The following is a 70,811-nucleotide window of genomic DNA, read 5'->3' on the forward strand; positions in this document are numbered from 1 at the left end:
GTCATGTCATTACATTCACGGTTGACTGCGCAGTGACCAATTTTATGAAAGGGTCTATTTAGAGCTGAGACTTGCGCCACTTTTCAATTGTGGTTTTTGTTGTGTCAATTGTCCCAGAGTGAAAGGCTATGGTTGCCAAAGGAAAAAGTGGTGAGGAAAAAAGAGATTTCACCATGAAAAGTGGCGCAAGTCTCTAAATAGACCCTATCAAAAAATTGGTCACTGCTCAGTCAACCGTGAATGTAAGGACATGATCAGGGTGTCATTTTAAAGAGGAGATTCAACCCTTACAGAGGATATCTCCCTTTGATTCACATGTGCCCTACTTCTGTTCAAATTAGCAATAGTATCTCGTTTTCGTGGTTTTTTTTTGTCCACCTGTATTGGCCTATATCGCATCATGATTTTGGACGGCATTCTTGGCCACACGGTATATAATGGTCTATGTCTTCTGAATATAGCTCCCCTTAAAAAGATTAACAACATTTGAAACCACCATAGACGCATTTCAAATTGGCATTAAAATAGAGGCTTTTAGTGCTAAGCCGTTGTATAAATTGAGAACCTTGTATAAATTGAGAAACCATCAATGTTATCTGTTCCAGCACCAAAAGTTTGGATATTTTGCTGTCACAAACTTCTTTTCTTTGGTCATTCGTTGTTGTGTCCGTACATGGCAGTAAGGCAATGAGCAAACTTTTCTCACAAACGTTTTTAAAAAACAAATGTTGGGGTTCACAATTTAAACAGAAAAGCCCTAAAGTGAACAGGGCCTTCCTGAAATGACATCACAGCAACAGCGCCCTCAGTTGGCCAGAAAAGCATGGACAATGTTTAAAGAAGTGCACTTTTGAATAAAAGTAAGCAAAAAAGATGTCAAATAGTTTTCATACATTTAAGAGGAGAAGAAAGTTGCACAAAATGTGTTCCTAAGAAAAATTCATCGCATGAACCCTTTAAAGGGAAAATACAACATTTGCAAACATCAAAAAATAAAACTACCAAATCATTTTGAGATACCTTGCTGGACTGTTAGTGAATGACAGTGTAAAGCATCTGTAAAATCATGGCACCTGGTATACTGTCATTTTCAAGAAAAGTGGTATTTTTGTATCAATTTCCAACGCTGATCGGCCGATCAGCGTTGGAAAAAACTGGCTTTTTTTTTCAAATACTGGCCCCAACTGACCATCGCACTTGTTTGCAATCGATTACAAACCTATGAACAGGTACGAGCCAGCTAGACTGGTTCCCTGACCTTACAATTCCCCAATGTATGTAAACTGCTCTGTTTCTTCTTATATGGAGTCAGGGAACCAGACTACAGGAAAATGATTGTTTTTCTTGGTTTTTATAGCATTTTCGAACACAAAACCTCAAAAAAGTCAGTGTAACTATATTTGATATATATTTCCAACCCCCAATTCCATCCATTTCTGAAAATTATAGCAAAAGCAAATGATGTATATTCCCTTTAACATCCCACTCCAGTTAGTTTCTTTGTTGAACACACAATGGAGTGAATTTTGATATTGAATGCAACATCTTCTGGGGCTACAGCACATTGCAGGTAGACTTGTAATGGCATTAATGTTGACTGAACAAACTCAGCAGTCAACACATTTCACGCTGCACAGAGGTTCCATCAATGCATGGCTTAGCAACCCTAGTGTGCTACCAGGCAACACTCGATGCCTACATTCACTTTGCCCACCCAACTCTGAACACCGGGCAGTTGTGTTACACCACCCAACCTGACAACAACAGAGAGAGTCAAATCCTCACGATCTTAAAGGTGATATACATCATTTGCAAACATCAATAACCAACACAACCAAATTATTAGGAAATACCTTAATTGACTGTAAGTGAATAATAGTCTCAAGCAGTCTGTGAAATCTCAGCACCTGCTGTGCTGTCATTTGCAAGAAAGGTGGAATTTTGTATCAATTTCCAATGATGGTCAGCCGACCATCGTTGGAAAAAAAATGTGGTTTTTTTTTGTTTTTGTTTTGTTTTGTTTTGTTTTGTTTTTTTGTTCTTCAAATACTGCCTCCAATTTGCCAAATTTAGTTAGTCCACATTTTGTTTGTAATCGGTTACACATCCATGAACGGGTGCAAGCCAGCTAGTATGGTTCCCTGACCTGACAATTCCCCGACGTCTATAATTTAATTTGCTCCGTTTCATCTGAAGTAGGGTCAGGGAACCAGACTATGAGAACAGCATTTTCTTTCTTGGTTTTTCCATCATCTATGAACACAACATTTTAAACAGGTCTGTGTAACAATATTTGCTATAAAATACTAACCCCCAAAAGAAGCAAAACAAGGAAAGAAATCAGCGGATCAGAGGAAAAGTTGCATGCCTCCTTTATAGTACTGACTTCTAGAAAAGGGGTATGTTTTGGGGTTAGAAATCTAGTATTGCGGCAAAAAGCGCTTACATAATGCGCACCAGAAAAAAACAAAATTTACACAAAATCACCTCTTCAAGATAAGCTTGCTGTGAAAACTAATACTTTTTTAATTGAATTTTATATCAAATACAAGAAAGTTGGATTTTTCGTCCTATACATTATGTACAAACCTTCCAAATGTCTTTGTGCATGCAATAACTAAACAATAAAGGCACTCATACTGCATAGAAAAATAATAATTTACAAATAAGTAAATTCCCTTGAAGTGTAAGGCACTGATGGTGTGCGCATCAAAGATGGGTCCTTTGGCCAGATTTGTAAAACAACATTACATTCTTACAAAACCATTAAAGTCAAAAGTGTGGCCTGAAATTCTATGACCTGATGTCACACAACAAGGGCGAATCCAGCTTTGGTTAAGGGGGGGGGGGGGGTAGCTTTCAAGTTTTTTTGTCTGCATGATCTTTTTTTTTCGGCCAGGGGAGGGGGGGGGTGGGGTGGGTTTGGTTTAGACCCCCTTGTACCCTTTCCATGTTTAGTATTTGCAATATTTTCTTTACAAATATCAAATTATTTGCATCCTGACAATACTTCAGGTGTATCTTTTTCTGCGTTATAGGCGCAAAAGCAAACAAAAAATAAAGCGAATTTTCAGAGAATTCAATACATCCTCAACAGAAAAAGTAGCTTTATCTATTTAAATAAAACTGTTGAAAATTTGTTAGTACAAAAAAATATGTTGAAGAGCAAGGATAGAACAACTTTAACAATGTCAAATGGCGCATTTGAAGTCCCATTTGGCCAAGTCGATCTACTTTTTATAACTATGAATGATAATGTTCTTTTACACAACTTAGCTTTTATCGTTTCAAGTAATTCAAACTGCAAGTTGGACAACCAGCTAGTAGACATTTACCTAAATTTTGAGACCTGTGCAGTTATACATGATGTAACATTTAAGAGATCAATACATTCTTGAAAAGGGTATGGGCTCCCTGCGCCAACAAAAGAGGGTGCATTTTTACCACTTCTGAGAGCCCCTTCATTAAAGACGTAGTATTTTTTTTTATAACTCTGCAGGTGTGGTCACAGACTTGAGCTCACCCTCCAATGCAAATGAGAAGTTGAAGCTGTACATATTTTTAAAACAACTATTCAGTAAATTAAAAAATCCAAAAGCTTTATTACCAATTTCTTTTTCAAGGTTGAAACTCCAAAAAAAATCCATAATTACTGAAAGCATCAAGAACACATGATTTTGACATGTCGTACGAAACAAAAACAAGTGCGAGTGCACAAAAACCTCCTGCGAAAAATGCGACGCTGATGGCACATATGAACACCAAACTTTTGGTCAATTTTCGAGACAGGCAGACAGACCAACCAACCGACCTCCAAGTGTCATGTAGAATCCCCTGCCAGAGCTTAAAAATCGCACCCCGCCCACCTTTTAGGGACATTTCCTCCTTCTGGATACCGTCCAACCACATCACAAAATGGTGTCCACCTTGTTTGAGGAAGATGTTGCACAGCACAGTGCGAGTGCACAATAATCAGGCCATGTTGCAAGAAGTCTTGCATGAAAGTCTTGCATGAAATCGATCCCTGCCAGAGCTGAAAAATGCGACGCTGAAAAATGCGACGCCGATGGCACATACGGAACACCATACTTTTGGTAAATTTTCGGGGACAGACAGACAGACAGACAGACCATCCGACTGACTGACCACCAAATGACATGTAGAAGGTCCTGCCAGAGCTTAAAAAAACTGTACATGTTCATGCATAGACTCTCACTGTGGTGACGGACGGTACTGAATATTGCACAGATATGAGTGAGACGGGGGCGGGGCATGAAGGGGAGGGGGGAAATCTGAGCACCATTTAAGAATCAGCCCCAAGGGCCCACTGTCAAAACCTGATTTGAAGAAAACTGGTCAATTCCTGATCCAAAACACTGAAACAAAGTCCAAGGTACATCCACTGTCACAACATGGAGACTTTCATTTTCTCACGAAACATCGTAAACCTCTTGGACGTCTGCATCCACCAGACTGTAGTGAAGAAGCAGTAAACCGTCTTGAAACTGGAACAGGAAAGGAAATTAGAACGTTAGGGAATAAACTAGTCTGCAGATGAAATGTTCTGCAAGAGTCAGTGTTAAAGGAAGGGTAGATCATTTGTTATTTCTGCATTTTTTTTTTTTTCGTTCGAAGCAACAAATGTGCTCAAAATCTAAAGATGGGTGCTTAACCAGTGAATGCTTAGCTCAGTGAATGCTGTATAGTCTGAAAAAACAATATTCTAGGTACTTGATTTTAAGTGGCCAAGTCATGTTTTGAATTACGCCCAAAATCAGCATCCGGGACACGTTCTCATTCAGCCGATAGCAGCTACGTGATATCATGCACTGAACCGACGAATAATAATAGTAACTGTTGTCCACGTGTGTGTGTCGGGTCAACGCTTACGCGCACCCATTCATGGACTCGGCAAATTACAAACCAACTTCTAATTGAAATTTCCAAAATTGCGTCTTTACTCCGAAAATAATCTTTACTCTCACAATAATCCAATTTAAGAATCTTCCTACCTGGTCATCTGTGACTTGTTCGCTGAGCATTCTTAGTGTTAGGTCTGGTTCCATGATGTCCATACCGCACACTATGTCTACCTGGAAAGTAGCGGTTTATTTTCAAATTAATATACAGAGCAGAATTATCCCAGTACTGCATTCAAGTTGAATCATGGTAACAAGAAGGGCCTATCTTAATCTAGCCCCATAAATGTGGCCAATTTACTGGACTACCTCCGTAAATAAAGGCCACACTTCCACCATGTACAAAAACATGTCGAACTTTGTCAAATTTTGATTTTCACATTTAGGCTTAGTTTGTACATTTATTTTTGCTTTAGAAGCATACTCACCCTTTTTATAGGCTAATCAGAAAGTGCTGCCTTTTTCAGATGTCCAATTTTTGTGAAATTTCATGTTGAAATTTTGATACGCAAATTCAGTTTAGTGTTGTGCAAACCCGACCTGAAACCAAAACTGACCTGAACCGACCCAAAACCAACTTCGGGACAGGTCGGGTCGGCTTGTGACCATTCATTCATTCATTCATTCTTCATTATTTTTAACACCATTACTTCAGTCGGGTCGGTTTTCACGCAACGTGGGTTAGTTTAGGCACAAAATTCGGACACAGTTACCCTAGCCAGATATTCTTTTTCAGGTCGGTTTTCCTTGGAATTTTTGTTGGGTCGGGTCGGTTTTAGGGAGTTCAGGTCGGTTTCGGTTCGGATTCGGTTTTATGTTTTGGGTTGGTTTAGCGTGGTCACCCCGACCTGATGCACAAGATTAATTCAGTTCATACTTCAAAGATGTATTTCCAGCGCTCTTTTGGGGTTCCATCTTACATTAAAAAATAGGTTCCTTTAAATCTATCTCATTATTTCCAAAGCGTACCTCATAGTTCTCGCCGAGATGAAGTTTCCTCATGAGGAACCTCTGAATGTGCCTGATGGATGCATCTTGAGATACCCGCACAAACTTCTTGGGAATTTGCTATGAAACGGAATGACACAAGAAACAATAAATCATCCGCGGATCGCGTGTGTCGCCTTTTCTGCAGTCCATCCCTATATGTTTTTTTTGTTCTTAAAAAAGTCAAAGTTTGTGTATTTTTAAACAACGACCTCAATGACCTATGACCTATGACCTCAAATTTCGGAAGAATTGTGTAACCCCCACCAAAGGATCACTCAATCCAAGTTAATATCCATCAAATTCTGTAGACAAACATTTGAAGCATATTTGAACAATGACCTCTAATGACCCCTGCATGACCTTTGACCTCAGTAATCCGATGAAGAATTGTGTCTTCTCACCCAAGGGTCACTGCATCCAAGATTCATCCAAATCCACGAAAGCATGTAGAAATTATACAATTTTTTTTTCTTCAAAAACTGAACCAAAACTTTAACATGCTAACAGGGCTACAGTCATACGGATGTTTGGGTCTATGGCCATAGGGTCGGTGTCTCCCAAAACGTTGTTTAGACGACACACAAATAATGGCCTAGCACAAGTTCAGCAATAAAAGCATGCCAATATCAAACAGAAATTTACAGTAAAATATCACTGTAGTTCTTACTTTTGGTTATTGCAAACCTCTTGTGGACTTTTTTTATAGAATGGACCAAAGCAGAGGCAGTCTGAAAGTACTGTTCACACACGCAGTCCATAGGCTGCAGTATTTTTAAACACAAACTGACTAACATTACTAAAGGAATAAATATGTGCTTGGCCGGAGTCTGTTTAAAACTGATTAAGGTTCTGGTCACCGAATAATGTTGGCTCGGGCCATCATCCACGCCGGTTTTAAACGTACGTGGCTCAGCACATATTTATTCCCATTCAAAAATATCTTTCGTTTAAAAAGTCAAAACAAGTCAAAACTTCACAAATTTCCCACGATTTTTTTCATCAATTCATCCTGAAACACCCCTCTAGCTATACAGCCTGTCTCCAAAAAAATGGTACAGTCAGAAAAAAAATTGGTTCAATATGAAATTTCAAAATAAGTCATTCTTACTTGGCATAATATTAAAGAACAAAGACTGGGCTTTCCAATACTGTTTGTTTGATCTTATTTGCTTTTGTCAATTCAGAGATATAATCAATTTAGTGCGATACACCAAAATTGATTTTGTGCCACTTTTATGCATAGGAAGAGTTGTTTCGAGTACTGTGCCATGCTGTCTTGAAGCTCACAAAAGATGCAACTTGGCAAAAGAAACAAAACACAGATTAAAGTACACAAAGGAAGTCTGGTTTTCTCGATACAAGCTTTAACAGTCAACATAATAAGTTCAATGATAAATAGTTTCTTTATAAATCTGTTCAAGTGTGAATAACGTTTTGTTTAACTAATTCTTTCACCGTTTTCACTCAACCAGAAAGTGGCACAAACTCGATTTTTGTGTTCCGCAGTAAACTGGAGTTATCTCTGGATTGACAAAAGCAAATGAGATGAAACAAATAGTATTGGAAAGCCTGGTCTGTTTCTTTAATGTGATGCTCAAAACGACTTACTTATGTTGAGATTTAATATTGAAAAAAAAAATCGTTTTCGATTGTACCATTTTTTTTTAGACAGGCTGTATATGGAAATTGGCACATGCACGGCCCATTCTGCAGGATGTGGCGCAGAATGCAGGAATTGTGCTAAAAACCAGCCGGTAATTTAGCAGTGGTTTCTTGACCAATAGGAATGTGCAAACTGTCTAAGGTACATGTATTTATTAATCAATAGTATTGCTTATCTGTGTACCCTGTTGGGGTTAAGAAGTTTGACAACTGGATTTTATTGTTGACCTAAGCAAACAGCAACCCCTGTGGTCATTCACAGTCCACGGGTCACATAAGGGAGACTTTTGAGACGTTGGTGGCAGCAAACACAGCGGTCCTTTTCAATTGTTTACGTCATGTTTAAAGCTATAGTCCATCATTTGCAGCCATCCGAAAAGTAACTGGCGTAATAATTGTTGAAAAACAAACTTGGTTGAAAGATAGTAAGGGGACTAAACTCCCTGTGAAATTATTCTTTCTGGCAAGCTGTCTTTTTGAAGTAATCAACGAAAGAAGGCCTTTCCAACGGTGCGTCTTAAGACGCACCGTAGGAAAATTTAAATTAGTAGTTCGTTTTGTTATTCGGCGCAGCGCGCGCAAGCATTGGCACGATGCACACGCGCGCGCGGTTGCTATAATTCGTCAGATTAGTGCGCGGCGTCGCGTATAGCTGCAATTCAAAACATGATTCAGTAACTTTTGATTTGAAATTGAGATCCTAGAATGCTGTTTTTCTCGGAATATACAGCTGAAGCTTAGCTGAAACTTCATCAGGTTAGTTGTTCAGTATCCTTCATTAGATTTTGAACACTTTTGTTGCTTCAAACGAACAAAATGCACAAATTACAAATGATGGACTATATCTTTAAGCTAAAGCGTGCATGCTCAATATGAGACGATTAATGGAAAAAGGACCGGTGTGTTTGCTGCCACCAACGTCTCAAAAGTCTCCCATTATGTTATCCCACTGCCAATCAATCTACACTTAACATTTTTCACTCAAGAATTGTTCAAACTTGCTCATTTGACACATTTGAGAGTTTATGAAATACTTACTCCCTTTCGCTTGAAGCCATCGCATGCCCTGCAAACAAAATGCAAAAAAAAAGACAAAAACTTGAAAAGACTGAGCGTCGCAAAACTGAGCTTTCTTTTTCTCTTCGTTTCATTATAGTCATCAATTCACAATATTTTACATGTTGAAAATTGTAATGACAACTTCCCTTTCACATAATCCATCTGTTGCCCTAGGCTGGACAAGCCTAGTCAGGACAAGCCAATATTCAGTCCTTCTAATTTGAGGCGTGCGATCGCACCCCAGGCCATCGCACGCCTAAAGCTTCCCGAGAAAAGCGAATAATCCCACGCCTGAATCCCTCTGCACCACGCACCTCAGGATACATTTACAGCATAATTATACTTATGTGAACTCTTGAAATGGCTTTACTGTAAACCAAGATGAATATCATAAAGTAAATAACAGACTGTTCAGTCCCAGTTTGGACCACAGAATCACACACCTAGAAAAATCCAGGTGTGCCTTTTTCCACACATCTGTGATTTTCAAAATTAAAAGGACTGTATATTGGGCTATATGTATAAGTTCAAATATGATGAATCACACTTCCAACATGTTTTATAAAGAGGTTCACATGGCGCATCGCAGCCGTGATGCGTTGTGAGGATAGTACACGTTGTAGCACTGCAACGCATCCTAAGTTACGACGCTGAGTTTCATGAAATCGGGTGAAGGTAAATTAGTGCAGGATTATCCAATTTCTTGATGCTTACCCTATAAACTCCAGCAGTATGGATATGTGTGTGTCTGTTATATGGCAGACAGAAGACGGTGGTGTCGGGGAAGGTGAAGGCGAAGGACTAGGCGAAGGTGAAGGCGAAGGACTAGGTGTGCGAGAATCAACTAAATAACACAACAAAAAAGTAAATTGTAAGTTCGATGTCACAAGGGTGGACATTAGAGATTATACAATGCCTAAATTAATACCTGTCATCTGATTGGTTGGTCGTTGAATTATTCGTCCCAACCCACGGCACAGCCGTACCACAAAACTAGAAGTTCTATTCCACGGTCAATAGAAGTTCTATTTCATGGTCACACTACTGGTGGCTCTGACCAATCAGATGACGAGGATATATTTTGGCTTTGTATAAAACAAATAATGAATTTCTATTCGGTGACAGATGGAATGTTCCATTCCACTCGGTGAACATTCCATCTGTCCCCTCATGAAATTATTCTTACCATTGCACTCATAAGCATTCATTTTGTGTATATTAGCCAACACTGTACCATATATGTACCAACAGAATAGGATGTGCTCAACTTAAAGTTTGTACTATAAGCGCATTGCGTAGCAATCCCATAATGCTTTGCGGCGAGTGTCTGCACTGCGGTCGTCATTGGTTTACTGATACGGCCTGCGGGTGTTTATCCAGCCTGGACCACTGCTGTTCTTACAACCGCTGCAACGAACCCTAAACCTTTGATCCCATGGTGGTTCAGTATTGAATATCCTAGTTCATTTTTGTCTGAGCAGTTTACGATAGCACTTCATGTACATTTATTTTGTTACGAAAACTATTTTTCTAAAAAAAATTTTTTTTTAAATGAATTACCTTTTGGAGGTGCAGTGATTCCCCTGCTCTTGTAGAACAATTTCTGGTTTTCTATTTCATCTGGAGGGAATAAAGAAGAACAAAACAAATCAGGAAAAATAATTACTTCTGCACTCCAGTCATTGTGGCAACTATGATGCAACAGTGTATGATAAGGTCACACAAGTAAAAATATCGAGTTGATCATCCAAAAGTCAGTTTTTGCTGGCACCAAAGAGGGTCAGTCTTAATGTTGACCAAACCCGACCCGAAATAGAAACCAACCCGACCCGAAACCGACTCCGGGTCGGGTCAGGTCGGGTCGGTTTTTTCATCATTTCAGTCGGGTCGGGTCAGTTTCAGTCTTGCGCTTGCGATTTTCAGGTCGGGTCAGTTTGGTTAAGCCATCTTGTGAAAAACAAAACGAAATAAAAAATGGAAACAGATCGGAAATTCACGCGGTGCAATATTATTGCAGAGTTACTGTGTCCGGTACGACCAACGTCAACCCATCATGCGATTGTACATGCATGTGGTTTGTAGTCAATCACGCACAGTCTATAACGTGTAGGCCCACAAGTAGGTCACGTTATGAGTCTTTACCGTACCGTACAAGTGACGCATTTTTGGAAATTTCTGTTAGTAGTTGGTTTGTAATTCGGCGAATCTGTGAATAGGTGCGCGCAGGCGTTGACACCACACACTCCTGCACACAGTTGCTGTTATTCGTCTGTTCAGTGGGTTACATCGCGTAGCTGCAATCGCCTAAATGAGAACGTGTCCAAGGTGATGATTTCGGGCGAAATTCAAAAAATGACTGCAACTTTTGAATTGAAATCGAGATCCTAGAATATTGTTTTCTCGGTATATACAGCATTCACAGAGCTAAAACTTCATCAGGTTAGTTGTTAAACACCCGTCTTAAGATTTTGAGCAATTTTGTTGCTTCAAATGAAAAAAAAATTAAAATGCACAAATGACAAATGATCTACCCTACCTTTAATGAAGAAAAGAGAGAACCACTAGAACACAATGCTTACAGGGAAATCAAGACATTGAAAGTTAAAAACTGTATCAATTACCTGATGCAACATATGGTAGGAGTTTGTTTAGAATATCCTGCTTTGTTCTGTCATGCCTGCAAAAAAATATGATTTTTCTTTCACTCAGAAATTGTGAACAACATTTAGGAAGAGTACACAAGCAAGTCACTACGTTATGGCAAATATAGCAAGAAACAGTATTCATGGTGGAGTTAGATGGAGTGCTGTGGCGTCATGGTTTGGATCTTCAAAATAATTCAAAATGTTGTGGGTTCAAGTCAAGCCCGAGAGACTGTGGTGCGTATCCTTGGGCAAGGCACTTTGTCACAGTTTGCTTCTCTCCACCCAGGTTTAGATGGGTACATGTACCTGTGAGGGCACGTGCTTATTGAGGTTGATTTTAGGCCAAAAAAAGTAATAGCTCTGCTTCCAGTTTCCCTACCTACCCTATTCTGACAGCCCCTACCCTAATTTTTTTATGGGAAAATGAGGAAAAAACACCCAAAACCATCAGTTTTCTACCTTTTACCCTTGACTACACGCAGACACCTCCATATGATCGTACACACTAAATTGGCCAAAAAAAAAAAAATGCCCTACCTACCTACCCTATTTTCAAATGCCATGTAATCGGAAGCAGAAATATTTTTTTTTTTGCCTTAGCTGATTTACACTGAAATGGCAGCATCAAGCTATGTACTCCCGAGAGAGTAGTATGATGGCATTTGGAACGTTAATAGGCCAAATGAGCAGGGATAATAATAGTGTGCTATCTTGAGCACCAATATTGGTAGATATGTGTACTTAATGAAAGAGCATTAGTACTTATCCAAGCATCTTGAGTTTTGGGGTGTTAACAAAATTACCTGATACTACTGAATGGGTTGGTTTCATGTATGAGAATATCACAGGTAGGACATCGCTTGCTGGTATACAGGTACTGAATGAGACAACTCTTACAAACTGCAATGAATAAAAAGGACTAGTAAATATAATTGAAGTAGCAGGCTGTTTGTGTTAAATAATGCAATGTGAATCAACTGGGGACAAAATGTAAGCATACATAAAAAAATCACAAAAACATGAACAACTGAGAAACTGCCAGGGCTGGATAGCCAAGTTTGCGGAGTCCTGGTGCTGAATATATGAGCCTGCAGTTTCAAATCATGCTGCAGTCAATTCATTTGCTCAACCTAATGTTTACACTGGAAATTGAAATTTGTCCATTCTGTTATGATCTTCATGTTAAACATGGTACACATATATGTGTACTTGCTGCTGTGCCTATGAACCTTCCTGATACACATTGGTGAAACTAAGGGATGGTGGGGGGGGGGGGGGGGGGAGGGGCACATGCCCCCTAGCTGAGGTCCATGCCCCCGAGTGCCCCCCCCCCCCCATTTAAAATCTTGAATTGCACTTAAAGATATAGTCCATCATTTGTAATTTGTGCATTTTGTTCGTTTGAAGCAACAAAAGTGTTCAAAATCTAATGAAGGATACTGAACAACTAACCTGATGAAGTTTCAGCTAAGCTTCAGCTGTATATTCCGAGAAAAACAGCATTCTAGGATCTCAATTTCGAATCAAAAGTTACTGAATCATGTTTTGAATTGTTTTGAATTGCAGCTATGCGCGACGTCGCTCACTGATCCGACGAATTATAGTTACCGCGCGCGCGTGTGCGTCGTGCCAATTCTTGCACGCGCTTCGCCGAATAACAAAACGAACTACTAATTTAAATTTTCCTACGGTGCGTCTTAAGACGCACCGTTGGAAAGGCCTCCTTTCGTTGATTACTTCAAAATGACAGCTTCCCAGAAAGAATAATTTCACAGGGAGTTTAGTTCCCTTACTATCTTTCAACCAAGTTTGTTTTTCAACAATAATTACGCCAGTTACTTTTCGGATGGCTGCAAATGATGGACTATAGCTTTAAACATATCAGTTGCCTTCAGTGCCCCCCTTGAAAAACTTAGGCACCCCCAGGTGCCTCCTCGAGAAGTTTAACCCTAGTTATGCCGTTGCTGATATATAACTCACATGTGTGCAGGCATTCAATGATTGTGGTTGCATCCACCAAGTAGCCACCACAGAGGTGGCAGGTGATATACTGGTTGACTGCAGTAAGTCGAATAATCAGCTGCAATAGAGTGATTTCAAAACAAGTGAAATTAGACTCATCAAAATAGCTGGTGATGTTAAAAAGCAACAAGAATGTCATTGGAAGAGGGTTAAAATGACAACAAGAAAACACCACACAACAATTGGAGTGATAAAGACCAGTTAAAAGTAAAGTAGATCATTTGCAGGTAGGTAGAACTCTTTAGCCTACAATCCCGGCCAAAATGGTTGGGACACTTCCTTAGCCTCCTACGGTCACCCACTCCCCTGCTCCCCCAATCAATGTTGTTCACTCCAGCTGATGGAGCACACACCGCATCATGAGAGACGACATTGAGCGGGGGCCAGGGGGGTCGGGGGCCCAACAAGATTTGGCCAGGATTGTAGGTCGGCAGTCTGCGAGTTCGTTAGTCTTGGTTGAAGGTCTTCCTATGCAGCAAAATAGGAAGGCAATTGTGTCTCTAGTCTTTGAGGGAGGATGAAGCGCGCAATCACGCTCAACTGTCAAGGGTCGGATGTTCCGCCACACCTTGAGGTGGAGGAGTACAGCTTTCTGTACCTACCGCAGGCTGGAACTGTGCCCTGCAGTGCAACTGGTTACGAGAGACTCACGTCTTGCGAAGTTGTTGAGGGGATGGAGCTAAGGGCAGATGAGGGTTACACAAAGGCCGAGTCGGCCCGGAGGCTGGCAATTCTGGGCTTGTATAACATAATAAAGTATGACGAATAGGACACGCACAAATCACATACAAGGGCCGGAATCCCTAGGAGTATTGCGCAGCTGGTCAAGGTTTGGGACCACCTGGACAGTGTGACGACGGATCCTTAAACCCCTCAAGGAGGGTCCAGTCTGACTTCAAAACCAGGATCACTGCACCCCTTTTGAAGTGCAAGAAGAGGATAGTTCGATAGACCTTCAATGCACTGACCTTAAAGTCTGAGAGTTGGACACAGGAGTTAGCTGCCTGTACCAAGAACTGCGGTATAGACATCCTCGGAATCCAGGAGCAGAGACTCCATTGTCCACATGGAGGAGGATTTCAAGTTCCAGGAAGTGGAGGGAATACACCTGATCACCTCATCAGCATGGAGAGAGCCTGACCACCTGCTCGGCTCGAGGAGGAGTTGGCCTGCTACTCAGTTGAAGCACACAGAAGTCGCTGCGGGGTGTCATCTCAGTATGCCCTCAAGTCCTTCACCTCAGTCACTGTGGCTTATTCCCCTCACAACTGCAGTGATGAGGCAGCAGTGGAGCAATTCTACGCTGATCTCTTGGACGCGCTTGAGCAAGTTCCACCCCACAACTTCCTGGCTGTGCTGGTTGATTTCAATGCATGTCTCGGCCAAAACGACGCAAGCTACACTTATCACACTGGCGACTCAAACAGAAATGGTCATCACCTGGTCAATCTTCTCCAAGAACAGGGTCTACTCGCTGCCAACACTCTTTATCAAAAGAGACGTGGAAATCTCTGTACGTACTAGGATCGAGCGACTGATGCTAAACATCAGATTGACTTTATTCTCGTTCGGTGCAAATGGTGCAAGAATGTCACAAACGCCAAAACAGACAGCAGCTTCAGTTCCCTCTCTTCGGACCATAGAGTTGTGTCCATACGAGTAAGACTCAGCTTAAGAGTTAAGACAACCAAAGTCAGCTGGCCCCAAGGAGAAGGTGGACTGGAAGGTCTTCTCCTCATGACAAGATCTACAAGCCCAGTACACTCTGGAGGTGCGCAGTTGCTTCCAGGCACTGGCGAAGGAGAGGCACGAGGACTCGAGGAGCAGGTGAGGCAGGAGGAGAGGGAGATGGGGGGAGGAGCAAGATGGGCAAAAGGAGGGAGAAGCAGTAGGTCGAAACAGGGGAGAGAGTGCCACTATTCAATACTCAGCTTTTCATCAAAGCAAATGCTGAGGCCATGAGCACTCAGCTGTTTACATGTCGTGAGCATGTCAGCTGGACAAATGCTGGAGCATGGCTGGAGTTACTCTACTTGAAAGTCCAGTTTATACTCAAGCTAGCTAGCTCACAGAAAACACAATTTTTTACCTCCATCATTTTTCCATGGATTATAAACATTTACTATTGTTAGAAAACTAGCATTTGAAATTTCAAATATACCCACAGTAAATAGAATATGTACTCTAATAAACGTGGCGTAAAAATTATTTCCTTTTAAGTTTTTATTTTTAAATATTTTTTTTTCCAATACGGCCGATCAGCAGGGAGAACTTTACACCGCACGGCGGCATCTCAAGGCTGCGCTGCGCGCTGGCGAGTAAAAAATGTAACTCACTGGTTTCGGTCTTCCTCGTAATGCCTTGTACCTCCAAGAATTTCCGACGGATCCTGATTGTCGTGACATGCCTTACTCCAACCTTTTCAGAAATAAACTGCTTTTTAAACTCTTCTAATCCAATGCCTTTGCAAAAACCGACCTACGAATACGATTAGGACTTTATCACAGGACCTAGGCCTAAGTACAACTTTTACTAGAAAGAAGAAGCGCGCGAGGTCGGCAGCAAAAAAAATCATCAGGTCCTACTCCTAGATCCTGTTGGGAGCCTTTTTCCTCATACGAGTGGACAGTGACATTGCAACCAGGCACCAGACTATCTTCTGCACCACATGTGATGATCGCCGGTACGGTCGAGCTGCGAACGAACGCCGCCAAACCGGCCGGCATCTGAGTAAATTATGCAATTCTTGGGGATGTGGATGATGTAATACTGGGACTACGATGTCTTCATGTCGCGAAACTGTACTGTAGGATATTTAAACTATAGGCCTAGTAGGGTCACACTATTCCATTGCCTACATTCTTCCGATCCGGTGGACACTGGTGGAAACATCTCATGATCAGTGTGTGTCAAAAGCTGTGTCTCTACGTACGTCGTACATGATAATTGGTAAACTAAACTAAAGAGTGTGTAAAGTGTGATTGACTGCACAATTATTAGTATTACTGCACTAAATATAGTTTTATAACTAAGTATAAGCAGTTGCTTTTTGGGGACCCCCATCCACATTTACTTTTCTTTTTGTATTACCTAGACACCAGTTATGTGGAAATAAAGAATGAATGAATTAACGTAATTAATAACATGAATAACGTACATGTAGCAGGCTAACGTTGCAGGCCAATGTTGTTAACCAGCATGGCGGAATTAACATGCAACATGATTAAAACAGGTTGTGTTTCAGCTGTTTCTTGGAACTAGAAGATTCCTCAAAAAGTCAGGCATTCACAACTTCTTTTATTTACGCTAAATTAGTAAATTATATTTCGTCAGACCTTTTTGGCTTTAAAACTACGCGATCCTATTTCTACGCACTGACCTTTCATTTGCATAATTTAACAACATTAGGGGCACGTTGTAAAGTCTGGTCAATTAATAATTATTTCACCGAATTTAACATTTGGCTGTCTGTTGAAAGTGTTATCGTAGAGCTGTTTCCTTGCTCTATGCTGTTGCTTTAATTGATTGATATTTGGTTGTTTTTTTTATACAGAAGTGATCTTCACAAAATGGCGCACATACACCATGTCCAGATTTTTGTCAAAAATGGCACCAAGTACCTCCAGAAGTTCACGCGAAACGCCAACTTCCGGCTTTTCGCCACGCGCAAGACCGCCAACCTCAGGCAGTGGGCAGTCCAGAGTGGCTCTATCGTGTTCGTTATCACTGACATGGCTGATACAGCTCTTACAGAAGACTCACTAGCAGCAAGTGATAACGACGCAGATGTGAAAAGTAACCGTCAAGAAACCGAAACAAGATCTCAAGCAGAATTAAAACGGCCAGAACCGGTTCATTTATCAGCAATACCAGATGAATGTTTTCTGGAACCGTCAAAGTTGTTAAAAATATCCGAGACATCTCGGACAGCATACCCACCAAATGAGCACAGAGACACAGTTTTCAATGTTGCGTTTGAAGTGAGGGACGTCGCAGAAACCTTAGCCAGAGCTGCGTCGAATGGAGCTAAGGTTCTATGTCAGCCAGCCGTTATCAGCGACCCGACAAACGGTGGGCATGTGACCATTGCAGCTGTACAATCTTGCATCGGCAATGTCGTCCACACGCTTATTGACAGTTCTCCGTACAATGGAGTGTTCCTACCTGGTTTTGTCGCAGCTGGTGATCGTTCTAACTTAATAGGTGGATCTATAGGAAACAATTCAAAAGCAACTCATAATACATCGCTAGTAAACGGAGGACCCCCAATGTGCCTTATGAGCCATATTGATCATGTGACTTTTGCTTGTCCAATTGGATCGTCCTCGGAAGCTCTGGAGTTTTACGAGAAGTGCTTTGGAATGAAACGATTTCTGCTCATGAGGTACATAACGGTTAATTTAAAAACCCTAACCGTGCTCAATCCAACAGCATCCAACGATGTCACATTCCTGTTGGATTCCATTGGATTGAGTAGTAAATGCCTTGTATCTATTCCTGTTGAAATCTGTTGGATTCAGCAGGCAACTGAAAACATTCAGAGTCGGATTCTGTTGGGTACTGGTAAATAACGCCAAGTTGGACTCTGTTGGATCCAGCAGCAAACAGAAAAATTAAAGAGGTTGTGGAATGCTCGAAGACATTTCCGTCATTTTTCGGGTATACATGTATGTAGCCTAAGGTGTGATGAAATAAAAACCACTATTGTTTCTGTCATGAAATGAGTACAAAAGGTACTTTTGAGAGCTGTTTTTCAGATGGTGTTTCGACCCGAACGTGCAATATGTGTAAAAGTCGTCGTTTGGGTCAGCAAACAAAACATAGTAAATCGTGACGTAATAAACAGGACTCCCTTTGCAGCGTAGTATAAACGAGTCCTGTTTATTACGTCCCGATTTTTCCGGTTTCTACGAAGAACCCGACGACTGTTGATTTCAATTATGCGCTCGCCGACCAACAAATTACTCCCTGAATTTCAGTTTTATAAACATAAACGCACATTACAAAAGAATGGGACTTTGTCATTATGATATATATGGGTCTACTCTACAATAAAAAAAATATAAAAAACAAAATGACTTTCAGCATTCCACAACCTCTTTAAGGCACAGTTGGATTCTGTTGGATTGAGCATGCCAGTCATTTTATATTTTTTCAGGTACCTAACAACTTGACAAGTTGGGTTGTGTTGGACTGTGTTGGATTGAGCAGGAAACTCATATGATTATAAGTAACCATCAGACTTTGTTGGATTTAGCAGGGTATATTTACAGAGTGAAAAAAAAACTGTGTGTAATTGTTTTTCAGTGAAGAAAGTGAATCTGAGGGATTCGTTGTCCAAGGCAAGAACGTAGGACTCCGCATGAAGGCCATGGAGTACTGGCACTGTGCGGAGACCGGCCTGACGCTACCAGCCGGACAGGAAAAGGGGGAGGATGCCAGCAAGCCACGCCCACCCAAGGCCAAGTTTGTCATAGCAGAGGCATTGCCTGGCCAAGGTACACACATTTCGGAACAAGCTAGCGCTAAATACTAACAGAGGCTCTTTTCAAATGCATCTTGATCTCCAGATTCTGACCAATCAGCGGGCGCCTTCTATCGGGTCTTCGGTAACCCATAGTTGTATTACAAACACATGGCAGCCAATTGACCAATCAACAGCTTACGCCGACTTTCTGCTCGAAATGACATCACAATTTTTCTAAAGTCAACTCCGATTTGCTGGCACGCGAAGTCTCATAAAATGTGCACGCTCAGATGCATCAGACGTTCGGGTGTGGCTTTGCACATGTGAACATCTGATCCTTAGACTAATTGCAATACAGATCAGTTTCAGAATCAGAAAGTGTACTTTTTCTCAGTGTTTTACTTTTTTTGACATGTCGATAAATGCAAACTTTCAGCAGCCATAACTTGTCAATGGAATTTCTGATTGAAGTGCAACAAACAGTATTGTAAGGTAAAATTTTATTCTCATTTCTGATACCCGCAAACCCTCATTTCGACCTCTGCCCAGTTCTGTCTCATTTTTCCAGCATGCTTCACATTTCCCACTCGCTGTTTGTCTAGTTTGTTTGTCATCAACTGATTCCATAGAAATCCGTAGAATTGTTTTGCTGAAATAATCATTTTTTTTTGTCATCAGGTCCTAACCAGGTCGACAGATTCTTGGAGCAGCACGGCGGCGCAGGTATCCAGCACATTGGTCTCCACACCCCCAACATCCTGCAAGCAGTTAGCAGTCTCCGCCAGGCTGGTCTCGACTTCATCGAACCACCCCCGGCTTACTACACCCAGGTAGGTTTTTTAAAGGTATAGTCCATCATTTGTAATTTGTGCATTTTGTTCGTTTGAAGCAACAAAAGTGCTCAAGATCTAAAGAAGGGTGTTGAACAACTAACCTGATGAAGTTTCAGCTCATCTTTAGCTGTATATTTCGAGAAAAACAACATTCTAGGATCTCAATTTCAAATCAAAAGTTGCTGAATCATGTTTTGAATTGGGCCTGAATTCAGCGTCCGAGACACGTTCTCACTGAGCCGATTGCAGCTACGCGATGTCGTGCACTGATCTGACGAATTATAGCAACCGCGCGCAAGTATGCGTCGTGCAAATGCTTGCGCTTGCTTCGCCGAATAACAAAACGAACTACGAATTTGAATTTCCTACGGTGCGTCTTAAGAAGCACCGTTGGAAAGGCCTTCTTTTGTTGATTTCTTCAAAATGACAGCTTGCCAGAAAGAATAATTTCACAGGGAGTTTAGTCCCCTTACTATCTTTCAACCAAGTATATTTTTCAACAATAATTACGCCAGTTACTTTTTGGATAGCTGCAAATGATGGACTCTGGCTTTAAAAAGTAGGTCGTCTCCTAGTCATGGATGTTACTCCTGGGAGAGTTTGGGAGGATACACGCGTGTCCTCACTCACTCTACAGGGTGAGAAAAAAAAAAAACCAAATGGCAGGACCAATTTATGAATGAAGTTTGCGAGTAGCTCTTTCCAAATCTAGGATATGAAAGTACAAAAATCATTCAATCCACTCATGTACTTTTCAAGTTACGGAATTTTGAACACAAACACCGATTCCTGTGGCAGGTGGGCAAGCTGACTGAGATTTCCCGCATCAGGGATGACGTGGACCTCCTCCAGAGGATGGGCATCCTCCTGGATGAGGAGACCTGTTGCAATGACGACGTTGAAGGGAACTCAGTAAAAGACGGGCACAAGATTCAAGATGGAAAGACCCACTGCAAGTTAGTATTAATATCATCTCAAATTTATGCATAGCTCAACCAGAAAAAAGTGAAAAACCCATTCTGACAAACTTACATCACAAATGCTGTTTTTGAAGAGAAAAAAGGGAGGAACTGTTGAATAAGAAAAGTATTTGAAAATCACCAAATACATGTATATGTTACAAAAGAAGTTTTGATTATGCACGTGCAGATCGTGCATTTATATTCAACAGTATGCACATTATCGGCAGTTCAGAGTGGAATTTTTTTGTCCCGAAGATGGTCTGTGCACTTGCAGCCAGGGGCGTCAATCGCTTCTCAAAAGTGGGCAGGACATGTATGATCAGAACTAATGCGAGCGCAAAGCACGAAGCCTTTACGGCGTGGGGTTCGGGGCCTGCTTAAGGGCCCCCTAAAAAATTGATTCTAGACGCTCTCTGTAGTGCGATCTGAGGCAATTTTCTGACCACTTTAACCAATATTTTCTTAGCAAAAGATAATAATTTAAAAATCATTTTCGAGGTTGAAGTCATTGAATCAGCTATTATTTTTTTAGCAAAAGGTGGTTCAGGCCCGTTTAAGGGCCCCGAAAATTCTGGTTTCTAGATGCTCTGTGGTGCGATCTGAGGCAATTTCTGACCAATATTTTCTTAGCAAAAGTTACATTGTATATAATAGAGCCCTTTAAATGAGACACGAGTTCAAAATCTGGGGGGACATTTGATATTGTGACCCCCATCCTTCAAAAGGGGGGGGGGTGTCCCCCCCCCCCCCCCAGGATTGATGCCCATGCTTGCAGCAAAATCAACATACAGACTTCATATCTCTACGCGAACCCTCAAAGCGCCCTCTTTTTTACAGCTTTAAAAAACACATCGCAAATATCGATACACATTTAGAGAGTCTATTTCATTAGCTTTTCAGCAACAAAAACACATTTCCAATCGGGTAACTATTCATTGAGTTATGGCCAATTAAAAACAAGTGCCGCTTTTTCATCTTGTCTGCGGCGACTGACATTTGACTGCCGCAATAAGAACACGGTCCGAAATTTGCATCCGTGAAAGAGGCTTCCAAGTAGAGGGCAGAGGCAGAGCAGCACAGTAAGCATCTAAGAAGTTAAACTAAACAGTCCTTTTCAGGACTACCATTTCTTGCAAAACGAGAAATGACCATTGTTGCAAACAATGAAAACATGAAAAAGAAAAAACTAAAGAAAGAAAGATTAAAAAGATTAAAGAAAGCAAACTACCCTCACCCCAAATCCATTACAGGCCAATTAATGGTAATTCAGACCGTGGACAAAATTAACAATCAGCACTTTTTTTTAATTGACCATAACTCAATAAATATTTACCCAATTGGAACAGTGTTTTCATTGTTAAAAAGCTAATGCACTATACTATCCAAATATGTATCGATATTTGCGATGTATTTGTTTGAAAACTGTGAAAAAGAGGGCGTTTTTAGGGTTCTTTTTTTTTCGTGACAGCCTGTTTATGAAGAATTATCCCCAAAACGCTCATTTTGTTACATGCAACAAAACTGTGGTTGGAAAACAAAAAGTGTGTAATGTCACCGGTTCCGAGGTGTTGAAGCCTTCGTGTATTCGGAGAACCCAAGTTTGAACGCACTTCCCAAGTTATTTCATTTTAACATACAGATGATTTTTTTTTGGGAGGGGGGGAATTTTTACCACTGATTTTTACATTTTTGTTAATATATTTTTTTCTGATGTCCATGAACCAGGTATCTGATGCAGACGTTTACGAAGCCCATCTTTGAACGGGACACCTTCTTTTTGGAGTTCATACAGAGGCACGGCGCGACAGGCTTCGGAGCTGGCAACATCAGGGCACTGTGGAGGGCGGTGCAGTCTTACATGTCTTATGATGACCTCTGACCCCAAAGGTCAGTTAGGGTCATGTTACTTCAGGAAAGAATTTTATCCTTTCAATGTCATGCGTGTTCTATTCGTCACAAGTTGTTTTCCTTTTTTTGTAGGGGGATCTGAGAGGTTCCCACATTCCCGAATTATTGTCACGAACACCTTGATCTATCCCGAATAAAAATTGACGGCATCGGGAGAAATTAGCCCCAATTCGCTGTTTAAGAATAACTTAAGAAAGAAACAAAAATAATCAAGAACTAGGTACATATTGGAAGCCGAATCAGACCGAACCAAGCCGAACGATTGCAATTGAGTGTTGAATAAAACAAAATTGTAGCAATTTTGTCAAGAATAACTTACGAATAACTCAAGAACCATCCAAAATGACCCAAAATTATGCCAATTTGGTATTGGTAAGTTATTCTTATAATATTCGTACATTTCTTGATACATTTGTAATGATTCGGTGTGATTCTGGACTGTTAACACAAAAAATAACTCTACGAAACTTGTAAGAATGCTGTAAGAATATCCAGAATGCTGTAAGAATATCCAGAATTAGTTATGAATAAAACAAGAATAAACCAAGAATTGAAATTGGTTCCTGAATCAAACCGGACAATTTTGAATATGTCCAAAATTGCCGGGGCATTTCCCAATCTTTCACCGAACTAACAGAATCATCCCGAGGCAACCAAGAACCATTCCCCGATTTACTCAAGAATTGCTATTCGCGCCGTTTCGGCTTAAAAATCGGGAATGTGTAAACCTAGCATAACTTACTGTAGTTTATTTGGAAACTTTTTCCCCCCTGAAATTTGTAGAATTTCTGAAATTACTTGAGAATGTGTTCAGGGATTTATTTATTGTGTTTCGTAAGCTCAAAGACGGCTAGGCAAAGTGCCTTCACTGAATTTATAGATTACTGAACATGCAGGTATACCGCCTCAAAATGTTCAAGCCGGGATTCTGCACGGATTTGCATGTATACATTCCGTTATTAATCAGTGTGCAATTCTGGGTTTGTCAAGTTTTTAATGTTATAAGAATGTTATTCAGTGAAATGTTTTCTACATGTTTTAAGTTATTTAAGGCCCCCCAAAAAATAGTCGGTCTCTGGTCAGACCGAAGTTCCGGAATTGATGTGGCGACGCGTTTTTTTAATATTTTTTTGGTGCCTTTTTTTTTTTCAAGCTTGAATTGTACAGACAAGGTGGGTACTATTTTGCTTGTTTGTGTCCTCATTATACATTGGTGTCCTCCATAATTTGCCTTGGTGCCCTTTATCATTTGCCTTGGTGCAATTTCCCAATTCCTTGGTGCTCCTTGGTACAAAAATTTGAGGAGGTACGGCAATAGAGGGTGCTGTTGTAGCTTCTGTGTTAATTTGAAGGAAAAAAAAAAGGTTGACGCGCATGATTAAAATCGACGCGCGTGCTGACCAGAGACCGAGTACTTTTTTTTTGGCCTAATACAGAATTATCGTTATTGACATAGATGCAGGTGCTCAATATATTGTAAACAAAGGTTAAGTTCAGCCGAAATGTATGAGATTTTATGTAAGAAAATAATCCTGCGCTCACAGAAATGAATGCAAACTGAACTGAAAAATCAGCAAATTGTTCCAATTCAAGACGTGGTCTCATGCTGCATTTATTAAGAGTGCGTTTACATAACTCGGGGCTTTAGTTTAACAAACTACTGTTTGGAATATTTGTCGTCACTAAATGGCAATTTTTTTTTGTTTGGAAGTTTTTTGTGTGATATGCCAGTAACATAGGTTTTTAAGACTGGCTTTGTTTTTAGTCACAGATATTTATCTCTTGTATCAAATTCAATAGGTTCTTTATTCTGAGGAGCATATATTATAGGTCAGTTGAAGAAATTGATCAGTTTATGAAGAAACAAAAGTATAAAAACAAGATTTGTTTAGATTATATATCCAATTTAAGGCAGCTTTTGAGTCGTGAGAATTAAATCCAAATAATTACAGTTGCAATGAATTGGCAAAACAGGTTATTTTTAGTTCAGTTAATACCGTTTTAATACCCGATCACTTTTTATGAAAGTAAATTACAAACAAATAGATACTTTTGGCACTTTTTTTTCCTTGACTGGAAAATACTTAAACATGGTTGATATAAATAAAGCTTTGAGCTCGAAAAATTTCAAATTATATTCTTCTCATTCGTCAATTTATATCACAGACACTCTTTTCGTTATAGTTTTCGCAAGCTTGCTGGTCTCACTTTAAAAAAAAAAGTAATTTTCTTCTTGACTTGTCATTCTGCATGATTTGTTTTTGGCTCAAATATTAAGATTTCGGTTTTGTTTATTCTAGAAATATATACAAACTAGGTTTACTCTACAATACATCTACAAAATGTGAACGAAACTTTCACTTCTGTATACAATCTTAAGGCAATCAATTATCAATTACTATTTTCTTCCCTGAGGTTTTTTTCTTTCCTTTTTTTTTTTAGAAAACGCATAAAAATAACATACAGGGGTCATTCCATGCCAACTCAACAAATGTTGCACACCATCACCTCTTGGATTTTTTTCTTTTTTGGTGTACTGAAAGATACTTAGGAGAAATGCAAATTCTGAAAATTTGGGGTCTCTACGACTTTTTGTTCTTGCGCAACAGCATTTTGAAATTTGAGGTGGGCGGGGCCAAAAGTGCGTCGCGTCACGAAATTCAATGTTTAAAGGGCCATATATTTAAAACTATACCCCCCAGACATTTCAAACTTGGTAATCTGGGCTATTTTTTGCTGTAGATTTCAAATATTTTAACAGAAAGAAAGTAGCTTGTTTCATTTTTAAGTTAAAGGGGCCCCAAAATGGCCCAAAACTCATCTGGACCAATGTTTGGGGGGGGGTGTAAGTCAAAAATTGAAAATATTTTTTTCACCAATTTTTTTGCCTGTAATAGCCCCCAAGTGAAACTACTTTCATGTAAAATCTTACACTTATATTAACTTCATTGAATGAGATATAGCCCTTGCAAAAAGCAAATTTCTTATTTTTACGATAACTTGACCCCCCCAAAAACCAACGTCAGACATTCCGCACCAAATTTTGCTTCACATATGTTTGAGGTTGGTCCTTAGTGAAGTCCTCTGAAAAGTTTCATGTTGGTGTCTAAATGTCTTCAGTGGATAGCTGGGCTTTATAATGAGTCTATATCTTACGATGCTGGTTCTGTAACATACAAGTACACGTACATTGTACCAAGAATAACAGCAGTCGGTACATAAAGAATAAGTTGGGTATGAAACTTAGCTTACATTTGTACATGTAGACTTTTGATCAGTTGATATAATTGTTTACAGTTTCACAGGTGAAATTATGCATTCCTTGTGATGTAGTTTTGATGAAGTTGAATGAGTTGCATGATGGTTGGCTCACTAAGTTTGTATTGCCTTCCACCGCTATGTAGAAGTTCTGGTGTTGGTACGCAACACAACACATCAACAAATGGAATGTTACATTTATCCTCTCTTTGTGGCCAATAGAGAGTATTTGTTGATTCCGTCCTGTACATGAAGCGGACATACACATCCTCATGAAGTTGTGATACATCTTCTACAATAGCAATGTACCAAACATCATCATAGACCACACAAACATATTTTCCTGGGTTGAGGTCAGCTGCTACAATTGGTGCATGATGAGTTTCCTGCATGAACTAGGTTCCCCTTATCCATAATGAAAACTAAGATCAATCAGGTTAAAACCATAGACCCTTTACTCAAACTGAATCACTTCTCTTTGGTTCAGGTTAGTGCTATACTATGCTGTGCAAGTGAGAACTGGTTAATGTATACATGTACATGACATGCATGCTGTGTGATGAGCACATGGAAAGAATAAGACTCTCAAGTCATTTAACCTAATTTGCCTATAATGCACACATAGGTCTACAAGCAACTGTTTATTGAGCAGGAAATGGGTAGTCTTGACCCAAGTCTATCAACAGTCTATCAACAGGGATTTTGTTGTGCTGGTTCCGTAAAATACAAGTACATGTACTTGTATGTTACGGAACCTGCAGCATCGTAAGATATAGACTCATTATAAAGCCCAGCTATCCACTGAAGACATTTAGACACCAACATGAAACTTTTCAGAGGACTTCACTAAGGACCAACCTCAAACATATGTGAAGCAAAATTTGGTGCGGAATGTCTGACGTTGGTTTTTGGGGGGGTCAAGTTATCGTAAAAATAAGAAATTTGCTTTTTGCAAGGGCTATATCTCATTCAATGAAGTTAATATAAGTGTAAGATTTTACATGAAAGTAGTTTCAATTGGGGGCTATTACAGGCAAAAAAATTGGTGAAAAAAATATTTTCAATTTTTGACTTACACCCCCCCAAACATTGGTCCAGATGGGTTTTGGGCCATTTTGGGGCCCCTCTAACTTAAAAATGAAACAAGCTACTTTCTTTCTGTTTAAATATTTGAAATGTCTGGGGGTATAGTTTTAAATATATGGCCCTTTAAACATTGAATTTCGTGACGCGACGCACTTTTGGCCCCGCCCACCTCAAATTTCAAAATGCTGTTGCGCAAGAACAAAAAGTCGTAGAGACCCCAAATTTTCAGAATTTGCATTTCTCCTAAGTATCTTTCAGTACACCAAAAAAGAAACAAATCCAAGAGGTGATGGTGTGCAACATTTGTTGAGTTGGCATGGAATGACCCACAAATAACATCAATTTAGAGTTGTATACACACTAATTAGCCTGTCACAGTATCATTGGGTCATTTTGCCATTTTCATGAATAAAATTGTCAAAAAGAAGTAATCTTGTTTGAAGGCAGTGGATGGGTATAGATCCTCATTTTACATTTATATGCATGATGCCCTCAGATAAGTTACAAAAAAATGCATTAACATTCTTAGATTAACTATCATTTCAATTTGTTGTTTCTGACATTATCCCACAGTAGCATCAATTATAAATAATTATAACAATAAAGTGATAACAGTTAGACATGGCTACCTCTTTCTCAAAAAGTAACGTTTTAAGTCTACAAAGCCAACGTCACCAAATAAATCTCCCTAATCTCTTTCCATTAACAAGTGCTGGCAACCTGTATTTCAGCTGCTCATTTTAGTACTGATACAAACTATTTCTTCTTTTTTTCAGGCAAGACTTATTGCACTCTAAACTTTTCATGGAGATCTATCTTTCTCAAACAACCAAATTAAACCCTTTTTTTTTTTTTTTTTCCCTTTCAAAATGCCTTTTTTTCAATCTTTTTCAATACATTTAGTGCACTAAAATGTCTGGTTATAAATACCTTTTCAATGGATTAAATAATTTTTTGCAAATTAATAGCACGAAAAGTAAATTTTAATTGATATACTTGATGAGACGCAACACGGATGTTTTCTTTTTCTTGTGGGAGAAAGCCCAGAAAAACATTCCGAGCTGGCTAGGCTTACAAAAAAGTGCCGGGTCTTATTTTCAGATCTTTTGAGCACATTGTACAAAACAGTAGTTTAATTTAACAGTCTTTAACTTTATAAATCTTTCTATATATTTTCTTTTACAAGTATGTTTAAAAAATACTCTCCCTTCAAACTAATGCTTCGCATCTTTAATTGCACTTAAATTCTGGTCACTTTGTGGCCTCTTTCAGTCGTAAATTACAAATATTTCATCCCAAAAAAATTGAACCGCTATTTCATTCAGCCGTTGTTTTTTCTTCTTTAATTAAACTCGTTATTTGAAAGACAAGTATATAAGAAATCTAACAAGAACTGTTTTTCTCAATTTAGAACTTTCTCTTAATTAATGAACAAGCTTATGAGATTATTCCACCACAAATTTCAAATGTTAAAATTACTGAATAGTCAAGACTTTTTTTTCATTGTACATTTAGTACTGCAAGCTGCTTACAAATTATTTAATTTACTCATCATTTTAATCAAAAAGAAAAAAAAACAATTGTTTTCTTTCAAATTTGTACACATATTTGGTACATCTATTTCAGTTATTTTCACCAATTTTCAAGACATTGTGAATTTTTCACTGTCACTCTATGAGAACTATTTTTGAAAAAAACAAACTTTGCAGCATATGAATTAAAATTTAAAATTGTTTTCCATGATTTTTCAATTTTTTTTTAACAGATCTTTAGAAATAGTTTTGAAATTAATTTTTCCTTTTTTTTTCTGTAACTTTTAATCACTCCTGCACTCTCACTTCAAATCAATCAAAATATGTCAGAAATCTGCTATAAAGCTAAAAAAAAAAAATGTTTAAGTCATCAACATTTCTTTTTTTCACAAATGTTTTTATAACTTTTGGGGTGTTTATTTTTGGGGGGTCCACTGTCTGATGGGAGGGGGGGTCAACTTTTTGAGGGGGGGGGGGGTTCAGGGAGAAATACAAAAAGAAAAGAAAAACTGTTCACAGCCATGCCAAGTCCAGATCATTCTGAATCGCTGTTCAATTTTGAAAGTTTTGGCCAAATTTTTTCCGGCCTTCCGTGTCATCAAAGAGCCCTGCTGTAGCTGACTGCTGCCTCGCCGCAGTAGCTTATAGTCTTCTCGCTGCTGTAGTTTGTCTTCTCCTTCGATTGGAGTTTCGCTGCCTTCTCGTCTACATCATGAGTCCTGTCCGTGGGAAATGCGTTTCTGTTTATCATTGTCTACTCTCACTTAGCGTCTTCAAACTTGAATTTGTAAATACCTGGAACAGTTTACCTATTCCGATTTGTCGAAAGCTGGTCATGTGGATGGTTTGAAACCAAGATTTGAACGGTGTTGTGAGGTGACTATAAAACCAGACTTGACTTGCTATCAACTTGGGATTGACTTGCGATGACTTTTGATCGACTTGGGATTGACTTGGGATCGACTTGGGGTCGACTTGGGGTCAACTTGGGATGGACTTGGGATTGGCTTGGGATGGACTTGGGATGGACTTGGGATTGACTTGGGATGGACTTGGGATGGACTTGGGATGGACTTGGGATGGACTTGGGATGGACTTTAAGACTTGGGATGGACTTGGGACTGACTTGGGATGGACTTGGGATGGACTTGGGATGGACTTTAAGACTTGGGATGGACTTGGGACTGACTTGGGATGGACTTGGGATGGACTTGGGATGGACTTGGGATTGACTTGGGATTGACTTGGGATTGACTTGGGAGGGACTTGGGAGGGACTTGGGGTTGACTTGGGATTGACTTGGGATGGACTTCTGATTGACTTGGGATGGGATGGGATGGACTTGGGATGGACTTGGGATTGACTTAGGATAGACTTGGGATGGACTTGAGATGGATTTGGGATGGACTTGGGGTTAACTTGGGATTACCTATGATCACTTGTCTTGAACTCACCTCAGCATTCGCTCTATGTAGGGTCCTATGTGCTCCCACTTGTACTGTGTGATCTTTGTCAGGCCGGCCGTCCACGTGGGCGACAGCTGAAGGCATACCCTGGAGGCTGCAATACAGGAGGCCGCTATCAACGAAGGCTTGGCGAAGGAAAAGGCATGATCTGATGAAAAACCAAGAAACTGGTAAAACTTCAATAAAGTCAGGAGTTTCTTCAGCAGCACCTTTGAAGATATGCTGGACACAATATGGCACCAGTTTCACGAAGGGACGGGCATATCAATTCAGAGGAAAAACACATTTCGAGATAATCGCAGTCTTGAAAAGTTTCTAATAAAATTGCAAAATGTACCACAATGCCTCTAGTATGCAGTAAATAAAACATGGTTCTTAGAGAGTTTACCTGTCTAGTGAACCCAGTAATAAACTTTGAAACAATGAGCCAAAATTATCAGCAAAGATCCCTGTTTCTTCATGGAAATGAAAATTCCTGTTGGACCTACTTTTACAATCTACTGTTGAATGTGTTTTGCCATGGCCATTGGGAGAGGGCTCGCATGTTTGGACGCGCCTGTCTGAAATGCATCACTTATCTTTGACAAGGTTAGAACACTATGTTTGTGTTCAAAATTCCATAACTGGAAAAGTACATAAGTGATTTGAATGTTTCTTTCACTGAAAGAAAAGCTTATGAATTGGGCTTTCATATCCTAGATCTCGAAACTGCTACATGCAGAACTTCTTTTAAAATAGGGGGTGCCATTTGGGTTTCCTTTTTTCTACTTGGACTTCATTCCCAATCTACCATCTTATATTTCAATTTACTGGGGAGCACAAAAAAATGATGCAACTGTTTTCAGCTACACAGTATGGGCTCCGTGCGCCAACAGAAGAGGGCGAATTTTCACCACTTTTGAGAGCTCCTTGAATGGGACACACAGCATGTGCGTACTGTATTGTACTGGTTAGCGCGCGAAGTACACAAGACTTTCTAGCCACAGCGTCTTCGCGTGAGTGTCAGGCATCATCGGCGTGCAAATATATTCAAATTTAACTTGCGATGGTCTCCCAGACTAATCCCCGCCCCAATAACTTTGGATCATTCGAAAACGTAGTGGATGGATCGGGAACCAGTCTAGGTCTCCCCCAACTCTCCTTTTGCGGCCGTTGAAGGAGTACTTGTGCACGGAGCCCAATCAGCCCCCACGTACCTTGTAAGCTGATTTCCAGAAAGTAGTTGGTGTACTTGTGCATGTAGACGTTGGAGTACTCGCTGCAGTCGTCGCGGTAGTCATTGCGGAAGGACTTCTCGCACTTCCCGGACGCCTCGGTCAGGAAGTAGCCCAGGAAGTGAGCCGCGCTGGGCGCGGTGATATTCCAGTCAAAGAACTGCAGCAGCAGCAGCTCCATCTGCAGGTAGTCCTCCTTGTTGGCGGAGGTTATCGTGGACTGGCCGTGGTAGGTGCTGAGCTTGGACACTTTCTCCTCACGCTCCTCAAATTTGGCTGCCCACCAAAAACAAAATTTAAAAATTAACAATAAACTAATTTCAATTGAGTAGCAAACCTGAGGGATTCAGTGCTCTCCCTTTATAGAAATTTAAACCTGAATTTCAAGCTCTGTGTGGCTTTACAGGGTGGCCAAAAAATAACGGAACGGGGTACTTCCAATACCCTGATACTCAAACAACCAATGCATTGGGAATCCTCATAAAAAAAAATACCAAGATTGCCCGATTCGGTCCAGTAGTTTTTGTTCTAGAGCCTATTCTGTGAAAAAAAGTCGGGAGTCATTTTTTCCCGATGAATTACTAAACCGCGCCCACAAATTTGACTTAATTACGTAGAGAGATTGTTATGTAATAATCCTACATGCAAGATGTGTGCTTCACAAAATAGGCTCTGCACCAAAAACTACTGGAACGAATCGGGTGATCTTGGTATCATATTTCTCCTTAAAGATTCTCCATCCATTGGTACAAGTAGTTTGAGTCTCAAGGTAGTGGAAGTATATATGCCATTCCGGTTTTTTTTGGGGGGGGGGGAGCCACCCTGTATAGAGCACACTTCAAAATACTTGAAATTTGTGCGACATACTTGAAATCTGCAGACAGGTGAACGCCAGCAGATGCAGCTGGGAATTCCAATTGCGAAGGGAATGAATACAATGAAATACAATGTAGTAGGCCTATACAGGTGCTTAAATGGGTTCAAATATGTGTGATAGTGTGCTATATGCTGATGGGTTAAAAAATGTGTAACATACGTGAAATCTGCAGACAGGTGAACGCCAGCAGATGCAGCTGGGACTTCCAATGGCATAGGGAATGAATACAATGTAATACAATGTAGTAGGCCTATACAGGTGCTTAAATGGGTTCAAATGCGTGAGACAGGTGCTATGGGTTCATAAATGTGTAACATACTTGAAATCTGCAGACAGGTGAATGCCAGCAGATGCAGCTGGGACTTCCAATGGTGTAGGGAATGAATACAATGTAATACAATGTAGTAGGCCTATACAGGTGCTTAAATGGGTTCAAATGTGTGTGACAGGTCCTATAAGCTGATGGCTTCAAAAATGTGTAACATACTTGAAATCTGCAGGCAGGTGAACGCCAGCAGATGCAGCTGGGACTTCCAATGGTGTAGGGAATGAATACAATGTAATACAATGTAGTAGGCTTATACAGGTGCTTAAATGGGTTCAAGTGTGAGTGACAGGTGCTATACGATGGGTTCAAAAATGTGTAACGTACTTGAAATCTGCAGGCAGGTGAACGCCAGCAGATGCAGCTGGGACTTCCAATGGCATAGGGAATGAATACAGTGTAATACAATTTAGTAGGCCTACAGGTGCTTAAATGGGTTCAAATGCCTGTGACAGGTGCTATACCCTAATGGGTTCAAACATTGGTAACATACTTGAAATCTGCAGGCAGGTGAATGCCAGCAGATGCAGCTGGGACTTCCAATTGTGTAGGGAATGAATACAATGTAATACAATGTAGTTGGCCTAAACAGGTGCTTAAATGGGTTCAAATGCCTGTGACAGGTGACGCTGATAGGTTAAAAAATGTGTAACATACTTGAAATCTGCAGGCAGGTGAACGCCAGCAGATGCAGCTGGGACTCCTGGACGATGGCGTAGCGATCCATGAACCGGTCCAGCATGTAGACGGCGAGGTGCAGGACGTGCCGGTCAATCTCAAACTTCTCGCACAGGATGGCCATCCAGTCCACCAGGTAGCGGCGGAGGTGCAGCTGGGGCGACTGACCCACGAAGACGATGTGTTGCTCCTCCTTGCGCTTCATGCTGGCATAGATGTCTGCTGTGATGTCAGCGTTGGCCCACCAATGGGCATCGTTGGCCATGGTACACTACCTCTGGGGGCAAAAAAACGAGATAAGAATATTTAAAAGAATCCTGGATGTTTGTGCCATCCTAGTCTGAAAATTTAGGACTCTCAATACTGTGTATGGGCATCTGTGGCCTCATGGTTAAGGGCACTGATTCGTGGTCTGTGGGTAAAGCTGCAGGTTGTGGGTTCGAGTCCTGGCGGGGTCATGGTGCGTGTGCCCTTGGGCAAGTCACTTTGACACTCATTGCTTCTCTCCACCCAGGAGTAAATGGGTACCTGTGAGGGCAGAGATTGTTATTGTGATTGAACTAGCTTCCTTGCGCCTAACAAGCTGCATCGAGCTGTATACTCCCCAGGGAGCTGAGATGGTATTTGGAATGTTTCATGTGCCCAATGAGCAGGGGTAATAATGATGTAGCGCCTTGAGCACCAGTCCTGGTGGATACGTGCGCTTTATAAATATCCACCCTTATTATTATTATTATTATGAGTGACCCAAAGTTTAAGAAAGTAAAAACATGCAATGCAAGGAAATAGACTGGCACATGAAACAACCAGTCCAACACCCTTTTAGTACCGCATCAATCAACTGTGTCAAAAGAAACATCTGGTACCTAGTCTCTATTTCTACACATTCTCTCCATAGTCCTGCCACCAGACTCCTGAAGGGTCACTCTTATCAAAAAGTTGGACATGTAAGGCCCACTAGTCTAGTCTTAGGCTTTAAATTTAAATCACTTGGCTTCACTCTCAGGTACAAAATGTTAAAGAAAAGTTTCCTCTAAAACATGAATTGAGACCTCAAACTTGGCTGGTGAAATACTGAGGACCTTGTCTTTTCCTCATGGAAATTTTGGAGAATTTTGTTGGCTAAAAAAAGTTGGCCTGATTTTGTTTTTCTGTACTCAAGGTCCTAGTCCGTTGCCAACCTAAACGCCCCCACCCCGATCCCCTCCTTTAAAAAAAATATCTTTTGCTTCCCAACTTTCGGATTACCTGCTACAGAAACATGCACATGTACTGTGCTCCCCCCCCCCTTCCCCACTTCCTCCTCCCACTTTTGGAAGCATTTGTAGTTACGACAGTATATTCTCTTATGATGTAAAAGGGTGAAAAACTACTCAAATTTGTCCCCATGTGGCCCTATGTAGAAAGGGTGGAAGTTAATTCACTCTTTTAGAGTGTTTTTTCACTATAGGCCATAGTGACAAACCGCTCAAAAAGAAGCAAACTTCACCCTAAAAGAGTTGAAGAAACAAACATTCAATTGCATACATTGACATCACTAATGTTTCCCTGCGGTTACCTTTCAGCCATCAGAAAGCGATAGCATGTCCTAAAAAGTCAAATTTAGCAGGGAAAATATTGAAGCATTAACTGGGAAAACACTAGCTTGAGTATCTCCAGCTTATTAACATTCATCAGGAATTCACATGTAACATGTGAATTCCTGATGAGCATGTTAAGCTGGAGTTACTCAAGCTAAGAAAACATTTATAAATTTTCAGACCAGTCTCATAGGGTTTGTGCACAGAGTGTCAAGTGATGTCCAGGTATGGAATTCTTTCAAAGAGGTGTCCCCGGGTTTTTCACTCTTTTACTTAGAGAGAAGATACTGCATCTAGATGACATCAGCACTGCAGCAATGCACCATCCAATTTTTTGTTGGATGAAGTCAAATCGGGCTGAAAAGGAACATTCTCCGTGAACTGGTACAAAATCTGAGAAAACAACCGCAATAATTCTGGCACAACCTGACTTCAGGACTAAATCAGGAAGGTTTCGTGTAAATTAGGCCCGAGAAGATAGGTATCATTATCATCCATGGTAGCCTGATTAATCAAGTAAAACTTCACGTTGCTGTCAAAACTGGCAATGTACAATTTTTAGGTTTGAACTTGACGGCAAGGATATCGGCCCAGCCGGCAATAAATATCCACTGCCTAAAAGTAAAATCATTAAATCGGCTTACCGGTTTTTCCACAACTCATTCGATTTTTGATTAAAACAAATTCTTGGGTGTGGCATTAGTGTCTGAGAAAGAAACAGTAGTTCTTTCGATTCAGCTGGCAAATGTCTCAAGAAATGATCATCGAATATTGTTTTTTTAAGGAGAATTATGCAGCAGCCACTCGCACCCACCAGATCCTTTCCTTGAAGTGAATCACGCCGAGCCAGCTGGTTTTGCATGCCCTCACTTACCTTCTTTCTTACGGTGAAGATCAAGAGCGCCCTCTGACGTTACCATTTTTGTCACGTGGCATCTCAGAAATTTTGAATTCCCGCCGAAATGGGGCGTGTTTGGGGATCAATGGGGGAGTAGGAATTTACAATGTCAATTTCGAAGAAAAGGATGCACCACAATATTGGATTTTCCACGTAAATGATTTTTAACTATGTGTGAGTTAGTTCCCCCCCCCCCTTTTTCGATGAAATGTATCCATAATGACCTAAAAGTTTATACTGTACGTGCCGTTAGCCAGCTCTTAGGCCTAAAGGGCCCGTGCAATGTAATTATTTTAATGCAATCCTTGAAAATGCACCAAGCTTTGTGTCCCATTTAGCCTAACCCTATTTTCAATTTTCGTTTTGCCATTTTCAATGGTATTGGTGCCTTTGTTTGTTTTTTATGCTAATATCAATTTCCATATTCATGAGCAAAAGTGTGATGTCATTTCATCAGGCAGAAACCTCAATGTTACAGCTATTTCAGCACGAAAAGTTGCCAGAGTTTTGGATTTTCGCTGTCGTAAATTTTCTTGTGACAAGTGTCATTTTTAGTTCGAGCGAAGAAACAGTAATAACGATAGAGCCCTATGTCTAGAAGTGTAGAACTAGAAGTATGATGTAAATTGCGCCAAATCACCGGGGAAAAAATATGTCCATTTTTGTTTCTGGGCAAAAAAAACCTTGCATTTTTTTCTCTTGTACATTAATATTGTTCTACAGAAAGTAGGACTGCAAAAATAATGTACGAGTACAAGTACTAATACCAAAAGTAGAATACAGCTTTAAAGATGTATAGGCCACAACCAATAATTCAAATTGAATAACTTATATATTGCTAGGAAAATAGCAATTGAAAACAAAATATATTTTTTCGAGCTGAAACTCGAAAATAGCACTGAAATCATCTCTAATTTGTGGTGAACATGTCATTTTTAGTTCGAGTTAAGAAACATTGGGGTACTACATGCGGCTTCAGGTGTAGAAGTGTGATGTACAATTTGCCAAACCACCAGGAAAAAAAACCTGCATATTGAAAATTACTCTAAATGACTACGATTAATTAATCTTCACTGATGATAGACGGCTAGTTGGCGATTATCATTATATCCCAAGCCTTTTTACCTTTTTTTCTGGGAAATAAAAAGTTTGGTGTTTTTTTTGTACAAATATTGTTCCTCTTTATTCACTACGAGTGCAAGTCGTTAAAGTAGAATATCCAACTTTAAATAGCCAATAAGATAAAACATGCATTTCAAAATTCATTTTCTGCTTAAAATACTGAATAAAGCACCGCATATCACACGGAGGTCGACTAGATTGAAAAAAATCGTCCACCAACGAAAATCGTCTTGATTATAAAAAATCTTGATGAGTAATATTTATTTATCCCAGCGTGCGCCGCAGGTTAATGGGCGGGGTAGGGAAATATACAGCGATAAGAAAATCAAATCAGCGCGCCATAGGGGGCGTGGCCACCTGTCTGGCTTCCAAATATGGACATAGGCATTTGAGAGTTTCCATATTTGGTGAATGGAGCCTCGATCTGAATGGGAGATACAGCGGTCTGGTTCTCGCCTCATCTTGCGATGTGTACAACTAAACGTGCGTACTTGGCCGGCGGCGCCGCGGAGTGCTAATGTGGAACATGCAGCTCGCATGCCGCATTGATTTGTGTGGGAGTCGAGTAGGAACTTAGCTTGTCGTAACTTACACTTTTGCTTCATTTGAGCTGGAAAGAACCACAGTGCAAAGATGCCGTTCAGTTACGAGAAAAGTGAGTATTACGGAGAAGCATTTGTGTCTCTTTGATTTTGTTTTTGGTGTGAGATTTAGGCAGTGATGTCCAGATTGTTTCGGAGACACATCCCGGAAGTGATTACCTTTCATTCATTGAACATTGTATAATGTACATGATGTACCGGTATGTTGTGCTTGCCGGTCGGCTGGCTCCCATTTTTCATTGTTTTGGCTGTGGCTATAATTACGGCCAGTGGCGTAGCCAGGATTTTTTTCAGTGGGGGGCGCTGGGGGGGGGGGCTGGAACATTTCATGGGGGGAAGTCATGTAGATCAATGATAATTTTTTTAGAAACTCAAAATCTCAATGGGGGGGGGGGGGGGGGGGCGACTGGGCAATGCTGGGGGGCGACAAGGTTTCATGGGGGGGGGGGGGGGGGCTGTCACCCCCCCAACCCCCACCCCAACCCCACCACCCCCACCCCAACCCCACCACCCCCAGACATCATACAGTGATCATTCAATAAGGTTATGGCTGTGATCTACCAACGCACTGTCTATGCACGTACACCATGTACATTGAACATACAAACACGTACGTGAAGCAGGGGCCGGGACACGACCGTGACCTGTGTCAAAAAACAAACTCCGCATGTAGATCGGGGGATGCACCTACGACTGTACTCTTGTACCGTGCCTTGTCATGAAACAGTCGTAGGTGCATCCCCCGATCTAAATGCAGAGTTTATTTTTTATCATTGAAGCCCCATTACTTTGTCTTTGACATATGGAGAAGCCAGTAGGTGCTTTCAAAGGCATTTTTTTTTTAGAAATTGCAACATTGACCATACTTCCTTAGTGGGACGTTAGTAGTACGACAGACCAACATCCCATATGTCAAAAAAAGGAGTTCTAGCGCCCAAGTTAGTGGGACTAACATTTTCCATTTGTTGTCAAACTCCAACCGGAGGAAAGAATGTTGCATCCTGACGCCACTTTTTTCATCATCTCGATGTCGGTCAGTCTGACTCAGTCATTGCATGAGAAACATTCCCAGTTTTGTCAGGAAATACTTTGAAAATGCACTCAACTCTCCATAGATTGTATACACAACCAAAGAAGTGGCGTCTGGATACTACATTCTTTCCCTTTTTCTTTGTGGCCGCCATTGTATATTCACAATGACTTTTATTAAACATATATTCATTCCTGAAAATTGACTCATTTCACTGAAGGGAAGAAATTAGGCCTAATTACCGGTTCGTATACATACATGAACTATACAGTCTATGAATCATGGCCTTGGACATACATGTAAAAAAAAAATTCCAACTTTCACTCGGGAGATAACGCACCGAATATACAGTGTTTATGCGTCGGTGAAGGGCAAAACCTAATTTGATTTACATCACCCCGGCGCAAAATTCCATCTTATGAATAGTTAATGCGGTTAATCAGATTAGAACCAGCCAACCGTTCCCGTTAGCTCGTTGGTCGAGAGGTAAGACATCTGCACTAGAAAGCAGGAGGTCGTGGGTTCGAGTCCCACCCGAGTGATTTTTTTTCTCCAACTTTCACTCGGGAGGTAACACACTGAGTATACAGTGTTTATACATCGGTGAAGGGCAAAACCTAATTTGATTTGATGTATCTATAGTTATAATATTGGTAAGAGTGTAGCTAAAACTCCCGTTCCAGTGTTAGCCAACAAAGATCCATATTTATGTTATTACCTTATATTGAACTCACCAAAATAGCTATGATGTTGAAAAGCTACAGGAATGGCGTAGAGAGAGGGCAGTGTTTTGCATTCAGAGGGAAATTGTTGGGTAGAGAATGCCGACAGCAACAACAACGAAAGCATCGCTTTAAAAAGAAATTGTCACCTTTTCTTTGTTTTTCAGAGAGTGTTTTTGCCGCGCATCCCAGAACGGAGCGAGCCCGTGCATTTAACCTCGGCGGGGACCCAAAGGGCAAGACCTTCCTGTATACGAACGACACCAACGTCTACATTAGAGATATTGAGGTAAGCACGTTCCCAACATTGTTCCTCCCCCGTATAGTACATTCATTCATTCAGTTGTTCATTCACACAATCCTGATGACTTGATGAGTTGGGCCCAACTGTCCCTGTCGAGCATAGTGTTGGAAAGAGATGGCCTGTTCAGATCAGTTTCCAACTCGATAGATGTTTTCAGGATCATGTTGGGACGACCTCTACGAGGAGGGGCATCAGGCTTCTGGAGAAGAACATGACTAGCTGGCTCATTATTGCGATGCTGTCTGATGATGGTGGAGATAAGGGGAAGGGCACCGTATAAAACAGAGTTAGGAAGATGTTGTGGCCAAGATTCTGTACAGCACGCAACATTCGTGTATAGGTGCCACCAATGGATGTAGAGATTTGATTGGTCAGGGCCCAGGACTCACATCCGTAGAGGAGGATGGATTCCACTGAAGTCTTAAAGATCTTAAGTTTGGTGGCCATGGAGATCGATGATGGCCAGACTTTCTTCAGTGAGAACAGAGCAGACCAAGCTTGAGCTTTTCTACAGTCGACATCATGAGCTGTTGTTGGTGTATAGCACACGTTCCTGTCAAATTCCAACCAATTGTTCAACCATCTCCTTAGCCCCCACCCGTTCCTCCTCTCCTTAACCCCCGTCCCCTCAAACCTATTGTAGAGTTGTGCCTTACCACTTTGAGAGTTGTGAAACCCTACCCTTTTGGCAACAATCAATATTTATTCGCTCTGGACCAAAAGTCATGCGAACTGCTCTTGCAAAATGAGACCGAATTGGGCAGTGGGCACAGACCTTAACCCTAACCGAACTCAACCCATCAAAGTTCAACAGCAGGTTTTGTTTAAATCTGTTGGGATAGGTACAGTACCCCTGAACTGATGGTCTTTTACAATGGGGTTGGCATACCTCCAGAAACGAAGTCCAACAGTGTGTGTGTACAATTTCCCATGTGGGTGTTGGAATTTGCCTGAATGGGTACGGTTCCTAGTAAATTATGCTGGGGAGTTAGGGTTAATGAAGAACAAGCGCGAGTGCACAATAAGGTCTGGCCTGGTTCCGGAATGTTTCACTTCATATGCAAAATAGACCCGCATGCGCATTGATCGAGACATAGGGGCGTGTTCCGAAAACTTTCGCCAAGAGTGCATTTACCGGCGACAGCTTTGCATTTCGTAAATTTATGGTCAATTGGTAGTTATATTTGATGGGAAACCTAGGGGGGCCGATTTTGGTCAATTTTCTGGGGACGGACCAACCGACCGATTGATCAGGAAGTGACATTTAGAAGCTTCTGCCAGAGCTTAAAAATGCAAAAACAAAATGGCGTGATTTTTTTTTTCTTTGAATTTTCAGAGTTACATGTATTGTTAGCTTTGATATCATCCACACATATTTTACTATAAGTACTTTAAAATCGTGGAAAAACAGGGATTTTTTAGAGTAAAAACAGTTGGCATCTTTCATTTTCACAAATACAAACCTCGATACTGAAATTTGACGTTTGTGTCGTGTTCATGTCTTGATTGATTTGTGATTTGTTTCTCTGTATCAGAATCCTGCAATATGCGACATTTATTGCGAGCACAGTGCCCAGACGTCCGTGGCCAAGTACGCTCCCAGTGGGTTCTACATAGCATCCGGAGGTACATGATGTTGAGCGCGGTGTTTGGTTTGTTTTAAATCCAGGAGCTGCTATGCTGAAAATATTGCTTAGCATTGAGTTAAAAAATCAGAATAGAAAGCAGGTCTGTAAAATGCGCTAGAAAGTGGATTTTTTTTTTTTATTAAAGCTGTAGTCCATCATTTGCAGCTATCCAAAAAGTGACTGACGTAACTATTGTTGAAAAACGTACTTAGCTGAAAGATAGTATGGGGACTAAACTCCCTGTGAAATTATTCTTTCTGGCATGCTGTCATTTTGAAGAAATCAACGAAAGAAGGCCTTTCCAACGGTGCTTCTTTAGACGCACCGTTGGAAATTTCTGTTAGTAGTTCGTTTTTTTATTCAGCGAAGCGTGCGCAAGCGTTGACACGACGCACATGCACGCGTGCGGTTGCTATGATTCGTCGGATCAGTGCGCGACATCGCGTAGCTGCATTCGGCTCAGTAAGAACGTGTCTCAGACGCTGAATTCAGGCCCAATTCAAAACATGATTCAGCAGCTTTTGATGTGAAATCGGGATCCTAGAATGCTGTTTTTCTCGAAATATACAGCTGAAGCTGAGCTGAAACTTCATCAGGTTACTTGTTCAGCACCCTTCTTCAGATTTTGAGTAGGTGTGTTGCTTCATACAAACAAAATGCACAAATTACAAATGATGGACTATACCTTTAAAAGATACTGCTCAAAACTGCAAAGAAAATGCACTCATTAGATGTTAAGAGAAGTCTGCTTTATGTTGCAGACGTCATTTTGGATTGATAGAAAATTGTGGATGGATAGATTGATTGACACTAGCTTGACCAAAACTAAAAAGGGGCCCGTAACTACACAATCGCCACATTATGTATGGTGTTTCATTTTTCTTTCTTCCTTCCTTTGTTGCAGATGTTACTGGTAAGGTACGTATCTGGGACACCACCCAAAAGGAGCATATTCTGAAGTATGAGCACCAGCCAATCTCTGGCAAAGTCAACGACATCGCCTGGGGCCCCGAAAGCAAAAGACTTGCCGTGTGTGGCGAGGGCCGTGATAAGTGAGTGTCAAATCTTTTTAGACCCATTTTTTTAAAAACAAGACAGTCAACTATGAATCACTACAGAGGAGCACCGCTATAACGAACGTCGTGGGATCCACAGAAATTGTTCGCAATAGCAATCGTTCGGTATAGCGATTTTAAGCTGCCGGTGCTCCGGTACTCACTTTTCAATAAATAACACCCTGCAGAACTTCACCCTGCACGCCCTGGTAGTTACTGAAAGACAACTTCGAACACGTGCCGACTATTGAGTAATGTAATTTCACAGTTGTTGACCTTACTACCTACAGCAATGGGTGGCTGGCCCCTTCTATTCCTTGGGGAAATAATGTAGCCACGTGTTGCTCTTCTGTTGACATTTTTCAATAACAATGTTCGGTACGTTTTGTTCACAAAAATCGGGAGCCAAGGATGATGTTCGGTATAGCTGAATGTTAGGTATGAGCTCCGTGCGCTGACTAAAGAGGGCGCCCTTTTACCTAACAACGACGTCCCATGGGCGGGACATTTCGCTGGTTGTCGCGCACCGTTCCTTGTGTGTGACGCGCATACACCAGGGGATTTGTTCTATGTACACGCAGTGGCCGCGCTTTGCAGCAAATGAATTGCAGTCAGGCAAGATGGCGTCGGTCGGTCACCCCCAACTGTACTTCCTTTGCCGGTGAGGGGGTACTCGTAAACGGAGCAGATAGCGGTGTTCGGTATAGCGATGTTCCACTGTATATTAAATAAAAAATATAAAAAATAATGGAATAGTAAATAACATTAACGGAAAGCTAAATGTATGCGTACTCTATTAACCTTAACCTTCCCATACCAAATCCTCCAACATCCTCCCTGCAAAATGGAGGATTTTGCAGGATCCAGGAGATATGGCAAAAATGTGTGGCTGATTTTGGAGGATGCGCTGTGTCAAGGTCTTGGGCCGGACCTTGTGTTGTTTATATGCTCAGCCGTGGATAAATTGAGGCCTAGATAATACTTGAAATCCTCCGCACTGCTCCAGGATGTCACTGGCTCTGTCTCAACGTATCCAGAGTGATTGCTGGAGGATTGTGCAGGATTGGGGCAGTGGTCACCCTCCAAGGACCGCATTCAAGAAATTACGGAGGATTTGCAGGATTGAGATCCTCGTTTGGTCGAAACAATGACGTCACACAGCCATAACTGAAGACGCGAAAACCCTGACCAATGACCAAAGCGGAAACACGTTTCTGGTCACGGTCGCGAAAACACGCCCCAGAGCTCTCATGAGTACTGAAGAGCGCCATGTATAATTGTCCACGCATGGAGTGCATAGAAAGTGCAAGACTAACCATTGAATAGCTGCACGAAATCAAAGTCTTTTTTTTTTTGCGTTACCCAGGTTCGCTGCAGCAATCCTTTGGGATTCCGGTACTACCATTGGTAAGCTGAACGGAAGCGCTAATCACTGCAATGCCATTGACTACAAGCCGACCCGACCCTACCGCATTGTAACTGCCTCGGAGGATATGACAACATCATATTATGAAGGGATACCCTTCAAATTTAAGACACAGCTCAGAGTGAGTAAATTCTCTCTCTCTCTCTCAGTTTTGTCACCGTTTTCACGAATACAAGGGCAACTTGACATGCCCATCTCTGTTGTGAATATAGTGTAGTGCTGCAGCCGAACCGCCGAACCGAACTAAAAAAGCCGAACTTGGCTTTCTGAACCGAACCCGAACCTAACCGAACCCAAAAGTCGGTTGGGAAGAGTTCGGCAAGAATTTGTTGATAGCGCTAGGTATGTTAAAGCTTGCAATGAAAGGGCAAAATTAGCGTGCACGGATGATTGAATTTACCGTGTTGAAAAGTCACCGCATTCATCTTCATTATTTACGTTGTTCTAGCCAGGCATACAATAGGATATCGGGGCCGATACGCTTTGAAAAAATTGTACGCACCTGCAATTCTCAGTAAAACATGCTTTATTGCTTTTGGATCACAGATATTATACATCTTTGACAAGAAAACTATTTCAACATCTCTCTTTGCCACCCTGGCACACGATTCCGAAGAAAGTCGGACAAAATCAATTTCAAAATGGCAGGCTGAGGTGATTCAACGACTGTTTCATGAACCAACAAATTCATACACAAACAGCCATCGTAAATGCTGTTGTTATCATGTTATTAAGAAGTTTAGATTATTTAAGACGTTGCACAGCTACGTCAAGTTTTGTGAAATCAATCGTAATTTTATTGTGCAGCTGCGCAACAAATTTGTTGCGTATGTCTTTAACGCATGGCGCAAGCTACTCACTTTTTCGTGAAATCGACTGCTGCACTTGTATTATTAGCATCTTAGTTGCTTTGCTGCAACCCCCTCTTGACTTTCCAGCAACCTCGTTAAAAAATGACAATATTTCTCATGGAATTTTGAAACTTTCTCAGGGAAAATTGAGGGAGTTTTGTTTTCATAAAGTCATTATATTTATATTCCTTGCCCTTTCCTCGCTGCAGGAGCACTCCAATTTTGTGAACTCAACCAAATTCTCCCCTGACGGTAATTTCTTTGCTTCCGGAGGCTCTGACTCACAGGTAGGTTTGAATAGGTCCTTTGCATAAGGGCAGCCATCTTTTGAGGTGCGGCATACCGGCTGTGACCGAATCAGCCAAATTCCCAACTTCACGACTTTTTCGTGTTCTATTTGAAACTCTTATGTCATGCATAAATCTACTTATCGTCTTAAATTTTAAGATTGGGTCAAGACAATTGCATGAATTTTATTACTTATTTTTTTCCTCCTTAGGTGTTCTTGTACACTGGAAAAGACGGTGAGAAGGTTGCTGAGCTGCTAGACGGGAAGAAGGCCCACGAAGGCGGTGTTTATTCGGTGAGTGTTCTTATAATGAGCAATAATTTTTTCTTTGTAAGAATAAGAAGTGTTGTTTTTTGGAAAAGACCAAAACAGTGGTGCCGACATTTGGGTTTTGGTTTTTTTTTTTACTCACCCTGTACTATGCTAAACTTTTAACAAAGGCTATAGTCACCAGCAGTCAGATCTTATGTCAAGCAAATACTTTGTCTAGTCAAACTGGGTCAACAGACAAAGCAGGCAAGTTGTGGTCACAGCTGTTTTATCACTCACCCAGAGTCAAAGCATAGCTGTATCAAGTTACTTAATCAGTCCAAGGCAGTCAATCCTGCTTTATGTTGGCTGAGAATTCTTACGGATTGAAAACAGTCACTTGATTGATTTTGGCTGCAAGGACAACTTGGCACAGAATGTATGTTTGCAAAGGAGGGTTAATGTGTCTGACAAGTACGTCCGAATTTACGGAGTTGCCCTATTTAAAATTAGACCGTGATTTTGCTTATTTTTAACAGTTTAAAGGGAATGTACAGCATTTGCTTTTGCTGCAAATTTCAGAAATAAGTGGATTTGGAGGATTAGTATGTTATAGCAAATACTGTTAAAATGACTTTTTTTCACGTTTGGGCTTGTAGATGCTGGAAAAACCAAGAAAACCAATCACGTTCTTGTAGTCTGGTTCCCTGACCCCACTTAAGATGTAACGTAGCAATTTATAGACATTGAGGAATTGTAAGGTCTGAGAATCAGTCTAGCAGGCTGGTACCCCTTCACAGATGTATAATCAATTGCCAAAAAAAATGCAAAATAACTAATTATGAAAAATTAGGAGCATTTTTTGAGAAAAGCCATTTTTCTCCAATGCTGGTCGGCCGACCAGCGTTGGAAAAATACCATTTTTCTTGAAAATGTCAGCACACCAGACGCCACGATTTTACAGGATGCTTTAGACTGTCATTCCCTAACAATCCAGTAAGGTATTTCGTGATAATTTGATAATTTTGTTTTGTGATGCTTGCAAATGTTGTATCTTCCCTTTAAAACCCCATCGGTTAACAGTTTTTTCTCCTTTTTTGTGTGTGTGTGTCTTTGAAGGTGTTCTTCAGTCCCGACAGTAAACGGCTCCTCACTGCATCTGCCGACAAAACTGTCAAAATGTGGGATGTTGAAACCCAGCAGCTTATCACGTAAGCCAATAGATTTGGAATCCATTTGCATTGGAATCCTTGTCGAAATCTACACGGTTCCAACCCTTGTCGATTTCTAAAAATTTCAACATGGTTCGATTTCGCTATGTTTTCACACTACTCATCGCAAACCCAGCGTTTTTGCCACATGTGTAATGTTTCGACCTGTGTATTGCGCGATCGTTTCACACTCAGCCCTACACGTGTTTTGTAGCTCCATGGATGGTCAGCCCAACCACGGACCCGCACTTCATGCCAGTCTTTTTTCTGATTTCGGGCCCATTTTACGTCGGAGGATAAACTATTCTGTAACTTCTAGCACCATCGAAAGCATATGCGAAGAACGTACGCAAAAAACCAAGCGTGGTCGGCCGCTTCTACTTTCTAGTGCTTACGAAAAAGCAAGCGCGGTCGGCAGGTGTAGCGTGAATATCAGGTGTTATGAAATACGGACTCAATAAGGTATTGTGCATGCTCATGCATAGATAATTAGGAGAGGGACCGGTCACGTGAAAGGGTTTAACCAATAAAAGGGAAAAGAGTCGGATTTTCACACGAGTCCGATTTTCATATCACACCGGTGGTGGCGCGACAGGGCAGCAGGTCAAAGGTTATTTGTATGTTCGTTGCATGCTAAAAAGTAAACTACAGCGTGATGCTGCATGCATGCACTCGTACTCCGGCCGGTCCGCGTCCGATGAGTCGATATGCGGTTGAACACGGGTCGAACGTAACCCAGAAGTGTTCACACTACGGCTTTCAACACGTGTCAGACTTCTTGACACGGATCGAGAATTCTCAACCCACCTCCCGAGTAGGGTTAGTTTCGACACGGGTCGAGCGCTCTACACGGGTCAGTGCCGTGTTCAAATGTTGTAGTGTGCAAAAGGTTAGTCCATTTTACATGTGTCGGACCCGTGTACAACACAGAGATTTTTCCCTTAACTTAGCAATTTTTCTTGTCTTTTTCATACTCTAGGACTTTTAAGATGGGCACGGTGGTTGAAGACCAGCAGCTTTCTCTCCTGTGGCAAGGCGATTACATGTTGTCTACTTCCCTCGCGGGTTACATCAGCTACCTGGACAAGAACAACCCTGACACCCCGCTGCGGGTTATCAAGGTGAATTGAATCAGTAATAATAAGTACACATAATAGCGGTGGTGGAGCACTCTTCAAACATCTGTATTAAAGGAAATATACAACATTTGCAAACATCGAACATCGAAAAATAAAACTACCAAGTTTTTATGAAATACCTTACTAGGATGTTGGTAAATGACAGTCTAAAGCATCCTGTAAAATTATGGCACCTGGTGTGAAGTAATTTTCAAGATAATGGTATTTTTGTAAAAAAATTCCAACGGTGGTCGGCTGACCACCGTTGGAAAAACTATTTTTCCACTACTGCTCCAAATTTACCGTTTTTTTTTTTTTTTTCAGTCCAAATTTTGTTTGCTATTGGTTACATGTTCACGAACGGGTGCAGGCCAGCTAGACTGGTTCCCTTACCTTACAATTTTCCGGCATTTGTAAATTGATTTATTTTATATTTAGTGGAGTCAGGGAAGCAGACTACTTGAACATTTTTGTTTTTCTTGGTTTTTCCAGCATTTTCGAACACAAAACTTCAAACATGTCAGTGTAACAATATTTGATCTGTTATACTAACCCCTCAAATAGTTCATTTCTGAAAATTAATGCAAAAGCCAATGATGTATATTCCCTTTAAAACCAATGAGGGGCCTGGTTACTGATAATGACCCGAGTTGAAGCCCATTCATAAATACCTCTTTTTGTCAAAAATGAAAAATAAATCACCAAATTCTGACAATGTTTTGTTCAATAATGTTGACTCCATGTTCAGGCCACTTCTATGGTGTGCATCGCGCGTGGTGTTCTTTCAGCAAAACGAAAACAATTCTCATAGGGATGCATGTGAATTGTTTTCGTTTTGCTAAAAGAACACTTTTTTGTGATCCGTGGACAGAACTTTAAAAACGGTGTTTGTGTTCAAAACTCTGTAACTTAAAAGGTACACAAGTGATTTGAATGATTCTTGTACTAAAAGAAAGCTCATTGATTGGGCTTTCATATCCTAGATTTTGAAAGTGCTACAGGCAAAACGTCATTCAAAAATTGGTCCTGCCATTTGGGTTTCGTTTTTTTTTACTCACCCTGAATATAGTTATTTGCTATCTCTCTCTGCAGGGTCACAACAAGAACATCTCTATGATGGCCCTGTCCAGCGACACCAAGTCCATTTATTCAGCTGGCCTAGACAACAAAATCCATATCCTTTTCAACCCATTAGAATATGTACAACATTGTATTAGGCCAAGTAAAGGCACAATTGCAGAATACCCTGCCACTCAATCTATGCACCTTGTAGGGCGCAGACCAGTAAATCGGTCCGAAATTGCCTACGCCGGCCAAATCACGATTTGCATGCCCTCAAAATCTTCAGTATTTGAGCATGCTGTGGGCCATGAACTTGAGGGTTTGTAAAAAATGTGGGTGGAAGCCGTGCACAGGACTGGGAGATTGCAGTTCTGTGTAATTTGAATGTAATTTGGACCCTAAAAGCGCTCTATTTTGCAATGGAGTGTAGGCATCGTTTTTCAAAATGGCGATGGGCTTCAGGACTATTTTCAGGGGTGATCATCTTCAGATGGAAATTTCTCCTAAAAGTCATCATTTGACCCCCCGAAAATTGAAAAGAAAATGAAAGATGATGAAATAAGCTTTAATTTGATGTGTGTCTCGAACACCTTGGAGAGGTGTGTCTCGAACACCTTGGAGAGTTGTGAGTATTTTTCCCGAATTTTTGAAGTGGGAGCATTTACCATTGGGGTCTATGGAAGTTTATTTACTGGTCTGCTACCTGTAGCTAGCTACGGAGTCACGGTTGATTGCCCTCAATAAACCACCTCAGCGCTACCTGTACGTACTAGGCCTACACACGTCATGCTCCACTGCACTCCCACTCCGTATCAGCGTAGCCGCCAACAGGGTAGTTGGTTTGGACTTAGAAGTTTTTCAGCAATTCCCATTCCCTTTGTATTGCTTCGTTCTCAAGCATATCAAGAAGACTCCCACTCCGTATCCGTGTAGCCGGCAACAGGGTAGTTGGTTTAGACTTAGAATTCTACCAGCAACCCTCATTCCTTTTGTGTTGCTTCGTTCTCAAGCATATCAAGACAAGGGGACTCCCACTTCGTAGCTACATAGCCGGCAACATGGTAGTTGGTTTAGACTTAGAATTTTTCCAGCAACCCCCATTCCTTCTGTGTCGTTTCGTTCTCAGGGGACCCCCACTAAGTTTCTTTTCCAGTGATTCCAACCGCGTAGCCAGAGATTTTTAGGGGTGTATTTCTGAGTGGCGGGGTATTTTGCAATTACTCCCAAGTAAAAACGTAAACCAGTTTCTCCTCCCCGCCCGCTTCCTTTTTTCCCGTCCGACTCTCTTTTCTTTTTATTCATACATTTGCTATATCTTGTAAATATATTGTCAATTCATTGTATTCTTATTTGTTTCCTACAAAATTGAAAGGGTTATGGCTCATTTGGACACAATTTTGCATCAGCAAAAGAGTCCAGAAAATGGAAGAATCAATCCGCCATCTTTGGAAAATCAGCCATTTTCCAAAAGAAAAAAAACGTGCTAGCCTCCTTCATTTTTTCAAAAGCCCGGACAAGAAACGATTTAATTTTGTTCCTCATCAGGTGAATCCATCAAATGCAAGCGCTCTGCAGTACAGGGAGAAATAGGCAAGTCGGTTTTGGGGTGGCACGGGGACAAAATATGTTGAGCTTGATCTTTCAGCTTTCACCGATCTACAGTCAGATTCACTGCTCATCTCAGCACACAGATTTGTTGGGCATGGAGCAGGGTTTTGCTGATCAGAAACAGTTCATGCAAAACGAACAGGCTGAGCGACTATGGGCTCCATGCGCCAACAAAAGAGGGCGTGTTTCTAATAATAATAATAAATAATAACAGGTTCTTATATAGCACTTTTAACTAAGATCAAAGCGCTTTACAGTATTATTACCCCTGATCATTGGGCCAATTAAACATTCCAAATACCATCTCAGCTCCCTGGGGAGTATACAGCTCGATGCAGCCTGTTAGGCGCAAGCAAGCTAATTCAATCACAAATAACCATCTCTGCCCTCACAGGTACCCATTTACTCCTGGGTGGAGAGAAGCAATGAGTGACAAAGTGCCTTGCCCAAGGGCACACACACCTTCCCCCCGCCAGGACTCGAACCCACAACCTGCAGCTTTACCCGCAGACCACGAATCAGTGCCCTTAAAGCTATAGTCCATCATTTGCAGCCATCCGAAAAGTAACTGGCGTAATTATTGTTGAAAAACAAACTTGGTTGAAAGATAGTAAGGGAACTAAACTCCCTGTGAAATTATTCCTTCTGGGAAGCTGTCATTTTGAAGTAATCAACGAAAGAAGGCATTTCCAACGGTGATTCTTAAGAAGCACCGTAGGAATATTTAAATTAGTAGTTCGTTTTGTTATTCAGCGCAGTGCGCACAAGTATTGGAACGACGCACACGCGCGCGCGGTTGTTATAATTCGTCGGATCAGTGCGCTACGTCGCGTATGGCTGCAATTCAAAACAATTCAAAACATGATTCAGTAACTTTTGATTTGAAATTGAGATCTTAGAATGCTGTTTTTCTCGATATGTACAGCTGAAGCTTAGCTGAAACTTCATCAGGTTAGTTGTTCAGTATCCTTCATTAGATTTTGAACCCTTTTGTTGCTTCAAACGAACAAAATACACAAATTACAAATGATGGACTATAGCTTTAACCACAAGGCCACTTTTCTACCACTTTGACGGAACGTGGACGGAACACACAGCGCGTGCGTACTGTCCTGTACATTATCTGTGCTGATTAAATGTCTATTCTTATATCATTCATGACTTTATCCCCTTTTATTCCATGGAGGCTGCTCAAGCCCTTATGATATTCATTCTATTCCTCGGAGTCTTATTCCTTGACTGTCACACTGTGCTGGGATGCCGAGAGTGGCGAGTGTGACGTTGCCGGGGGAAAGGCCCACACCAACATGGTGACGGCCATGAGCACCAACGGCAACATAGTAGCCTCCGCTGGGATGGACGACGTGGTTCGGTTCCTCGACACGGAAACCAAGACGTTCACGTGAGTAACGCTCCATGGAAGGGGGCCATTATTGCCAAAACACCGCCATGTTATGTTATCAAAGTGACCTTTGATTGTGCAGTTGCAAGTGAGTCACCAAAGCGCTCAACCAATGACAAACAACCAAAGCAGTTTTTGGTTACGACTGTCGAAATGCTTCCCTGCTTCCTGAGTCATCAGCCACGTCCAATATGGACATGACTGTGGCTACGCACACTAGAGTGCACCAACGGCGAAAACGAAAGCTGTAGCTACAAAAATAAACCCTTTCAACACGGCCATACTTTTGTCTATCAAGTTCTGAATCGTGCATTCTACCATGGGCTGATATACAAATAATGAATGTTTGTGAATGCAATAGTAAAAATAATTTCGTGAGGTGACAGAAGGAACGTTCCATTCCATCTTTGTCATCTGATTGGTTAGTCTGAGTATCACCCGTTCTTCACGGAGCCCATCTCCGGAAGAAAGTCTGATGTATCTTTGCATGCGTGACGTCTTTTCATTCCGAAATCTGGACTAAGAGGACAATTTTGATGCCACGTTTTTGTAATAAAACAACCTGTACAAAAATGCTACTCATCGTGGGCGTGATGTTTACGTTTAATTTGAGAATTAGTATTTTATAGCAAATATCTTTCCACTGCGCTGTTTAAAATTTTGTGTTTATGGATGCTGGGGGAGAAAAAAACAAGAAAAAACGCTGCTCTTGTGGTCTGGTTCCCTGACCCGTCGCTTCAGACGAAACGGAATGATTTAGAAACATCTAGGAATTGTCAGGTTCCCTAACCAGACTGGCCAGCTTGCTCCCATTCATAGATATGTAACTGATTGCAAACAAAATATTCCAAAAATTGATACAAAAGTCCACTTTTCTTGAAAAAGACAGCATTCCAGGTGCATCGATTTCTCAGGATGCTAGTTTTGTTTTGTGATGTTTGCAAATGTCGTATAGTACCTTTAAAGCTATCATCCCAAAAAACGTAAAAGTACAATTTTGGTTTTGTTGATGTCAATTGCAGTGATGATGTGATCGGACTGGACAAACAGCCTCAATGCATTACAACCAAGGGAGATTTGATGGTGGTCGGCACAGTCGAAGATGTAAGTCTGAATTCTCAATAACCTAGGGAGACTTGCAGACATCTTTAAGTGTCATTAATGTGCCTGACTGTCGCTTGTACCCCTTAACCCTCCACAGATTTGCCTGTTCAAGAATAAAGCCAAAGTTTGCTCGGAGGCAGTCCGCTACACTGCCAAAGCGGCCCACTTGAGTCCCGCGGGGAACTTTTTAGCTGTTGGCGGAAGCGTAAGTGTTCCTTTCCTGTGAATGGTTTCTGTAATTACTCTATTCCCCATCCCCATATCCTTCAGAATCTACTAGATGTTTTTCAGAGAAGTATTTAGGACTAATGAAGGGTAGATTCTGACCTTCTAAGGGTTATCAACGGCAAAGTCTTCTTCATTAACCCTGCCAGACGAAACACAGTGAAAGTCTGGTGCACTTTGATGCATTGGATTCCTGGTTTGCAGGTAATTCTGCAGGTTGTGGGTTCGAATCCAGCCTGGGGTCATGGTGTGTGTGCCCTTGGGCAAGGGACTTTGTCACTCTTCCTTCTCTCCACCCAGGAGTAAATGGGTACCTGTGAGGGTAGAGATGGTTAGTGTGGTCGATTTAGCTGCTTTGCACGGAAATGGGCCTTATGCACGAGTTCGCTATTTTATCGTGTTCCCTGAATGTACAGGGTGATTAAAAACAAACGCAACCCAAATGTCGCGACCCTTGGTTTAGTGAAGTCCTGCATGTAGCACTTTCAAAATCTGGGATATGAAAGCTCAATTCATGAGCTTTCTTTTAGTACAAGAATCATTCAAATCACTCATGTACTTTTCAAGCTACGGACTTTTAAACACAAGTTCTGTCCACGGATCACACAAAAGGTAAGTGTTCTTTCAGCAAAATGAAAACAAATCACATAGGGATGTGTGTGAATTGTTTTCGGTTTGCTGAAAGAACCGAGAGCCAAGTCAATAAACAATGTTATTTCGCTGACCAACATAAAGTAAGCCCAAGTTTTCTTGCTGAGCAGCTCTTGTGTTCTGTTTTTTCTTTTGTCACCTGCAGGACAGCAAGTTGCACATTTTTGACGTTTCCAACGACACACTGAAGGAAATAGATCAGCTGACCACACAACAACCCGTCTGTGCTGTGCAGTTTTCCTGCGACGGGACTTACCTGGCCTGCGGTGCCGACAAGAACGTCCTGCTCTGGAAAGTCCAGGATTTTGAGGTGAACTGACCCATTGCATACTACACGCAATAAATGTGTCGTAGTTGAAGTAAAAAAAACATACACAGTGAGATTAGGAGTTTAAATCCTATTTTCTTAAAAAAAAATTCAATTAAGTTGGCAGACTTTATTTACGATACTAAACTCAGTACCCCAAACTGTTATGTACCATTGGAAAGCTCTTGTTCCATAGTGTCCAGAAATATAAATATCTCAATTTAAAAAAAAAAAAAAAATGATCATTTTGCGTCGGCAGCAGCCGATTGCACATTACAGTGCGCAACTTACGCCATATGTAGGACTTACGCAACATATTTGTTGCGCAGCTGCGCAATAAACGTACGTTCGATTTCACGAAACTTGGCGTACCTGCACAACATTTTACATCAATTTAGATATCTTGGACGAGGATAATAACAACCTTTTTCAACGGCTGTTTGCGAATGTTTTTGTTCGGTCACGAAACAGTCGTTGAGTCACCTTCACCTGCCATTTTGAAAATAGTTTTGTCCGACTTTCCTCGGAATTGTGCGGCACGAGTAAAATAGTAAGTGTTCTTTCAGCGAAACGAAAACATAGGGATGCATGTGAATTGTTTTCGTTTTGCTGAAAGAACACATACCTTTTTTTGTGATTCATGGAATGAACTCCAAAACGGTGTGTGTGTTCAAAATGCTGTAACTTGAAAAGTACATGAGAGATTTGAATGATTCTTGTACTAAAAGAAAGCTCTATGATTGGGCTTTCTTATTCTAGATTTTGAAAGTGCTACAGGCAAAACTTCATTTAAAAATTCGTCCTGCCATTTGGGATGCATTTTTTTTTTTACTCGCCCTGTATTCGCTTTTTTTTTGGATGGGGGTGTATACATAGTATGCATATAGGCCGACCCTTTCTTCTAATTGATGAGTGAATGGAAAGATAGGCCACTTGTCGTTTGAATATAGCCGTAGTTTGTAACATCTTGTTTACAGTTGATTTTGTTTTCTGTGATTGAATCATGATGTTGAAACAGTTACATTTGTTTAATTTTTCAGTCAACATAACCTATTTTCTTGAAGCTTACATGGTAATTTTGACCAATACACAAAACGTTTTGGCTACATGTACTGCACGCGCCAACTATACTGTGTGCATAGCCATGTGATACAACGTACAGTGCATGTACACATGTAAACGATGTATGCAGTACATTGATATTGAAATTTTTATCCTTGTGGAGACATTTCTTTGTTCTCGTGTAGTAAAGTTTTCGAGTTTGAAAGTGTAGTTTCAAAATGCTCTTATTTTTAATAACCAGAATTAATTTCATTGGCTGAAATTTGGACTTGATATCCCTTTTCTAAAACTCTTCCATTTGCGACGGATCAACCCACCTTGGAAATTCCTAGTTTTTGAGTAAAATCCATATATCTATTTCGTGAAAACCTTGTGGAGACGTATTCATCTATAGAAATTGCCCTGTGGAACGTACCGGTATACAATCTTTTGTTCTCCTATTGTGTGCATGTCTCCAGAGGGCACGGTGTATCAGATCATCACACCACATGCCCTAGGCCTCAGCCTCAGTTACACATACAAAATAAGGTCAATTGGAACTGTACTACCACTTCCGGTAGGTATGTACATTTTGTAATGAAATGAAAAATTATGGCATTACAAAGAATCATTAATGGCAAGGTAAATTGTATTTAATTTTTTTCAACTGAAAAAAACAAAAAACAAAACAAAAATGACCGGAGATTTCCAGATTATTGGGTCAGTCGGATGAGGGCAACAACAATTTGATTTTCTTGGCCTTAACCCCCCTCTCTTGTCTTCTGTCTGTAGCCGTGCAATCACCTCTGGTCTTCCCACCGCGCTCGCGTCACATCGCTCAGCTGGAATCCTGAGAACAAACGCATTGCCACTGGCGGGGTGGACGGCAGTATCGGCATCTGGGATGTAGACAATCTCAAAGAAGGCAACCTGATCATGGGTAAGTACTGTTGTTTTCTTTTCCTGAAGGAAATTCTTCCCCAAAATGTCTGGGTAAAACAGCAACTTGACAATTTGGCAACATTAGGCCTTCAAACGTTTCCCTTGATTAGTGATTTTGTTTGACAATTTCATGAAACTGATCTACCAACAATTATCAGCACTGAACTTGGTTTTAAATTCTCTTCTACCATTTCCAAATCCTGTAAAACCCCCCTTCCAATGTCTGACTCAATTTTTTTTTTTTTCATAGAAATATATTCTATGGATTTATTGACACCCAAAAAACATAATGTCCGCCTGTGCATGACATACGTACTGAGCCAGCTAGGGTAGGGGAATATTTGTACATAATTCTGTAATATAGTGTTCTTGATTATCGGATTTGAACAGTGCCCCCATTAAAAGTATGGTACGAGCTATCCCCCCCCCCCCCCCCCCTATTGATTTTACATAGGCCAATTGTCCGGAGAAAAAACCTGTCTACATATCAGCATTGATTTGCTGACGAACACCCCCCCCCCCCTCCCAACAAAAAATCCTGGATCACCCCGAGTACGTATTTCAGAGTCGTAACATTATACACTGAGAAACAAATCTTTGAAGAAACTGTCGAGGTGACATTGATTAAATTATTTTCCAAAAATCACAAAGCATTCCAATATCAGGACTGCGTGTGTAATTCGCTCTTTTCACACTCCGCCATTGGGCATGCAGAGCCTCGATCTGGCAACTTTACACAATAGAAATAGCCGGTTCAGTGATCTGAACCCCGACACGGGAATCACTGAACCGGCAATATTTATTGTGTAAAGTTGCCAGATAGAGGCTCTGCATGCCCATGGCGGAAGTGTGAAAAGAGTGGATTAGAGCATTTCCATCTTTTGTTACGTTATGTGTTGTTATATATCAAGACTGGAACATAGTCTCTTTTGACTAAAACTTGTCCACATTTCTGACTTTTCTTTTGTTTTGTTTTTGCATGCCAGGCGCCCATCCCAAGTCCGTCATCACCGCGGTCGCATGGCGAGACAGCACCACCGTCGTGTCTACGGGGCACGACAAATGCATCAAGCAGTGGACAGTCTAGAAGACGTGGGGTCAAAGGTCATACTCAAATAGGTCAGGCCAAAGTTCATCAGGGAAAGGAGCAAGGCGCGTGGGCAGTGACATTCACAGGGCATACTTCTAATCTTCATATTTTTCTTCCGCATCCGTTCTGTATGAATATAGGCTAATCTTGCAATCGCCGTCACCGGGTGGCGCTGTACTCGTACGCAAGCTGCACGCATTCTTACTTTGCGGCACGCATGCAAATTGAAAACCTTACGGACTTCATGCGCAAACAGAAGCGATGCTTTTTTACAACTTTTAAAAGCAGTAGAGGGACACACGTCGTTCACGTACTTCCTGTGCGCGTATCGCGTGAAGTACGCACGTTTACTTTTATTTGGAATGTGTACAAAACAGTGGTGTCTTCGTGTGAAGCGCGGATGGTAATGCGTTCGAATGTCACACCAAGTGGTCTCCCTGCACTCTCCATTTCCAACCATTGAGGGGGTACTTGTGCGCGAAGTCCATTTGGTCGGAGGGGCATTGAGCGCACGTGTACCACCGGCACCCAAGCGCAGCTAGGCCAACTCGATCAATTCTAATTTAGAAACGGTCACATACTGCCGGAAAATTGAAATTTTGTTGCAGGAGTTTTTCCGATTTGATAGGCTGTAGATTTATTAAAGAACAGGGTGTCCAAAAAAAAAGAAACCTCAAAGCGTCCTCTTTTGCACAGCTGTTAAAAAAATACATCGCAAATATCTGTAACATCTTCGATGTATACGTTGCTGCTCTGTCTCTACCCTCTCCTTGGCAGCCTTTTTTTGACAAATGCAAGTTTCGGTCCGTGTTCTTACTGCGGCAGTCAAAATATCAGTCGCCGTGGACAAAAATGAAAAAGCGGTACTTGTTTTCAATTGGCCATAACTCAATAAATATTTACCCGATTGGAAATATTTTCTCTTTGTTGAAAGTCTTATGGACTACAATGTCTAAATATTTATAGACATTTGAGATGTATTTTTTTATAAGCTGTGAAATAGAGGACGCTTCGAGGGTTCAGGTTTTTTAAGACACCCTGAATTTCAGCGTTTAAAAAGTGCATTTCCTAGTCAGTCTCAATTTTGTTGGCAATCCATCTATGAACGGGTACAAGCCTTCTAGACTGGTTCCCTGACCTTACAATTCCCAGACGTTAATAAATTGCTCCATTTCAATTTAAGTGGGGTCAGGGAGCCGGACAACAAGAACATGACTGTTTTTCTTGGTTTTTCCAGCATCTACGAACACAAAACTTCAAACAAGTCAGTGTAACAGTATTTGCTATAAAATACTAATCCCCCAAATCCAACCATTTCTGAAAATTACCAAAAAAAAGCAAATGTTGTATATTCTCTTTAAACATACGTCTAAAAAAAAAAGGGTTTCTTTTGCTCCTTCTGATAATTGATGCATGACATTAACATAACCAAATCACTTTTCTTCCAGAATATTAATTGAAAATTGAAAATCTTAATTGAAAATTGTGTATGTAAGCGAAAGAAAACCTAAATCTTTTATATTTAGTATGCTATTTTTTCGAAGTGGGGAGGTTTTAGCTTTGATTTGGGCTTTAGTAGAGATATGTAATATAGTTACGATAGACTTTTATTTCTTCGTTATCTTGATAATAGTAGGTTTTTTAAAAAAGAATTCGAGAGGTGAAAGTAAGAAAATGCTGTATTTTTGAATTGTGTTAATCAATAAATTCTTTTTTCAATTATTTGATATATTATACCAAGCATAATACTAGTAAATATAAAAATATTTTGAGGTTATTGGCAAAAGTGAAACAGTAACCTGAATGGGTGCCCAATTATGTTAGGCATACGCTTCTAGTTGTGTATTAAAAAAAAAGTGGGAGTCACGTTTTCGACAATATTGGTTCTGTCTGTATGGTATCAACTACATAAATTAATTGCTATTATGTTATTGAATAAATCAGTGCATTAAGTGTTCTTGGAAACTATGACTCCGAAAGTTCAGGGATGCAGAAAAATATGAGGTTTACAGAGACTCTAAGGCCGGCCTCAGTTCAACCTGCGATTTGCTTGCGCCAAGACGGGACCATCGGCATCAAGCAGAAATATGATGCTCATGTCACAAAACTGAGAAATCGTGTGATGGTCACGCAACCCGTCGCAAAAGTTGAAATTGTTCTACTCTTGCGACTGGTGATTTTGTTTGAGCGCCAACTGATGCCGATCATTTTAATATCGTCGCAGTTACACTCAGGACACACAAAATCGGCGACTGAGTTGTTCCCGACGGTCGTAGCTCAGGCACAGCTTGATCCTGAAAAGTCAGTCACTGACTGACCTGTGTCGGCGCAAGGTCGACCTGAGGCCGGCTTTTGGCGCGTCATGTGCGTGTATATCTGCAACACAGCCACAGCCAACAGGTTAATGGGAGGGGGCAAGGTGGACAAAAAGCCTCAGTCGGCAAGTGAACCACCACAGGGATCGATAGTAATGGTTGTGCAGGGGTGTCACACCTATTCCCCCTAGCCCATCATTCCATAAATCATTTTTATATCAAAATTATTCCGTCGGCAAAATTGTGTGTCGGCAAAAATGCTGCTACAAAGAGTGCCACTTGTCAAATAGTGTCCAGGATCTTCGCCCGGCTGACAAGGGCCTCAATCACTTTTCAAAAGTGGGGGGGAAGGGGGGGGGACATTCGTTGATTGGAACTAATGCGAGCGCGAAGTGCGAAGCCCTAACAGCGTGGGGTTAGGGGCCCGCCTAAGGGCCCTGAAAAATTCTGGATTCTAGACGCTCTGTGGAGCGATCTGAGGCTATTTCTGACCACTTTAACACATTATTTGAGCAAAAGATCATAATTTAAACATCATTTTTAAGATTGGAGTATAAAATATAATCAGCTATTCTGAGTTAAAGAATCATATGTAGGCTACATTTTTTTGGATTCTAGATGCTCTGTGGTGCGATCTGAGGCTATTTCTGACCACTTTAACACATTTTTTGAGCAAAAGATCACAATTTAAACATCATTTTTAAGATTGGAGTAATATAATCAGCTATTCTGAGCTAAAGAATCATATGTAGGCTACATTTTTTGGAGGGGGACGAAAAAAGTGGGGGGGGGGGGACAAAGGATATGATATCCTCCCCACTTTAAATCGGTCTTGCTATGCCACTGATCTGCAATTTAAAAAAAAACACCATGAAATCCTATAACTGCAGGCCTATCACCCCTGTACAGATGCTCATATGGAGTGAAGTGTGTGACACAGTGCATGTTCAATTGGATGCACAGCTGTCTGTTTTTGAAATTGTACGACTATTTCAAAGCGTCTGGCCTTTTTGACATTATATAGCAGTGTAGTTAAGGTCACAGTAAGAAGTAAATCATTACTCAGTTCAAAAGGCCAGTCACATAACAAGTGGGAACCAACAATAACTGAGACATGCCTTTATCCCATTTGATTTTAAATACCCTGTGAATTTACAAGGGTGACCCCCAAAAAAGTTGTGCAAGCAGATACCGTTAAATTTTTCAAAAGTGCCTAACATGATTATTTCATTTTGATGGAGCATATTAATTATACTCTTGTGTATAATCAGTGAAAATGTCATGGAAAACCATTCATGCAAACCAGAGCTGTAACAGATTATAGAAAGGATGTGTGTTTTGCAACCATTCCAATTGGAATTACACATTGCATTGGAAAATCACTCAACCGGCACTCTGCAATGGGTCTTTTCATTAACTGTGTAAATCACATTGGAACGGGTGAAAAACACATTGCCATTTATGATCTGTTGTATCTCTGGTTTGCATGAATGGATTTTCATCAAATTTTTCGCTGTGATATTATATACACAAGAGTACAAACAATATACTCCATCAACATGAAATGCAGATGTTGGATACTTTGTGAGAAATTTAAAGATGGCTGCTTGCTCAACTTTTTGGAGTCATGCACCCTGTACTTGTGATGAACCTTCAAGGACATTTGAGGACTCGAGATGATGCAACTACAACACTTCTATGAAGAGTTTAACCGGTGTAAACCCTCAATATTAAAAGAGTTACATGTAATCCTGTAGTTCACTCCCAATGGTTAGAATTTGTGTACATGTGACCGGGTGTTAAAACATGTGACGATCGTAAGTGCCTATTTCCTAACCAGTGTGTGCTGTTTAGTCTACGTAGGCATGTACAGAGAACTTTTTTTAAAGGGCCAATAAACATGTTTTTTAATGAAACTTTTAGGGTTGTGGAAATTAAACACTAATATGTTAAAGCAATGTTAATTTTCAATGTCTGACTTTACTTTTGGATGGGGTCTTTTGCCGTCAAAATTTTAGTTTTCTGTTTTTTTCCTTTACTGCCACTAGTAGTCTAGACGTCACTTTTTCCCACTGTGCTTCATATACATCTGTAATCTTTTACTTGGTTTATGCAACTATTCAATGGGATTTTTTTAATCGTATTTGGCAAAGTAAGCCTGAAGAAATGTCCTTTTTGATAAAATCACAAGGTTGTAATCAATAAGAAGTTTTAAGTCGGTGGAATGCAACAAGTTTGTATTACAAAGTTAACTAAGACGGAGCTTAAGAAAAGAAGGTTTCTTACTGGCATATTTGTGTTTAAAAAAATGCAGTTTTGCTTACCATGAGACCACTTATTTGTGTTTACCATAAATGTCATAGAGCCACTTAACACAGCCGACAGAGTTTTGCCAACCAAATTGGTTATTAGCTAAATTGTATTGTCTTTGCATCTGATTGGTACTAGGTTTTCTTTGTATTTGTTTTGTAGTTGAAATGTTAATTTAGTCAGCAAGTTTAACCCACATGCAGTGTAGCAACTCGGTGAAATTTCCCCGTATCTTTTTAGAAGTTGTTCAGTTTTACATTGTAATGCTGTTCACCAGGTAGAGAAGGATTAAAATATGTAAATTACACAAACTTTTAACTATGCCTTATTATAGTGGTTGAAAAATACAAGGTGAAGCAGATATCTGAAGAAACCAAACGTTTGTCTGTGTGTCATGTACCCAATGGGACAGACTTGTTCTTTTTATGAGCACTGGAAAATGTACTTGAAACGAGGCCAAACACAAGTGTTAGTCTGGGCTGAATGAACTTTTTTTTAATGAATTAAATTTTTATTGGGGAAGGGGGATGTGTGTTTAACCCTCCACAACTAATTCGTTCAACTCCGCGTCCATGATTCTCAGTTCTTTTAAGACCTTTGGAACATTCTTGCATGAGAAGTTTTGTTGAAGTTTCAGTGGTAATTTTGGGAGTTCTTTCAGAAAATGTTACAAAATTTTGCACAAAAATGGGAACATATTACTAACCCTAACCATCCAAAATCCTCCAAAATCCTCTTTGCAAAATGGAGGCTTTTGAAAGATTGAGGCTATTTGGCAAAACTGTGGCTGATTATGCAGGATGCACTGTTTCAAGGTCTTGGGCCGGACCTTGTGTTGTTTAATGCTCAGCCGTGCATAAATTTATACTCGAAATCCTCCGCACTGCTCCAGGATGTCGCTGGCTCTGCCTTAACATATTGACAGTGATTGCTGGAGGATTTTGCAGGATTGAGGCAGTGGTCACCCCTCCAAGGACCACAGTCAAGAAATAACAGAGAATTTTGGAGGATTGAGGCTGTGCGCAAATTTAAAATTGAGGTAGTTGGAGGATTTTGCAGGATTGAGGTTGCATCCTAGCAAAAATGCTTAGGGAGTTAGGGTTAACTGAAGTAAAATGTTTGAGAAACACTTTAAAGATGGCATTTGGGAAGGGAGGGAGTTGACCACATTTGGAAGATCTTATTTGTTGTGGTCTGTCTTAGTGGAGGGGAAATTTCCTGGGTAGTTAAACGTGTTACATTCGCTGTCAGTTATGCATATAGTTTAATAAAGCAAGGCATGAATTGAATCTCATAATAAACACAAACAAGTGGTTGTCAAGATATTTTATTGTGCGCTTAAAACGAAACCTTTTTCAATCACAACTCTTCCAATAATCATATGCTCTTTTGAATGCCTTGTGAAATTTAGCAAACACCATCAAACAAAATAGGGAACAAATTCAAAATTTAAATTGAAATTGGCATTTAAAACTTTTTTTTTTCAATTGTAACATTAAATGATTAAATCTTAATTTTGAATCAATCAACAGTTTTATAGTACATGAACAAATTGGGCAACAAATTCCTTTCTATGTAAAACATGCTAAAGTCAATTACTAGGAAAATAACCATGTTAATCGCTGATTTTTTTTTTTCCCCAGAAGGATCAAGTGGAAAATGAAATCGAAACAAATTACTTTTATCATACAAAACTTATACTTATTCCGTCATAGTAAAAGGTAAACAATTAAATTCAATGCTTTGTTGCATGGTAATGTATGGTGCAAAGTCAGCCTCTTTTAAAGGTACATGTATTTACACGCAACTTGCGTCAAAGGGAGACACACTAGACAGTTTTACGGAGAAACTATAAACAAAAAAAACGAGTCCTTCCGATATCCCAGAAAGAAGCCCAGATTTCACCTATTAAACAATAAGCCCTCTGTACTGATGAAGTCACACTTTGTTTACACGTGTTCTTTCTTATGGGAGCCTGGTTGGACGACAGTTTTGTCGCCCCATAGAAAAGCACACACACAAACAAAGTGTGACGTCCTCAGTACAGAGGTATATTCACTACAATAATGAGTAATGCACAGGACAAGAGAAATGATACCGAAGCGATCACTAAACCACGTGATTGCTTCGTCACCAGCAAATCTGGTCCCATCTTGCCTCCCCAAAGGCGGATCCAGAGGGGGGGGGGGGGGGGGATGCCCCCCCCCCCCAAAAAAATGAACCCAATTTTCTTTTTGTTAGAGACGACGTCGCAAAAAAAGGCAGCCACTGCGTACACCACCAACAAAACTCAACAAAAGCAATACATTTGGCCCTCCTCGCTTTTCATATTAAGTTTGGGACGGAACATTTTTGGACCCACTTTTTTCGGGGAATCAAAAAAAATAAAAAATTGGGCCCCCAACAGTTTTGTTCTGGGTCCGGCATTGTGTCTCCCTACAGACTACAATGTCTAAACCAAGCTAGGTACTATACTACAGATACTAGAGTTACAATTGAGTCTTTTTCTTTCGGAGTCTAACAAAATGTACATTTATATAATGTGGCACAACTGTGTCATGTGCATGTATGGGTCACTGCACACTGATAAGGTCAAACTACTCAACCATATCCTTTTCAAGACCCCTCCCCCATATAAAAAGCAATAGAACAAGGCTTTAACACTAAACATGATTTTGTATGTAAACAAAGTGGATGAGGAAAATTAACTACAATTTTGGTGATTTCATCATTTATAATTTATCATGAGCAGGCTGTTCAATTAATGCAATAGAAGCATATCATACATCAGTAAAGGCCGAAACTCTATTCTAAAATGCGCGCACTCTTCCTGCTGTATGCACATATAAAAGAATATCTGCCGAAAAGGCAACCACGGCATGCAAGTTCCATCTTAACTGTGCATCAAGTTTGCTTGAAGATAAATTCGTTATCCCACAAGCATATGCGAGTGGAACGCAAGAACTGTAGCGCGTCTGTGTCCCATTTGCCACTCTGCATTCTGCCTTGTGTCGTATGGGGCATCGATGCACCAAATTATTTTGTGGTCCGTGCTCTTGGGATAATCATATTTGCAGATGCACATTCAGGTGTGAATGAACTACCAGCTAATTCTGTGTGTCTACACTCATTGAGTATTAATGAAGCAATCAACAAAAATAACATACAAACTGAGACACCGCAGTTCATAATAATTTTGTACAACTTGCACATTAAAACAAACCAAATTTAGTGTATAGATCAGTGTTGTGTTTGAGTCGCTGCAAGTCCATCACAAGTCCTTCATTAGTATCAAGTCAAGTCACTAGCTATTCAAATGAGCTGTTACAAAAGCATTCCTTTGTCATTGTTCATCCAGTTACTTGTGGTTGGTTTGATGAGAGGACTTGTGACTGGACTTGTGAAAGGAATTTGAGACTTTTGAGACGTTGGTGGCAGCAAACACACCGGTCCTTTTCAATTGTTTACGCCATGTTTAAGCGAAAGTGCGCATGCTCAATATGCTGCAACCAATAAACAAAGGGCCGGTGTGTTTGCTGCCACCAATGTCTCAAAAGTCTCCCACTGTGATGGACTCGAATACAAAACTGGTATAGATGTACATGAATTATACAATTGACATCAGATCAATTACATACATGAAAAGCAAAACTTAAATCATCACTATTAAACAAGAGTGTTGCAATTCTTCTGTTGTTCTTTTGTTCATTTCTCTTTTTGTATTTTTTTTTTTTTTTTTGCTTTCCACTGTACCTGTAACATGATTTACTGTGATATTGTGATTTTGAACGATTTTAGAGCGCCGTTCTTTTAACAAAAAATTGACTGATATGTGCATGTATGTTTAGACTTATCCAAACCAAATTACCAAAGTCGCTAATCTATCGTTGATATTTACATGCAATGTACATTTATTAATACAAAATTTGCGCCATTTTAATTTGGGCACTGACTTTAAATTGTGAAGTTGCATAAATATGTTTGCATAAATTGAAGATTGAGTTGCAAATGCACACCCATTAACACTCAAAAAGAAGAAAAACCCAAATGTGCGCCTTAATTTTGAGGCAGCTGCAAATTTGAAGAATCCATACCACAAGAACTAAATTTATCAGAGAGAAAGATTTCGCTGGTTATAACACCTTACAGTTCATCACAATTTGGTCAAAACTTATATTCTACATTTGCCAAATATGTGCGCATTCTTTTGTACATGTACAGGGAGTACAATTTTTAGTCAGGTTCCTTGACCTGACAATTCTCTGATGACTCTTCATAAGTAAGAATCGACAGAGACATCAGGTCTAGGAACCACGCGAACAATTTTTGAAAGCAAGTTTCAAAAGAGGGCTATCTTTACACATAGCTTTGAAAGGAAATTTGGTAAAAAAAAAAAAATGTGCATAGTGATATTTCTCTTAGGCACTCTGGCATAGTAGAAATAAAATGTTACCAAAAGTGAATTTTTTAATCTAATTTAACATTTGGAAATACTATTGCTGACAACGCAACACTGCAAATTCCTATTAAAGTTATGATACTGAGCTGACTACTTTTACTTTTGATATTTTGCATAGCCAAGTTTCAAAAATTACCTAAGCAAATTCATGAACTAATGAAAGTACACAACAAATTTTAATATCACTACTTTTCACTCGATACTGCTAGAAATGCAATTACTAAAAGCTCAATTATCTCAATAGAAACCCACACTGTAAGTCCTACTACTATGCCTACTTATCATGAGTGCTAAATTTAAGACATTAAAATACGTAGTCATTTGTGAAAAAAAAAAACCATGTCAACAATTAATACATACTTGTGAAGAAACTGGTACAAGAATTAACATGTAAACAAGTAGTTCATACAATGTATTGAATTCCACCCTTTTATTTTTGCCAAAAATTTCAATTGTTACAAAAGGCAAAATGTTCCCGCCATTTTTTCGATATACAGCCACATGCCACAAATACCGACTCGCAAGAGTCATTTCAACAGTATTTTTTCCCCAAAAAACCTCATATGTTTCAATATTGTGGGTGTGCACTGGAGCGTAAACTGTACAACAATAGGCTGTGCACAACGGCCAATTCAAGATAACACACGGTTGGACTCCACAGACTTTGTGTGTGTGTACAAAGACTAGAGGGATTAGCGTGTTTAGACGTCACGCGGAGGCGAGTCGAGGCAATCTTGACGTTTTAACCCGTCAGCTGTGCCCGTGTCTAAAAAGAGCCAGTGCGTGTTAACCCGTCAGCTGTGCCCGTGTCTTAAAACAGCCAGTGCGTGTTATCACGTCCTCCGACACAAACTGGTAAGACACTGCTTCTTTGGATACATTCAATGGATGAAGCTGCTAGGATCATACGTACATAGCGACCCGGCCTAGTGGAAGACCCCAAAAGGTGGGAGGACTGTTTAAGATCCGATGGTACAGCACGAGGACCGAGCTCATTGACAGAAGGTACCAGACTAACCAAAGATAGGAAGAACTGACAAGAAGCCACGGAGCAAAAGCCAACGCACAGTCCTGGACTGGCGAGGACAGCTTGAGGTCAAGGTACGTCCTAGAGTAAAAGATTGCATTTATTATGTATTTGTATCTTTGAACAGAAGAAACACACCTATTTTGTTTAAGTGATTTTAAATATGCATCTGGCTACAAATTCATGTCTCTTCTTAGAATGCCACTTCAAAAGTGCGTTGAATTGAACTAATTTTTTTTGTTAACCAGGTGCGTGTTTTGGCGACCACGACCAGAAAATTAGCTGTGAAGTCAAATTGATAACCGGAAACATGTTAACGCATGCGTACAAAAACGCTGAACCAAAAACAGTGTCAAAAAGTTGTAAACAAACATGCGGACATTTTGACAACATTGATAATTGATAGGTGTTCGCAGCCTGTTCCGGCAAAATTTGGGACAATACCTCGTGGCCTTGTAAGTTGGATAGATAGTTTATTACAGGCCACTTAAAATGTACAAACTTACGATATACGTATTACAAACAAGCATCACAAGCTTGTTGTTCCCAGCACTGTTTATAAATGTCGTGTTTTTATCTTTCCACCATCTTGAAATGCACTGCGTAACCGACCCTCACCCTTGGTCAAGTTTTGGTTGGAACAGTGACATCACTCCGGCCAACCAAAGTCACAAAAATGCTCAACCAATGACCAAAGCTGAAACATGTTTCCGGTCACAGTCGCGAAAACACGCGTCCCTGAATGTGACTGCCATTGGTTCATATATTTTGCGTATTCAGCTAGACCCCTCCGATGTCACGGAGGAATTTACAACCATCACACTCTTAATACGCATTCAAGAACATGTCAGGCATGTAACTGGGAAGTCACCAAAAAAGAGGAAATTCAAATCTTTCCAAGACTTTGTACAGTGGTTTTTCTATTTTCAATGACAGACATGGGAAGTGAAAAAAGAGGAAATCAGCTGATCCGAGGAAAAGTTGCATGCCTGACATGTATGTCAAACACACTTTAAAAATGATATGTGGTTAAAAGTACTGCGTTCCAGCTTTTCTTTATAAGTACTTTCTCAAACAAGCATGGATGCTGGCAAGATGTCATACATTTAAGTGAAGCATGTTTTTTTGCCTGCATAATACTCTCTACACATTCATAAATGGGCGGGCACGGCCGTACGTCCTGGTCAGCCGAACCGATGAAAACATCTTTTCATTAGCACATGTATTTCCATTGATTGCTATGTGTCACCATTCAGCACTCCATACTCAAGAACCATTGAGTTTCAAGAACATGGGTCTGGGAGCTAGATAAGCCAATGTAAAAAAAAATCCTGAATCCCCGCGCCCGCCTATATCTTATGTTCATGCAAGACTTGGAAGTTCTGCCCACTGCATATTTCTTAACGCGAAATTCTGATAAATTTAGAACTGCTCAAGCCGAACACAGCAAAGGCTAAATCCAACCGTGTGAAGGCTCCTCATAGAAAAGAATGGCTAAATTGTCTTCAGTATTATAGAAATTTGCCCTCATTTGTATTCCACAAAAAAATAAGCAATTGTAAAGTATCAAACAGTTTTTCTCAAATCGGAGAGCAAAATCCGAGCACTTAAAATGGCCTTTCAACAAAAAAATCAACATGCACACTTCTTAGCCAACAATTTTTTTCCAGAATTTTCCGCATGCCTGACTAAAGCAAAAGGCCAAATTAATATAACTAAAAAAACGAAATTTCAAATTAAAAGTGTACAAATGCTAGACTCCTTAGTCAATCAAAACTATGTACAAGTTGAATAATCAAAATACACTGAATACTACAGTGCATAACTGTTAAGGCAACCTTAAACAAACTCATAATACGAAGCTAGTTTAGCCAACATTAAGAAATTTGACACAATTGACCAAAAACACGATTTGCCTTCACAGGTCCGCAAACAACTGTTACTGCTTGGACTCATCCCTGTGAGGCCAAAAGTATGTGTACTTTACAAGCTTTTACTCAAAAGCTGCAGCTTTAGATCATGCTTCCCATCTTTACTACATGAATTTAAAGGTAATGGTCACAATTTGCAAAAAAAGAAATGTATTTTGGCCGATTCAAGGAACAACACAATATATCTAAAACAGGTTATTAACCAGTTCGCGCCGGAGGCTGAGTATACACACCAAAGTTTTGCGGTATTCGGAACAGATGACAGATAAACATGCAGGGAGGCCAGAAATATCTGTCAGGGAACCCGCTCGCGGCGAGCGAGGCCTGAAATATGAGTGTGCTGCCTGAGGGTCATAGCTTCAACCAGCCTGGCTTGAGGTCGAGTGAAAAGTAATCCCGCGCCTCGTTCCTTTCTTGTCAAAATAATCCCAGCGAGAACTGGCTAAATAACGAACCTGTCAAAATTTTAGCTCAGTAAGATATCATAGTTTTGGGGAAAACTGTGAAAATGCATTTGATCTTCATTTTTCTCAATGCACAGCAAGGTTGCCACTGAAAGCTCTCTCTTTCAAAATGTTCATTAACCCTTTACTTGCTACACTCCATATCACTTCAATACATGTATTTGCCAATTTTGCTTGTTAAGTCAATTGCCTGCAAGAGGGCAAAGGGTTTACGATTTCATTTGCACCCTCTTGTGGTACGATCCCCAATTGTCACTCAAAAAAATATGAGTCATTCACGGATATGTAATCCCTTGCAAACTGAAGTAAACTCGGTCAATTTGGGTCAGTATTTGAAAAGGCGCCAGATTTTTTTCTCACAAAGGTTTGGTTCTGACAATGATCAGGAAATTATGTGACACGTATTTCCTCTTTTCTAAAAAATGACAGCATACTAATTCACAGGATGTTTGCAAATGGTGTCCACTACCTTTACGGCCAAATTTCATAGCCTCACTTGTTAGAATACAGACAAAATTACATATTGGAGGAAACACTACAAGGAAACACTACAACTCACAGATCAAACATGCTTTTTGTATATTTGTCGAAAAAGACAGCCTTTATGCGGCAAAATTTATGGGGCAAATTTTGTCGGCTTGGCTTTTGCATTAAAAGTTTGTGGTGAAATTCAGACAAATGTATGTGGAACACGCAAAGGCATTCCCATATAAAGGAAAAGGAACGAGGTAGGTGAAAGTAATGCCGACAAGGAAAAATCGAGAGCATTATTTGTTTCTGTTGAGAACATGCACATGTTATCTCCTTGTATAAAAATTCTATAATCATTGAAAGTAGGAGGCAGAATTTGCACCTTTGACTTTGCAACAAGCAATTACCAAGATGCGTAGGTTCGGATTGGTTCACCAAAATCAGTGATATTTGTTCAAATTTTGTAAAATTTCATTCAACTAAAGGGGAGGGATACTTTTTTCCCCATCATCCCTATCTCATAAACTACTGCAAGCTTATTGAACTTTGAATTGTCTTTCCTCTTGTACCTTTATGAAGGTCTTGGTTAATACTGAGGCCACTCTGTCATGTGTCGGAGTTCATGCCGCTGCCACGCCTCAGCAACATCAAAGAACCTCTGACAATACCGGCACTCGTACAGCTTCTTTCCCTTGTTGCTGACAAAGACATGCTTGGGGCGTGGCCTTTCTGGGATGATGCCTACAACAGGACTGTTCTGATTGTCTCCCGATTTCACCGAGGTGCTGGATGTAATTCGTTGGCGTTGTTGCTGGGAGGCCTTCTTCGACACCAATGTCGTGGAGGGGTTGCGTCGAGGGTACCGGTGAATCTTTTGGTGGGTGGCGATGGCAGAGGCCGTGGAGGATGAGAAGACGCAGTACTCGCACTTAAAGGCCAGGTTGTAGTTGTGCAGTTTGAAGTGGCGGTTGGCATCTTTCTCGTTAGTGCTGGTGAAGGGGCAGAGGGAGCACAGGAAGGGGGTCCGAGTGCCTATGGTGTTGGTCCGCTCACTGTGGACCTGGACGTTGTGTATCTGGAGACTGCTAGCATCTGGGAACTTGACATGACAGTAACGGCAGGTGATCAGAACATCACGCTCAGCAGCATGCTTGTTCTGGTGGCGCTGTAGGTGAACTGCTTGGGCCGTCTTGAAGTCGCAGCCTTCCTCCTCGCACTGGAAAAGGTTCTCCTCCTGATGTACCAGCATGTGGTGCTGCAGCTGACCGCTGCCCGTCACCAACCCACACTGGGGACACTGGCATGGCAGGCTGGCCTGCGCCTCGACGTGACCCTGCGCCACGTGCTGGTTCAGATCGCTGCGACGCTTGAACTTAAATGAGCAGACTGAGCATTCGTACATCTTCTCAATCTG

At 40.7% G+C, this 70,811-nt stretch overlaps 5 protein-coding genes across 9 annotated transcripts in view; 2 read left to right on the forward strand and 3 right to left on the reverse strand.

Moving 5' to 3' along the window:
* Positions 1-4,134: 4,134 nt before the first annotated feature.
* LOC119720590 (polycomb group RING finger protein 6-like) lies at positions 4,135-15,819 on the reverse strand. Its single transcript, XM_038190321.1, has 10 exons — positions 15,634-15,819; positions 13,256-13,355; positions 12,079-12,175; positions 11,252-11,307; positions 10,191-10,250; positions 9,345-9,474; positions 8,610-8,637; positions 5,889-5,987; positions 5,013-5,093; positions 4,135-4,505 (listed from the first exon to the last, which is right to left on the reverse strand). Exons 1-10 carry the CDS (start codon positions 15,700-15,702, stop codon positions 4,431-4,433), a joined length of 795 nt encoding a protein of 264 aa, XP_038046249.1. The 5' UTR covers positions 15,703-15,819; the 3' UTR covers positions 4,135-4,430.
* An 84-nt stretch (positions 15,820-15,903) lies between these two features.
* On the forward strand, positions 15,904-23,523 carry LOC119720589 (4-hydroxyphenylpyruvate dioxygenase-like protein). Of its 2 annotated transcripts, none has more exons than XM_038190320.1 (6): positions 15,904-16,027; positions 16,851-17,681; positions 18,605-18,795; positions 19,443-19,594; positions 20,396-20,553; positions 22,285-23,523. In XM_038190320.1, exons 2-6 carry the CDS (start codon positions 16,867-16,869, stop codon positions 22,436-22,438), a joined length of 1,470 nt encoding a protein of 489 aa, XP_038046248.1. In that variant the 5' UTR covers positions 15,904-16,027; positions 16,851-16,866; the 3' UTR covers positions 22,439-23,523. The 2 variants fall into 2 exon arrangements, with proteins under 2 accessions (XP_038046248.1, XP_038046247.1); XM_038190319.1 differs by lacking the exon at positions 15,904-16,027 and adding an exon at positions 16,185-16,246.
* Positions 23,524-28,734: 5,211 nt separating this feature from the next.
* Positions 28,735-35,340, reverse strand: LOC119721073 (cyclin-J-like). 2 transcript variants are annotated; one of them, XM_038190958.1, is made up of 5 exons: positions 35,128-35,340; positions 32,883-33,178; positions 31,006-31,299; positions 29,798-29,957; positions 28,735-29,062 (listed from the first exon to the last, which is right to left on the reverse strand). In XM_038190958.1, the coding sequence occupies exons 2-5, from the start codon at positions 33,166-33,168 to the stop codon at positions 28,942-28,944; spliced, it is 861 nt and encodes a 286-aa protein (XP_038046886.1). In that variant the 5' UTR covers positions 33,169-33,178; positions 35,128-35,340; the 3' UTR covers positions 28,735-28,941. The 2 variants fall into 2 exon arrangements, with proteins under 2 accessions (XP_038046886.1, XP_038046887.1); XM_038190959.1 differs by lacking the exon at positions 28,735-29,062 and having other exon boundaries at positions 29,794-29,957; positions 32,883-33,180; positions 35,128-35,339.
* A 1,665-nt stretch (positions 35,341-37,005) lies between these two features.
* Positions 37,006-57,061, forward strand: LOC119720387 (WD repeat-containing protein 1-like). The gene is made up of 16 exons (XM_038190050.1): positions 37,006-37,158; positions 39,025-39,146; positions 40,697-40,787; positions 41,694-41,841; positions 43,211-43,391; positions 44,331-44,408; positions 44,621-44,704; positions 45,779-45,870; positions 46,850-46,991; positions 48,081-48,162; positions 50,907-51,060; positions 52,083-52,164; positions 52,262-52,369; positions 53,186-53,350; positions 55,181-55,328; positions 56,317-57,061. Exons 1-16 carry the CDS (start codon positions 37,137-37,139, stop codon positions 56,415-56,417), a joined length of 1,800 nt encoding a protein of 599 aa, XP_038045978.1. The 5' UTR covers positions 37,006-37,136; the 3' UTR covers positions 56,418-57,061.
* Positions 57,062-66,223: 9,162 nt separating this feature from the next.
* Positions 66,224-70,811, reverse strand: part of LOC119720768 — a 24,111-nt gene continuing 19,523 nt past the window's right edge. For 2 of the 3 annotated variants that reach the window (XM_038190601.1, XM_038190602.1), the window contains exon 4: positions 69,547-70,811. This exon is cut by the window's right edge and continues 9,897 nt beyond it. In XM_038190601.1, the coding sequence (XP_038046529.1) occupies positions 69,984-70,811 (828 nt within the window). In that variant the 3' untranslated portion in view covers positions 69,547-69,983. Of the gene's footprint in view, positions 66,613-69,546 lie in introns of those variants that run through there. The other variant, XM_038190603.1, reaches the window with a different exon arrangement.

This window comes from Patiria miniata, unplaced genomic scaffold, assembly GCF_015706575.1.
Source record: "Patiria miniata isolate m_02_andy unplaced genomic scaffold, ASM1570657v1 HiC_scaffold_9, whole genome shotgun sequence".
Lineage (NCBI taxonomy): Eukaryota > Metazoa > Echinodermata > Asteroidea > Valvatida > Asterinidae > Patiria > Patiria miniata.

Bases quoted from the DNA above. Each gene is read 5' to 3' on its own strand.
- LOC119720590 (XM_038190321.1), bottom strand. From the start codon at position 15,702: ATGTCACGACAATCAGGATCCGTCGGAAATTCTTGGAGGTACAAGGCA. The intron at 12,176-13,255 runs GTGAGTTATATA...TATTCATTGCAG, and splicing joins CATTGAATGCCTGCACACAT to TTTGTAAGAGTTGTCTCATT. The intron at 4,506-5,012 runs GTAGGAAGATTC...TTCCTGTTCCAG, and splicing joins AACAAGTCACAGATGACCAG to TTTCAAGACGGTTTACTGCT.
- LOC119720589 (XM_038190320.1), top strand. From the start codon at position 16,867: ATGGCGCACATACACCATGTCCAGATTTTTGTCAAAAATGGCACCAAG. The intron at 17,682-18,604 runs GTACATAACGGT...ATTGTTTTTCAG, and splicing joins AAACGATTTCTGCTCATGAG to TGAAGAAAGTGAATCTGAGG. The intron at 20,554-22,284 runs GTTAGTATTAAT...TCCATGAACCAG, and splicing joins GATGGAAAGACCCACTGCAA to GTATCTGATGCAGACGTTTA.
- LOC119721073 (XM_038190958.1), bottom strand. From the start codon at position 33,168: ATGGCCAACGATGCCCATTGGTGGGCCAACGCTGACATCACAGCAGAC. The intron at 31,300-32,882 runs GTATGTTACACA...TTTGGTGGGCAG, and splicing joins CACCTGCCTGCAGATTTCAA to CCAAATTTGAGGAGCGTGAG. The intron at 29,063-29,797 runs GTGAGTTCAAGA...TCCCACGGACAG, and splicing joins TACATAGAGCGAATGCTGAG to GACTCATGATGTAGACGAGA.
- LOC119720387 (XM_038190050.1), top strand. From the start codon at position 37,137: ATGCCGTTCAGTTACGAGAAAA. The intron at 43,392-44,330 runs GTGAGTAAATTC...TCCTCGCTGCAG, and splicing joins AATTTAAGACACAGCTCAGA to GAGCACTCCAATTTTGTGAA. The intron at 44,409-44,620 runs GTAGGTTTGAAT...TTTCCTCCTTAG, and splicing joins CCGGAGGCTCTGACTCACAG to GTGTTCTTGTACACTGGAAA.